Raw genomic sequence first — 60,948 nt, 5'->3', positions numbered from 1 at the left:
AGGGAAAAAGGAGGCGGAAGTATGAGAGCGATTTTAATTATTAGGTTTACATATACTTTAAACATAATAGAAGGGAGCCCAAACACAAGGAAATTATGTTTTTTATTTACACATGTTTTTTCTGGATTTGCGACAGATAAAAAAACATAATTCCTAAATACAAAGTGTATGTAAAACTGCGAATTATGTCCAGTTAATGTGTGCTTCCAAACTCAGTAAGTGTTAATAAGTAATGCTTGAGTTGCCCAGTCACTAACCTATTAACTAAACTTCATCTAATCACTTTGTGAAAGAGGCTTCTAGCATTTGGATTACAAAGAAATGGTTGTTTAGTATCAAAATAATTCCAGAAACAATCTACAAAGCAAGATAATATGGCCTGTTCTATTTTGCAGTATGACTCTAAACCCATAGCAGCAAATATTAAAAACACATATCACAGAAATTACTCATACCCAAGTCTATCTATAGTAGTCAGTATATGTTGATCACAATGAGAAGCCCAGACTACTGAAGGGCAGGAATAAATTATAAAGAGGGTCTTAAAGGATAAATCCACTTTCATGAAAAAAAGAAGCTGTTGTAATCTAATGCTATTAAAAGTACCTTTCCTTTTCAATCTGCAGCCGCTGTAATTTCCAGTAAAAGTCAATACAATATGGCAACCTGAGGGAGTTCTGTATATTGTTCCCAACAATGTAAAATGAGGCGATCTGTACTGGGTAAAGTTTTTCTGGCCAAGGGGGATCTCTACTAAGGTGAACTGTACTGGTGGGAGAGGCATCAGAGGCATCAGTTGTAGGGGGAACTGTACTTGGGGGCGCTGCACTGGTGGTGGGGAGAAATGTGTGCTTTAGAGAGTTTCACTGTTGAGGGAGGGGGGAACTGTACTGTGGAAACTGTACTGGTGGAGAGGGGAGCAGTACTGGGGGGAGCTGCACTGGTAAAGGGGGGTATCTGTATCAGGGGGAGCTGTACTAGTGGAGGCTCTACTAGTGCAGGGAGGAGATCTGTATTAGGGGAGGGGGCTGTTCTGGTTGGGGGGATCTCTAATAGGGGACTGTACTGGTGGGAGGGGCATCAGTGGTGGTAAGGGGATCTGTACTGGGGAAACTGTACTGGTGGAGAGGGGAGCAGTACTGGGAGGAGCTGCACTGGTAAAAGGGGGTATCTGTACCAGGGGGAGCTGTACTAGTGGAGGCTGTACTAGTGCAGGGAGGAGATCTGTACTAGGGGAGGGGGCTGTTCTGGTTGTGGGGTTCTCTAATGGGGGGACTGTACTGGTGGGAGGGGCATCAGTGGTGGTAAGGGGATCTGTACTGGGGAAACTGTACTGGTAAAGAGGGAAGCAGTTCTGGGGAATCTGTACTAGAGGGAGCTGTACTAATGGGGGAGGGGAGATTTTTACTTGGGGGACTGTACCACTGGGAGGAGGATCTATACTAGGAGGAGCTGTACTGGTGTTGGTGGGGGTTCTGTATTGGGGGATCTGTACTGATTGGGGGGGGGGTCTGTACTGGTGGGAGCTGTAGTAGTGGTAGGAGGGAGCTATACTGATGATGAAACCAATACTGGGGGGAGAGCTGTCCTAGAGGGATATTTGTACTGAGGGAAGCTATATTGGTGGGGGATCTGTATTGGGGGAAACTATACTGGTGGATGGGAGAAATCTGTACTGGTAGGGAGAAGTACTGGGGGATTTATATTTAGGGGAGAGATGTATACTTGGGGAAGATCTGTACCTGATGGAAGTTCTGTACTAGTGGGGGAGAGATCTGCACTTGGGAGGGGGGGGGGGGGGGATATTTTAACACGAGAAGATAAAGTAATTGTTTTGTTTATCTCTGGGCTTGTATATTACACACGCCTGACCCCTACACTTTATGTGCTACACATCCATAACCTCATGGCATCATTGTTTACTACTGTGTGTGATCTGTGATTGGTTACAGTGGTCATATGGTACCTGAGACAATCACAGCACCTTGTACTATGTGACAGCTGTGGCCAATCACAGCATCACAATAACAAACAATTAATTTTGAATGAAAGCCATTCATGACAGTTCAAATGATTGCTGTTACATTGATCATCACTGTAACAAGTAATCATGGTATAAAACAAAAAACCCTGATCTCCTCCCCAGAGTAGTACAGTGTTACTATAATATCTGGGACTGCCGCCCCGCCAGAACACTCTGGTCAGTGATCTGAGACATTTTTTTATTTATTTCAGGTACTTATATAGCTCCATCAATTTTCGCATCATTTTTACATATATTGTATATAATACATTCACATTGGTCCCTTCCCTCAAGGAGCTTACAATCTAAGGTTCCTAACGCACATTCATACATATTTTATACATACTAGGGCCAATTTAGACATGAGCAAATTAACCTACCAGCATGTCTTTGGATGGTGAGAGGAAACTCACGCAGGCACTGGGAGAACATGCAAACTCCAAGCAGGTAGTGGATAGTGGTAGTGGGGTAGGTTGGGATTCAAACCGATGACCCAAGTGCTGTTTCTTTCAGGCTGGCTGCAGTACACATGGGCCAAACGTTGCCTAGGTACTATTGAACTGGCCTATAGCACCTGAAATTCGGCCCGTGTGTACTAGGCTTTAAGCTGCCAAAATATTGGTCATACAATCTCTTTTGTAGTAATACCAATGGTAACAAGTTCCATTTTAACTGTCGCCAACCACATGGCACCCCTAAAATATATATATATTTTTTTAAGTTTAAGATATAGAGAAAAGGGATTTTCTTGCTGTTTGGGCCTCAGTAAGGGAGATTTGCCCTCTCTATTTGTCCTGTTTCCTGTTATCACAGAAAAAAGTGAAGGAAAATCCTAAATTTTGGGCTGTCACCAGAACGGGAATAGATGGGGAAGCTTTTAATGGGGATTTTATCATACACTATATTGTCAAAAGTATTGGGACGCCTGCATTTACACACACATGAACTTTAATGACATCCCAGTTTTAGTCCGTAGAGTTCAATATTGGGTTGGCCCACCCTTTGCAGCTATACTAGCTTCAACTCTTCTGGGAAGGCTGTCCAGAAGGTTTAGGAGTGTGTAAATGGGAATGTTTGACCATTCTTCCAGAAGCGCAGTTGTGAGGTCAGGCACTGATGTTGGATGAGAAGGCCTTGAATTCATCCTAATGGTGTTCTGTCCGGTTGAAGTCAGTACTCTGTGCAGGCCAGTCAAGTTCCTCCACCCGAAACTCACTAATCCATGTCTTTATAGTCCTTGCTTTGTGCACTGGTGCGCAGTCATGTTGGAACAGGAAAGGCCATCCTCAAACTACCAAATGTCTTGTTATGCTGACGCCTTAAGAGTTCCCTTCACTGCAACTAAGGGGCCAAGCCTAACCCCTGAAAAACATCCCCACACCATAATAATCCCCCTCCACCAAATGATTTGGACCAGTGCACAAAGCAAGTTCCATACAGACATAGATGAGCAAGTTTGGGGTGAGGGAACTTGGCTGGGCTGCACAAAGTCATAAATAATGTATAAAGTGCAGCGCTAAAATGAATATGTGTATGAATCCATATTTAACAAAGTCCACTCCAAAATGAAATATAGTGAAAAAAATAATTAAAAGGAAGTCCCAAGTGAGTAGTGCAACAAACAATCCAAACTGATGTACGTGATGAAAAGTGGTATCTAGATCCCAACACCATCAGAGGATAAATGATATTGCCCTCACCAGAGATAGTGGACCCAAAAATACGATACGGCAAAAGGGTCAGATAATGCTTCTAGATTAGGTCTTGGATAACCTCAATACTTGTAGTGAGCTCGGATCTTCCAATGGAAGACTCCTCTTCTCCCTCCTTTCCATCTAATGACCATCCATTGGAGGATCCGAGGTCACTACAAGTATTTGAGGTTATCCAAGACCTACTCTATGAGCATTATCTGACCCATCTGCCGTAAGGTATTTTTAGGTCCACTATCTCTGGTGAGAGCAATATAATTTATCCTCTGATGGTGTTGGGATCTGGATACCACTTTCATCATGTACATCAGTTTGGATTGTTTGTTGCACTACTCACTTGGGACTTCCTTTTAATCATTTTTTCACTATATTTAATGTTGGAGTGGACTTTGTTAAATATGGATTCATACACATATTCATTTTAGCGCTGCACTTTATACATTATTTATGCTATTTGTTAACCTATTTGTCGTTTTTTTTTTTTTTTTGTGCTAGCAGCTATGTCGTGGTTCAGTTAGCGTAGTATATTAAATTTTTTTCCTACACAGAGTCCTGACCTTAACCCAATAGAACGCCTTTGGGATAAATTAGAGCAGAGACTGGGAGCCATGCCTTCTCTCCAACATCAGTGCCTGACCTCACAAATGCATAGCTCCCAACTGTCCCTGATTTTGAGGGACTGTCCCTGATTTTGAGGGACTGTCCCTGATTTGGAACAAAGTCCCTCTGTCCCCCTCATTTGTCCCTCATTTTGGTCTGGTCTATTACGTAGCACCACAAAATGATACTTGGTTCTGTATTTTCCAAAGGGGTGATACTGGGAGGTGGGTTGGGGGTGGAACTAAGGGACAGTGCTTAGAGGTGGGTAGGGGCGGAGAAAAGAGGTGACTCGTAGCTCCCAACTGTCCCTGATTTCGAGGGACTATCCCTGATTTCAAGGGATTGCCCCTGATTTGGAACAAAGTCCCTCTGTCCCTCCTTCCTCCTCATTTGTCCCTCATTTTGATCTACTGTATATAGTTGTATATAAAAAGCACTTTTTAACTTTCAAAAAGTGTTTCCCAGTGCTAATTGTTTTACCCAATTTCTAAATTGCTGCATTTGTAAATTTTAAAATCCAATATTAAAGAGGAAGTAAACCCTCCTCTGCAAGTTGTACCTATAGGTAAGCCTATGATAAGGCTTACTTATAGGTACTGTAAATATCTCCTAAACATGCACCGTTTAGGAGATATTTACCTTCGATGCATCTAGTGACGTCACTGGCGCATGCGCTATGAAGGAACGGCCGCTCGTGCCGTTCCTTCAGAGCCCCGTGCCGTGACTGTCGGCGATCCCGGAAGACGGGCGACTAGACATGTTGCCCGTCATAGAGGTGAGCGGACAGCACGGCGGGGGCTCGTTCTAAGGTAAGTATTTCATAATGAGCTAGTATGCGATGCATACTAGCTCATTATGTATTTCTCTTTCAGGTTGTAAAAAAAAAATAAAAAATTTTACCGAGTTTACAACCTCTTTAAGGAATAGAAGTTGTTAAAAAGCACTTGTGGGTTTACTCAATCATTTTTTTTGTATAATTCTCCTTTAACCACTTAACGTCTAGCCACGTAGACTTATGTCGGCTGACTTTAAGGGGTTATACCGGAATGATGCCTCTAGCTAGAGACACCATCCCGGTACCGTGGTTTGAAGCCGACGGTCGGCTTTCCGTCGGTAACGACCGATGCGGCTCGGGAGCCGCTCGATCGTTACCCAGGGGGGGCGGGAGGGGACGTCCCCCCCCCCCCCCTCCCGCCGCCTTTTGTGGCTTAGCTCGGGGCTCCCGTCCCACCGGGAGCCCCGAGCACCCAGCCGGAACATCCGCCGGCTGGATGGAGTCCCGATGAATGCCGGAAACGGCATCGATCGGGTCTCCGATGACGTAACCCGGAGGCGGCGTCCATGACGTCACTTCCGGGTTACTGTGCTGCAAAAGGCGGCATATTTGAAAAACGGCTGTATGCAAAAATGCCGTTTTTGGCGTTTTGCATACAGGGAAGTGTAGTGGAGGGGTCTAGGGTCTTTTAGACCCTCGATCCCTCCATAAAGTGTACCTGTCACTACATATTGGTGTCACAAGGGATGTTTACATTGCTTGTGACAGCAATAAAAGTGATCAGATTTTTATTTTTTTTAAAAACCTGTAGTAAAGTTAAAAAAAAAAAAAGAAAAAATAAATAGGAAAAAATAAATAAAAAATTTAGCCGCCCCCGTCACCGTTAGCTCGCGCACAAAAGAAAACGTATACGCAAGTCGAGCCGCGAATGAAATCGCTGTTCAAACCACACATGTGAGGTATCGCCGCGATCGCCAGAGCGTGAGCAATAATTAAAAAAAAAGAGCTACACTCTAACTCTAAACTGGTAACCGTTAAATAAATTTTAAGTGTCGCAGATTGAGATCTCTATTGACCGTAGTTTGTCGCCATCCCACGGGGGGGGGGGGCGCAATTTTAAACCGTAACATGTTGGGTATCTATTTACTCGGCGTGACATCATCTTTCACAATATACAAAAAAAATGGGCGAACATTACTGTTTAGTATTTTTAAATGCAGTGAAATGTGATTTTCCAAATTTTTTCCAAAAAAATGGCGTTTTAAAGTCCGCTGCGCAAATACCGCGTGACAAAAAATTTTTCAATGACCGACATTTTATTCTCCAGAGTCTTTGCTAAAAAAATATATATAATGTTTGGGGGTTTTAAGTAGTTTTCTAGCAAAAAATACTGATTTAAACTTGTAAACAAAAAGTGTCAAAAATAGGCTTAGTGGTAAAGTGGTTAAAAGGGGCGTGGCAGGGGGTGTGTCCTATGCCTACATACGTTTGCTAATAGGTGTCCCTCGCTTCCATCTGAAAAAGTTGGGAGGTATGCAAATGCATTTCTGGAAGAATGGTTGAACATTCCCATAGACACACTCCTAAACCTTGTGGACAGCCTTCCCAGAAGAGTTGAAGCTGCTATAGCTGCAAAGGGTGGGCTAATTAAATACTGAACCCTATGGACTAAGACTGGGATGCCATTAAAGTTCATGTGCGTGCAAAGGCAGGCGTCCCAATACTTTAGGTAATATAGTGTATGTCTGGGGACAACCAGGGATTTCTTAACTTGGCAGGGATTTCCTCTCACTTCTGGTTTTGGCTATGAGAGGAAGTGAGGGGAAATCTCCCAAATGAAACACAGATGACAAAAACAACCTGATAGGGGAACAACCCTCCTGTACATTAAAAAAAAAAAAAAAAGTTTTGCCTTTTTTTTTTTCACTTTACAGCCATATCACATGGCTACTATTACTCCAGAAGAATAATGCATGACCTAGTCACTGAACTTTTGCACTGCAGGTAACAATGATGCAAAGTCATTTGTAACATTAGTTTCAGGTAAGCCACACAATAATGGGCCCTGCTCCCTGAATATTCACTGTAGGGTGCCTTATTTGTGAAACTGTTGACATTTCTAGGAGAAAATGAATACGTTTTGGAAGCAGGAAATCAGATAACCACAACACTTTTTATATTCAGGGTTTATTACTTGTTTATACTAAAAGAAATAAACGTGTTACTGTTTGCCAGTATTAAAGATGGCCGCCTCAGCCAAAGATTTCCTGTAACAGGGCAGCGAATCACAGGCGTAATGAAAAGCACGTGGTGACAATGACGTATGGTGTGCGCCGGGCAGGGAGTAAGCCGCATGGTGCCACCGGTGTGTTGGGTGCTGTAACATGTCTGAGACTGAAGTGCAGCCTTGTGCTGCCATGGCACAGCCGGGGATGGCAGTGTCCCTTCCCCAGAAGCGCTATTACAGGCAGAGAGCTCATTCTAACCCCATGGCCGATCACACCTTCCAGTAGTGAGTGGTATTTGCCGCCTTTGGTCTACCATAATAGCAGGGCAAGGAGTTCTAGATCGTGTCTGCTATAAACGTTTGGCATGCCTGGAAAAGTAAACAGTGGGGAGGACATGCTGGGTCTTGCAGTGCCCCAGTGCCAGCAGCATTTAGTGTAATTGGCACATTAGATAGGCTAAGGAAGGTGTTTACTGCTCATTCTATGCCATACACTGGGGGAGTGGGGCAACCAATTAGTAAGAGAATTAGGGTTCTTATTTCTGTTTCAATTTAAACTTCTTTTATGCAGTCTAATGAGCTCTGATCAAGTCCTTCAATGTGAGAGAGACTAGACAGGATGACATTTCATCCTGCATTGATCAAACTAACCAGTAATTGTGATCAAACATTCATGGGTGGTGGATCAGTCACTGTCACTTACCTGCAGTGGATGTTTGGTGAATGTAAAAAGGAGCCTAAAAAATATGCTTTGCTTGTGTTTCTTATTTTGCAGCCCGGTGAAACCCGAGCGGATGGACTGGTCAGAATATTACCCTGAATATTTTAAGCCTTTATCGCCCGATAACTGTCATGCTGATGTAAAAGACTTGACCAAGAAGAAGGAAGAGCTTCAGGTGGAGTTTGCTGACATTGGCTGCGGATATGGCGGTTTATTAGGTATAGTGATACAGTTTTACAAGCACATGCATATGATATTCTAATGCCACGTATATGCTCTTTATCATATGCTATGTGTCCAAGGAACACATTAGCTTACCTGATTTACTTTCCATCATGAGCTGTAAAACTGGGCAGTTGAAAGCTACAAGATTTTAAATTGGACCTTGAATGTAAATGTCAGGTTCACTTATTTATTAGCCCTCTACCCTAAATAAAAAATGTTAGATTCTGGCACTCTTGCCTAGGTGAGGATTTGGCTAGACTTTCTCTTGGAATCCATGGAGAGCTGAAGGTTAGGGTTGCCACCTCATCCCTTTAAAACTGAACACATTAATTACATCGGTCCTGTGGCTGATTTAAGGCAGATGAAGGCACTAAGTGAGCTTAACCACTTAAAGAGGAAGTAAACCCTCCTCTGACATTTTCACCTATAGGTAAGCCTATAATAAGGCTTACCTATAGGTACTGTAAATATCTCTTAAACATGTACCGTTTAGGAGATATTTACCTTACATGCAGCCAGTGACGTCACTGGCGCATGCGCTCTGAAGGAACGGCCGATCGTGCCGTTCCTTCAGAGCCCTGCCCCGTGACGTCACTGCGTCTCCGGCCAATCAGATGGCCGGATGCTTCGATCCCGGAAGACGGGCGACTGGACATGTCGCCTGTCATAGAGGTAAGCGAGCGGCGCGGCGGGGGCTCATTCTAAGGTAAGTATTTGATAATGAGCTAGTATGCAATGCATACTAGCTCATTATGTCTTTCTCTTTCAGGATGGAAAGAATTTTTTTTTTTTTTTTTTTTTTTTCCGGTTTACAACCTCTTAAAGCCACTGAGGATTTGGCTGCTCAAAAACCAGGGCCTATTTTGCGATTTGGCGCTGCAGGACTTTTAATGGACAATTGCGCGGTCGTGCGACGCTGTACCCAAATGAAATTGACGGCCTTTTTTTCTTACAAACAGAGCTTCCTTTTGGTAGTATTTGATCACCTGTGTGATTTTTACTTTTTGCGCTATAAACAAAAAAAAAAAGAGCGACAATTTTGAAAAAAATAACAATATTTTTCACATTTTTTTTTTTTTTTTTTATATGAAATTCCCCCCCAAAAAAATGTAAAAATCAAATTTTTTAACCACTTAAGCCCCGGAAGATTTTACCCCCATTCCGACCAGGGGGTATTTTGCGATTCGGCACTGCGTGACTTTAACGGACAATTGCGCGGTCGTGCGACGCTGTACCTAAACGAATTTGGCGTCCTTTTTTTCCCACAAACAGAGCTTTCTTTTGGTGGTATTTGATCACCTGTGCGATTTTGATCACGCGCTATAAACAAAAAAAGAGCGTCAATTTTGCAAAAATAGCAATATTTTTCACATTTTTTTTATATGAAATTCCCCCCAAAAAAAATGTAAAAATCAAAATTTTTTAACATTTTCGGCCAATTTGTTTTATGCTACCTATGTTTGGTAAAAAAAATCGCAAAAAGCCTATTTTGATTGGTTTGCGCAAAAGTTATCGCGTTTACTAACAAAGGGAAAGATTTTTGTCTTTTTTTTTAACGCGTAATGGCGGCGATCTGCGATTTTTTTTTTTTTTTTTTTTTTTTTTTTTTTTTTTTTTTTTTTTGCGGTACTGCGACATTGCGGCGGACAGATCGGACCCTTGACTGACATTTTTGACACTTTTGGGGTTACCAGTGACATTTCTACAGTAATCAGTGCTTATATATATGCACTGTTACTGTAAAAATACACTGGTAGTGAAGGGGTTAACTTTATTTGGGAGGGAGGGGCTGTGTGTGTCCCTAGGGGGCGTGCTTTCTACTGTGATTGGCTGTGGCTTGAGCTGTAAGGACACTGATCAACGGATCTACATAGTAGATCCATGTGATCAGTGTCTTTACAGCGAGGAGAATGACAGGCAGCTTGTTTACACAAGCTGCCTGACATTCTCCCTCTCCCCCGCCGATCGCCGAGTGGCCGGCGGACATCGGGTCCGCTGGTCACACGCGCGGGGGGGTCCGTGACCACGCGGGAGCGGGAGCGCGCGCTCGCTCCCTAGACCCTCACAAGCAAGCAACGTAGCCCTACGTTAGTTTGCCTGTGAGGGGCTGACCGCCGACGTAGATAGTCGTGCGGCGGTCGGCAAGTGGTTAACATTGTAGGCCAATTTGTTTTCTGCTATATATTTTTGGTAAAATAAAATCGCAATAAGCGTATTTTGATTGGTTTACGCAAAAGTTATTGCGTTTACTAACTACGGGAAAGATTTGTCATTTTTGTTTTTTTTTTTTTCCCGGGACTGCGACATTGCGGCCGACAGATCGGACCCTTGACTGACATTTTTGACACTTTTGGGGGTACCAGTGACATTACTGCAGTAATCAGTGCTATACATATGCACTGTTAAAAAATGACACTGGCAGGGAAGGGGTTAACTTTATTGGTGATCAGTGGGTTAGATGTATCCCTAGGGGCGTGATTCTAACTGTGGGGGGGGGGGTGGGGGGGGGCTTGTGATGTAACCACAGAGACCTACGATCCTACATAGCAGGATCGTATGATCTCTGCAGTTACATCAGGGAGAATGACAGATGGCTTTGTTTACATCAGCCGCCTGCCTTTCTCCCTCTCCAGCGGGAGATCGCGAGTAGCCGGTGGACATCGGAGCCATGGGATCCATGTGAACGAGCAGGGGCGGGAGCGCGCCTCCGGCGGCGCGCGCTTGCCCCCTACAGGCTCCTGGTCGAGCGACGTAGCCCTACGTTGGTTTGTCCAGGGGCGGCAGACCGCCACAGTAAATAGTCGTGCGGCGGTCGGCAAGTGGTTAATTGTCACCTTACTCAGCCACAGAATTCATGTGTTCAGGTTTAAAGAAATAAGGTGGCAACCCTGTTAAAGATCCAAATTTGCCATGATGGTGCTTCGGCATCGCGCTGAAGTATCTTCTTATGAGAGTTGGGGTCTTTAGGCCAAAAATTGGGAAATATTTTTTACATTTTTCTTCAATCCTTCTTTTAGCAGAAAAAAATGGGGGTTTTTCTTTCAAAAATTTCGGTCTTCTTTTTTTTTTTTTTTTTTTTGTTTTGTTTTTTTTTTTTGTTTAGGTAGTTAAATAAAACAGCCAGTGGGGATCAAATATCACCAAAAGAAAGCTCTATTTGTGTGAAATAAACAATATAAATTTAATTTGTGTACAGAGTTGAATGACTGAGCAATTGCCATTTAAAATAGTGCAGTGGAAGATAATACACACTAAATATGGGTGTAACATATTCCAAAGCTGAACTTTAAGGATTTCTGTTTTCTTGCAATTATTTGTGGTTTATCAGGCATTTCTTTAGTATGTCTTGGCCTATAGGAAAAAAAGTTCCACAAGCCAGTAGTACATACTGGGGACCTCTGCATGTCTTCTGATGCACCAGATGCCCTAATATCTGCAAAACATGTCGGCATCTACCACCACCCACTTGCTAAGCATTGCATTAACTTTTACTTACCATGTTTATACTTCAGCAGTGTCTGGGAAAGGGTAGCGCTAACATTTCCAGGGTATCTGCAAAATGATTTTGCATTTGTGGTTGTACTCGTCTGGGAAGGCTGTATTTTTATGCTTCCCTTCTTTACCATCTGCTTTATAAATACTCCTTTATTAAGAATCTGTTTTGCTAGTATTCATACTGTACATTTACTTTGATGCCCCAATATGTACTAAAATGGTTTATGCATTACTAGTTGGGATGTGAGTCAGGATTCACTGTCTAAGAAGGAAAGGTTATTTTACCAGGTGCATATTTATATGTAGTGCATTTATTAATATGTATGTGTAATTGCACTTCTAGTGGAACTGTCTCCGTTATTTCCAAATAAACTAATGCTTGGACTGGAGATACGTGTCAAGGTATCTGACTACGTGCAAGACAGAATCAAGTCACTGAGAGCCAGTCAACCGGGCCAGTACCAGAATATTGCCTGTATCCGAAGCAATGCTATGAAATACCTACCCAACTTCTTCAGAAAAGGACAGGTATCTAATATACAACATGTCTTTGTTTTTTGTTTTTAAGTTCTTTTCCTGCCCACATGTATTGGCAGAGCTGTTTGGGGCTTTTCCAATAGTTTCCTTGTGAGGAGGGCTATAATCCATAAAATGACATCATAGAAGTTTTAACTTGTTGGAGAATTTGTAAGCAATCTGGATTTGTTTGCTCACTTTTTTTATGGAGAAAATCACCCAGCCCTAACATGTATCAGCCAACTTGCAGAGAAGATTACAGTAGGTGAAAGATCTCTCATCATCCATTTGCTAGTCTCTGGGTAGCTTGGGTCTGGCATAAAGTTTAACTTGTGAGAATGGAATCTCTAGAATTATAAAATGGCTTAAAGGGGAACTTCACTCTGGAAGCTGTGCCCCAAGAAAACAGGCAAAGAATTAGTCACCACTATTGCCTTTTGTCTCCCTGCAGCGGATCTTTCCTTGTTGTTGGTTTATGCCTTATTCTGCACTATGTGTGTGGCAGGGTTTTTGTTTCATGATTTGAGCGCCTCCAGCAAGGAGAAAAGTGAGCAGCACAGTGGTTACAACTCCCGATTTCCTGAGACTAGCACTCAACGGCAGCAGACAAATGGTACATTTTTGGGGTACTGCTTTGTTCTTTTTATTATAGAAAATCCTTTTTTTTTTTTTTTTTAGATTTATTTTTTTCCCCTTGAACTAGGAGTTGCAAAATCCTGTGGAAGCTGTATTATGCAAAGTTTGACTTCAGCAGAGAAAGTCAAGCTTTCAACTACACCTCCGTGCTCGGCAGTGAAGCCCCCAATCACTCTTAAGGTCTAAAGCTGGCCATACATGGATCGAAAATATGCCGATCCTTGTCCTATTAATCAACGTGTGTACAACCAGCCTGTTTTCGCTGGCTGTAGCCAGAAACATTGATTGTTGTATTCTGACGGGATGTTTCCCTACTGTCAGAATTCAATAGCTTAGCGGAAATTATGTGTGGATGGGGGAGTCGGCTCTTTTTTTTTTTTTTTTTACAATCCCCTGGGTAAATGAAGAGGGGGAAAAAAAAAAATCACGAATTAACAGTTTGGTGTGGAGCTAGACTGTCTCTTATCTAAGGATATGTAGGCACCTGTAGGGGGTCTGCTATTGGGTCATTTTAACGAAGCTTTATTCTGATAATCTTTAACCTTTTCACTGCCAGATCAGCTTTTGTTTTTTTTTTTTTTTTTTTTTTTGCTTGCACAAATGTTTAAAAAATGATTTTAGCCCTGAAGATTATGTAAAACCCCTAAACATTATAAATGTTCTGAAAGCAGACACCATAGAGAATAAAATAGTTTTCTATGTGCCACAATATTACTGCAAAGGTCTAGGAAATGCAAAATGTTTGTAAAAAAAAAAACACACTGATGTGAATTTTAGTATAAACAAATGCAATACATTACTCAAATTTCTGGTAAAATATAAGAGGTTGCACCAAGTAAATAGATATCCAAAATGTCAAACCTTAAAATTTGCATGCACCAGTGAAATGTTGACAAACTTCAGTATCCTATATTTTCTATAGGCGATGCTTCAAAAACCCCCCTATAGGTATCAGTCTAGTGTTACGGAGGAAGCCTGGTGCTAGAATTATTGCTATTGTGGCTTGCACGGTGATCTGAAACGTGTATTGCAATCAAAGATTTCAGGCGCAGGTGCCTCCGACGCTTGCGTTTTAGATTTGTATGTGCATATAGGTGGGGGGGGGGGGGGGGGGGGGAATATTTTATGTGCTTAGTTGTAACTTAATTTTTTTTTTTTTTTGCAAAAAAAAAAAAAATACAACACTCCTCTGCGCTCCACTAAATGTTTTGCAGTGCAGATCATTCCTTCCCGGCTAAGCTAGACAGGGACAACCGGGGGTGTGTGGGCATTTGAAACACCCCCCACCCCTGCTGTCAGGTCTATACGATGTACAGACCTGGCAGGGAAAGGGTTAAACATCTGTGGCTTTACTGTCTGAAAGCAATATCTATATGCTGTCAAAGTTTTTTGGCTATTCCCCAGACCCAGGAAATTACATTTTTGGGGCATCTTTTTTTACTTGTTCATATGACTAGTGTATGTAAATAAATATTTTTCTTTTGTTGTAGCTGAGTAAGATGTTCTTCCTATTTCCTGATCCTCACTTTAAGAAGACAAAGCATAAATGGAGGATTATTAGCTCCACGCTGCTAGCAGAATATGCGTATGTGCTGCGAGTTGGGGTGAGTGAATAGGGCAGCATGTTAAAATCCTAAATTTAGTCTTTCTGTGCCCATAAATTGTTGGCTTGAGCCAATCTGGCCCAAAGGAACTGTTTCTTTTACAAAGGGATGTGGCTGCAGTGAGTGGTATGCAGCACTGTGTTCTCGCAGTGTTTTCGGAGACTTCTAATCTGTTGTCAGAACAAAATCGAAGTGAGCTCAAAGCTTTTCAGCTATTTGGAGGAAGACTTGTAATTTATCATTAACTTGAAGGCTTCCTCTGGCTGGGTGGAGATTGTGATATCACGTGTCTGCCTCTCCACCTTGGGCAATCAGAGGATGCCCTGTATTAATTAAAAATACAAGGCTTCCTCTGAATGGCTGAAAAACTGTCTGACACTCAGCAACAGAAAGGAAGTCTCAAGATGCTGCTAGAACACAATAATGCATACTGTGTATGTAGTTGATGCTACATACAGTATGAGAGTTTTTACTGAATGAGGGTGTTACCCCCACGAACCAAGGCCACTGGTATTAAAACTTAGCTTTTATTCAATTTATATAAAATGTATTGACAGTGTGTATGTGTTTTTTCTTTAAGGGAGGATTAGTGTTAATTGCTTGGCAAACAGCATAAGCAAAAATTTGTATGTCTAGTCAAGAAAAAAATTAAAACCAAAAACCCTTCTTTACTAAATGCATGCCTTAAACAGCTCCCAGTCTCCGCATCTAGGGATTCTGGCAAGTCTGTCTGACTCTAAACCTAACCAGGCTGTCCCCTAGGAACTAATTCTAGATCTTGGCTAGTATCCACTGTGGCTCCTGTGATCAGAACCCCTTCTAAGTATAGACTTGGGCTCACCCTGTAATATCAGCCTCAGAATTAATCACTTAAGGACCAAGCCTATTTCGGATTTTGTTGTTTACGAGTTCAAAATTATTTTTATTTGAAATAATAATGTTGTCCTTCAAACTTTGTTTTTATCAAAGAATTTTCCATTTGCAGCAAATACAGCCTTGCAGACCTTTGGCATTCTAGCTATCAATTTGTTGAGGTAATCTGAAGAAATTGCACCTCACGCTTCCCAAAGCACCTCCCACAAGTTGGATTGGCTTGATGGAAATTTCTTATGTACCATACAGTCAAGCTTCTCCCACAACAGCTCAATAGGGTTGAGATCTGGTGACTGCGCTGGCCACTCCATTACAGAGAGAATACCAGCTTACAGCTTCTTCCCTAAATAGTTCTTACATAGTTTGGAGGTGTGCTTTGGGTCATTGTTCTGTTGTAGGAGGAAATTGGCTCCAATCAAGCGCTGTCCTCATGGTATGGCATGGCGTTGCAAACTGGAGTGATAGCCTTCCTTATTCAAAATCCCTTTTACCTTGTACTAATCTCCCACTTTACCAGCACCAAAGCAGCCCCAGGCCATCACATTATCTCCACACTGCTTGACAGATGGCGCTAGGCACTCCTCCAGCATCTGTTCACTAGTTCTGCGTCTCACAAATGTTCTTCTGTGTGACCCAAACATCTCATACTTAGAGTTGTCTGTCCATAACACTTTTTTCCAATCTTCCTCTGTCCAATGTCTGTGTTCTTTTGCCCATCTTAATATTTTTCTTTTATTGGCCAGTATCAGATAGGGCTTTTTCTTTGCCACTCTGCTTAGAAGGCCAGCATCCCGGAGTCGCTTCTTCAATGTGGATGTTGAGACTGGCGTTTTGCGGGTACCATTTGATGAAGCTGCCAATTGACCTGTGAGGCGTCTATTTCTCAAACTAGAGACTCTAATGTACTTTTGCTTAGTTGTGCACGGGGGCCTCCCTCTTCTTTCTATTCTGGTTAGAGCCCGTTTGTGCTGTTCTCTGAAGGGAGTAGTACACACCGTTGTAGGAAATCTTCAGTGTCTTAGCAATTTCTCGCATGAAATGGCCTTCATTTCTCAGATCAAGAATAGACTGTTGAGTTTCAGAAGAAAGTTCTTTTTCTGGCCATTTTGAGAGTATAATCGAACCCAGAAATGCTGATGCTCCAGATAATCAACTAGCTCAAAGTAATGGACCATACACACTATACGATTGTTTGTTTTTAGATTTTTTTTCCTTTAGATTTACCAAAACCATATAATGAGGTCAGACCTAAACACTTTCAATTTGTATGCAATCAGGCAAGCCCTTGCACTACATAGTAAAGATAAATCTAAAGAAAATCTAACAACAAAAGTTGTGTAGTGTGTATCCAGCTTAAGGCCAGTTTTATAGCTTCTCTAATCAGCACAACAGTTTTAAGCTGTGCTAACATAATTGCACAAGGGTTTTGTAATCATAAATTAGCCTTTTAACACGTTTAGCTAACACAATGTACCATTAGAACACAGGAGTGATGGTTGCTGGAAATGGGCCTCTGTACACCTATGTAGATATTCTATTAAAAATCAGCTGTTTCCAGCTAGAATAGTAATTTACCCTATTAACAATGTCTAGGCTGTATTTCTGATGTTATTTTTATATATATTATTTTAAAAAAATTATATTTATTTTAAGCAGAGACCCTAGACTAAATGGAGATAGTTGCAATACTTTGTTGCACCGTAATATGCGCAGCGTTCTTACAAACGCAATTTTTTTTGGGAAAGATACACTTGCACACAAAAGAAAACAGTAAAGTTAGCCTGATATTTTTTTTCTTCTCTAATGTGAAAGATAATGTTATGCCGAAAAAACTGATACCTTACATGTCATGCTTTAAAATTGCACACGCTCGTTGAATGGCGACAAACTTTGGTGCTTAAAAATCTCCAAAGGGGATGATTTAAAAATTTCTACAGGTTACCAGTTTAGAGTTACTGAGGAGGCCTAGTGCTAGAATTATTGTTCTCGCTCTTATAATCGTGGCGATACCTCACGTGTGGTTTGAACACAGTTTACATATGTGGGCACGACTTGCGTATGCGCGAGAGCTTGGAGGGATGGGGTGCCTAGAAATCTTTTTTTGATCACTTTTATTACTATTTAAAGAAATGTAAACATCCCTTGTATTAGAAATAAGCAGGAGGTCTCCTGCGGGTCATAAGAGCGATCCCGTGGTGAATCTGCCACTTGGACAACTTTTATGTTAAAGTGGACCGCGCGCAGTTTTAAAATATACCGGGGTTATGGCAGCTATCTGCTGCCATAAACCCGGTATTTAACTTCAAATTACTGCCGTAAATACACGGTGGGCGTTCTGGAAGTGGTTAACCTCTCTGGCGGTCTGATTATGTCAGTATTTTTGAATGTCAAAGCAGTACATTGTTTTGCATGGAGATCTGTTGTTTAATATTGTAGGCCTGTAATTTATAGGAAAAAAAACAGTAAAAGGGACATTTAAAAAAAATAAATAATTAAATTAATAAATGTATTGATAAAAAATATTATGAAAAAGGAGTGCAGGCAGGGCACTGGACAAAGCACTAGGGACAAAACTGAGGTGAAATGGTTTGATACAGTAATGTAATCCTAACAGATTACAATGTACCATGTCATGTTTCGTATACTTTTTTTTTTAAATTTCCCACCTGGTTCCGACCCCTGCCTCGTGGCGCTTTCAGGGAAGGGAACCTGGAAGACAGATGCTGGCATCGGCCGGAGGACATCAGGGGATCGTAGGGACAAGATAAGTTTAACTACAGGGTAACACCGAGTGTGGCTCTGGGTTACTCCAGGCAGGTTATAGGGTTCCTCACAGTCTACGCTTACACTGTCAGTGACTGGCTACTGTGGCTTTCCGCTGAAGGTCTGTCTGACCCTAAACCATTCCAGGCTCTCTCCTAGGATAACATACTGGTCTTGACTGGTATTTACTGTATCTCCTGTGGTTAGAACTACTCTTAGATATACTGTAGACTCAAGCATAATCTATCATAACCGCTCTAATATCCAAAGAGTTCCTGTGAGAACCTCCTTTGATATTAGAACTGGTATGACAGATTGTTTGCATCTTTATCTGAGAGGAGTTCTTATCACAGGAGGTACAGTAAAATACCAGTCAAGACCAGTATGTATGTTTTATAAAATGTGCAGCACTATAGTGCTTCAATATTTCAATGTTTCTTGTGTAGAATAAGAAATAATCTCACCTGTTGTAATGTAACCACTACAGCCAAGTAGGGTCAATAAAAGCTTTTTAGCCTCTCCAGGGCTACAAACAGTGTTTTCCAAACCTCCTCTTTGCTATCTCCTCTGAAACGGCCCTTGACATCCACTGTGCCACTGCTGTTTTCTTGGTGAGAAATGTTTTTTTCTTCCTTGTATCTCTGATGTCAATGGAAATAAAAATTGATCTGGGGGTTGTAGTGCTGCATTGTGGGGGGGGGGGGGGGTGATTTGTAGTAGGGATAGGCCGATATTTTGTACATTTTAAAGTTTTGAAAAATAAATACAATTTTTGACCCCAGTCTTGGTGCTGAGCATGTTATTTTTTGTTTAATGCTTAATGGCTGGCTGGCACCCTGTGGTGGGTGGCTTGCTGGCACCCTGTGGTGGGTGGCTGGCTGGCACCCTGTGGTGGGTGGCTGGCTGGCACCCTGTGGTGGGTGGCTGGCTGGCATCCTGTCTGTGGGTGGCTGGCATCCTGTCTGTGGGTGGCTGGCTGGTACAGGGCCTGTTGATGTGGGTGGCTGGCTGGCACCGGGCTGCTGTGGGTGGGTGTATGGCTGTGATACACTCCCGCGAGACTAGTCCCGTCTCCAGACGAGGCTTTTGAAGGGGAGGGAGGTGGCCTAAGAAGGCAGAATGACGTCACAAAAATATCGGCCAGTTTCGGGGCCGATACCGATATATCGGGGAAAGTGCATATCGGCCAACGATATATCGGCCTTGCCGATAATCAGTCTATCCCTAGTTTGTAGTGATGAAGGTGGGAGCTGTCTTAGGATTTTGTCTTCCCTCTTCCTCTCAGACCAGAGGTGTGCACGTCCTCCTCCTGGGAACACACAATGTGCACAGCGCCCCCAGCGGACGGAGCACTGACTGACCTCTACAGGCACAAGGCCAGTATGTATGTTCTGATCACAGGAGCCATTTTTAATACCAGTGGCCTGGGTGCGTAGGGTAACACACCCTCGTTCAGTAAAAAGTATTTGATTGCCAGTATAGGTATTATCTCCTGGTACTAACGGCAGTAGTGAGTAGTACTTGCAGTATTATAAAGTTCTCACAGCAGCCACATCGCTTCGTAGAGGAAATAATTTGTTTTGGCCCCTCGACCCAAACAAACTATTTAAAGTGACAGAAGACCTGGACTTAGGCTTTTACCCCTGCCCAAACCATATTTAACTGCCTTAGTACACATTTATTAATTTAATGTTGACTTTTATTTGCCAAATTAGAATATTTTACGTGTGTGTGTTGTTTTTTTTTTTTTTTTTTTTTTTTTTTTTTCCTGAGACGTTTTAAGGCTTTTATTTGGTATGCATGCTGTTTTTTTGTTTTCCCAAATCATCTCCCAGGACGCCGCCTACCTATAACAGGCAACACATCGATTATCGACAAAAAAAGCCGTTTCCCCTGCCTTTAATGCTACGTTCACATGTAGGCATTTTGGGGCATTTTTCAGCTTGAAGGATCGGCTCAAAAAACGCCCAACAAGACAAATCCTATTCATTTCAATGGCCCTGTTCACATCTGAGCGTTCTGACGCTCCAAAGTACATGAGCTTCTTTTTGGGCAGATTACAGGCGTTTTTGCCCCATAGACTTCAATGCAAATGCTGGAAAGGTGATATAAAGCGTTTTACAGGCATTTTGTAGCTGTTGATCTGCTCAAACAGCCTCTCTCCACCCCTTTGTCACGCCTCTGCTTTAGCACATGTTCTGCAAAATGGAGGACAGCACTTTACTTTTGGAAGCTGAAGGCTTCATTGCACTAGTGAGGACATATCCATGTGTGTACGATGCAAAGAATGTGCATTACAAGAATCGTGTGTATTGGAAAAATTTGTCCTCATGCACATTAAGGTTATCATACATTGCCCAGAACTGGCCACGCTGTCGCCGATTAGCGATCACAGGATGGACCTAGTATTGTCGATCCCTCACTTCCTCCTCTTCCTCCAGCATCAGAAGTGCAACTGATGCACAAAACAGAAATCTGTATTTGTCAGCCATTTTAAAGACAAAAAGCAGGAGAGCACACAGACACCAAACACCACCACAAAATCCTGAGGAGAAGGTCCCCTTTTTATACAAATGTAAAAAAACACGCTGCTTTTCGTTGGTCACCTAAACTCGTATGACTACATAAAAACGCCTGTAAAACGATTGTAAAAATGCCTGGAAAATAGGGCTGAACGATAGTCGATGTAATATCGACTATCGTTCTGCGGGCGTGGGCGATATTCATATCTCCGAGGACACTATATTTAGCATAGGCAGGGAGAAGTCGGGACTCGGAGGAGGACTCACAGACATCAGTCCCACACTTCAGCGGTGAGCAGCGCGCTGTGAACAGCTGCACAGCTAACCAATCACGCGTGCCTGCACACCTGATTGGTTCGCTGTGCCGCTACTCACGGCGTGATTGGTTCGCTGTGCCATTGAGAAAACTAGCTGAGGGTGGAGCCGGAGACTGAACGTGTGGGCTGCACGGAAGTGGAGTGAGTCACTGTATGCGGCTGTGTTCTTCTACCGACTCCTGGTCGTCCTAGTACCACCACTGTGAGTCCCGACGAGAGTGAGAGACTGAATAATCCGATTCCACACAATTCCACACTGACTGTCAGAGTATTGAATACCATTATTAACCCTGGCCTGCCCTGTATCTGCAATTAAAATTTAGAAGGCTGTGCTGCTGCCTGCATGCTTCATGATTTCCATCCATTCCCAGCATCCTTCCCTACAGTGTCAGTAACCTTAACCCTGGCTGTCTCGGACTCCCAGTGCAGTATATAATATATACACTCAGAAGAAGGGCTGCTGCAAAACTCATCCCATCCCTACAGTAACATTAACCCTGGCTGTCCCAGGTGTCCCTTGTACAATCAGAAGGCTGCACTACTTCCCTACCCTACAGTAACATTAACCCTGTAATGTATATGGTACAAGGCTGCAGTGTGCACTGAATCCCTCAATATCGCAATATATATCGTTGAAATAAAATATTGCAATATATTTTTTTCCCAATATCGTGCAGGCCTACTGGAAAACGCCTATAAAATAGCAATGCCTAGATGTGAACATAGCCTTAAGGAACATTGAACAGGGTTTATTTTCCCTCAGGCCTTCATGCTAGTTGCAGGGGCCTTCTAATATATGATTCCTCATGATTTTAGGGACATTGGTTTTCTGGGCTACTTTTGTTAATTTCCCAGTTGTGGGTTTTCCCTCAAGACTCATCCTCTGCTATAGGAGAAGCAACTATTTCTGTGGGCACAGAGGATCCTTACATTTTGTCAGGCTATGAGTCTTTACCTATGTTGCCTCAAAGTATGAAGTAGGGGGGACCACCTTGCTGGTCAGCTGATGTATGCTGCGGATTGTGGTGGATGGATCCTTGAGTTCTTTGAGGGTGGGGACATACATCTGCCAAGCCAGGTGGCACGCTTCAAGTGTGGAGACTAGGATAAAATGCAGCCTACTACACCACAGTAATATAGGGGGTGTGTGGATATACCCTAGTGCTTGCATCCATAGACACAAGAGTGTGGGTGCGTAGCGGTTGGGGGTTGGAGCAGTAGGCAGACCTGAGCCTTCACAGGAATATTAAAACAGATTTCCTCTGGTCAGCAGTGCTACACCATGCAGTCTAATTCCTCTATATCAGTTACCATGAAGCTGGAAAACGTCTCCAAGATAGGTTGTTTGGGGTTTTTGTAATAGCTCTCTTTCCTATTATCCACATACTGTGGAGGATGGGTATTAGTTGCTATGGGTTTTGGCGTGCATCTTCATGCAGAGTTGAATATGCTGTGTTTGGCAAGTTGGAAGCAGAGGCTGCTGCCCTAACACCTCTCAAGCAGCTAAAAGATAGCAGAAGTTGCAACCTGTTCCCTCCTTCCTACACTTATGTCTGAGTGTGTAGAGCTATTTGGATCACTCCATTTTTTACCCCATCTCTTTTTTCCTGTTTTGCAGCAAGGTGAGGAGGTGAACTAGATGAAAATATGGTGGCTAGGGCCTAGGCACATTCCACTGCTGCTTGTAATGATCCAGGAACGGTGGTGGGGGCAGAGAGGTTGAAAATATTCTCCTTGCAGCCAAAAGCCCCTTGGTGTAGTCCTGCTGTGCAGACTGCAAGACTGATGGGATACTCCCAGTCAAAGATGCTCTCACACACAAGAGCCCAATCCTACATCCATGTACTGACTAGTGTATTGACTGATTGGCAATCTAGCAACTTCTGAGATAGGGTTAATCTATTTACCCGATTGTACTTTGTTGGACAAGGACATTTTTTTCGAAGAGAGCGTTACAAGTAGCTATTTGGCACATAAGTAGCTGCAGTGGAAGTTGTGGTTTAGTTTCACTGAATACTATTGTACAGTTTTCCCAGACTCGATAGATCTGAGGGTTTGAATAAAATTCACCCCAAGCTACAGGCTTAGGATTTGGTGATTCCTTCTCTAACTTGAAGCCGTACAATTTTATCGTCAGAAATCCAGACGATGGAAAAAAAAAAAATAGGTGGTCTTTTGGTATTTGCAGGACCCATGTGAGTTTCTAGGGGTGTCTTATGAACACTATAGGCAGGTGGATCAGAGTCCCCTTTTTTTTTGTGCATACTGTACAAAATTGAAGGACCTTCCATTGTATTTAGGGGTCATTTCACTGGCCTTTGACATCAGCATGGACAGAGAATGAATGGTTTTCCTCAACCACTCTAAGGAGCTGCTATCTGGTCCAATTTTCATAGTGTGGTTGAACACATCAGGATTGCCCTGCTCTCCTGTCATGGCAAAGACTTGTGGGATAGGTCCTGTAAGCAGTAGTTTCCCCCTAATAGGTATTTCTAGCTTGTCCTCTCATGTACGGTCCTGGAAAATGACTTGGGAAAACAGTTACCTGGTAACTCCATTTCCAGGAATCTTCCAGGACAGCAGGGATTCCTGCCCTATGTTTTGTACTGTTTCATAATGTTGTTCCATCTGTTGCTTTTGCATGTGCTGTCCTGCAAGATTCCTGAAAATTTAGTTATCAGGTTACTATTTTTATGTTAGCAAGTCCTAAATGGTCAATAAATGAAAAGATTGCATTTTGGATACTTTACACTTCTGATTTAAAAAAACAGGTTCTTAATTTTTTTTTTTTAACAGTTTCATTTTTGTGACTCTTTGGGGTTGATTTAGTAAAACTGGAAAGTGTAAAATCTGGTGCAGCTCTGCATGGTAGCCAATCACCTTCTAACTTCAGCTTGTTCAATTTAAGCATTGACAAAAAAAACCTGGAAGCTCGTTTCAAGGCAGAGCTGCACCAGATTTTGCATACTTGTTTTAATAAATCAACCCCTTTTTGCTTCTTTCTCTGTGCACCCATTGGCACAGTGTCATTTTGCAGGCTGGAGAAGTATGTTTGTAAACAAACCTCTTCAGTCTGAATATGATTACTAGGGATGCACCGAATATTCGGCGGCCGAACATTATTCGGCCGAAAATAGAGAAAATGGCACTTTCGGTGTTCGGCCGAATAAGTCAAAAGGCCGAATAATTTTGTGCCGAACAATAAGGCTGAACGATAGTCGATATGATATCGACTATCGTTCTGTGGCCGTAGGCGATATTCATATCGCCGAGGTCACGATATTTACAGGGGGAAGGGACTCGGAGGAGGACAGGAGGACTCACAGACTTCCGTGTTAGGCAGGGGAAGCCGGGACACTTCAGCGGTGAGCATACATACATTGCTCACTCGTGCACTGCAGCCCGCCCCACACATTCAGTGAGTCTTACTCTCCTCCCTAGTTTTTTCAATGGCACATTCAGGAAGCCAATCACGCCGTGATTAGCTGCACAGCGAACCAATCACGCGTGCCTGCACACCTGATTGGTTCCGCTGTGCCGCTACTCACGGCGTGATTGGCTTCCTGAATGTGCCATTGAAAAAACTAGGGAGGAGAGTAAGACTCACTGAATGTGTGGGGCGGGCTGCAGTGCACGAGTGAGTAATGTATGTATGCGGCTGTGCTCCTTTCCAGGCTACTACTAGTCCACCTCCAGCCTCCTACTACCACCACTATGACTGACTCTGTCACTGTATAATCTGATCGAGTCCACACTGACACTGACTGTCACTGAGTAATTGATGTTACCACATTAACCCTGACCTGCCCAGTGCCCTGTATCTGCAATTAAAATTTACAAGGCTGCCTGCATGCTTCCTGATTTCCATTCCCAGCATCCTTCCCAATCCCTACAGTGTCACTAACATTAACCCTATAGTACAAGGCTGCAGTGTGCACTGAATCCCATTCCCTACAGTAACATTTAGGGAGAGAGAGACATGAGAGGACAAGAGAGAGAGAGAGAGACATGAGAGGACGAGAGAGAGAGAGAGAGCGAGAGAGAGAGAGACACGAGAGGACAAGAGAGAGGACAAAAAATTGGCAAAATAAATGGAAAAAATGCGAAACACCGCGTTCGGTATTCGGCCTTCGGCCAAACATTTCATTATTATTCGGCTTCGGTTTCGGCCAAGAATTTCATTTCGGTGCATCCCTAATGATTACCATGATTGGCTGTTGTGATGATCATATGATCAGGAACCATGCTGATTGGTTGTTGGCTGACGAGGTAATCTCAAAACTAGGAGTGCAAAAAAGTGCATGCTCATAGTTCAGATCTGCAATGTAGATCAAGGTTCTCGTATCACAGGAAACGATATACCTAAGAATGTTAATTTTATAGATTTTTAGCTCCTTGAGGTTAAGGTAAATTGTCAGACTATTGATCATAGAGCTCATTTACAACAAAATCTTTGGGGCTATGATAGCAGCTATTCCTAGCACACCTGCAATGAACAGACCAGGCAAAATCATATGTTTACTACGCTGTCAGTTCACATCAAAGTGTTGTGGTGTGCTTTAATGATGAGATCTGCACGCAGTACTATTTTTAGCGTAAGCGATTGCAACATGAACTACCACAAACCAATGCAGTGAGTACAACCATTTTGAAATGTCAGATTCCAATAAATGAGACCTTAAACAAAAAAAAAAAAAAAAGCTCCGTAAGGGAAAAAAGAGAACAGTGCGATGTGCCGGGATTGGTGCGTTGGCACTTTCTCTCTCTCTGCGCACACTAGTGGCTGTGCATTCAGTGAGACTCACTGGTGTGAACAAGCCCTTAAAAGTAAATGTATTGCCTAAGAAGAGACACCACAATGCGCCTGCTATTACATATGTTGGAAAAACTCTGCTATAGATTCACGTTACTATAGGGGTCTAACTTCTGGGTCAACTGCGGGTATGGGATTGTATGGTTGAGTTTTTTTATTGGTTGAGCCAGATGGACTTGTGTCCTTTTCTTTTTTTCTTTTTTTTTTCAACCTAACTAACTATGTAAGCCCCACCTGACCAAAATCCCCTGCCAATAAGCGCACGTTAGTAATTATTTAGACAGTGCATTACTTGTTAGAAAAATTAAATGATGAATGCAGTTGCAGTTTCATATTTTATATTTTAAATACTATTGTGCAATATATACTGTAATAATCTTTGTAATAAATATGAATTGCAGGGTTTGGTATATACCATCACAGATGTAGAAGAAGTTCACGAATGGATGGTGAAACACTTTACAGAGCATCCACTTTTTGAGCGGGTCTCAAAAGAACAATTGGTAAGTTTTTTACCGGACATAAAAATTGACTATTTAATTGGATGTTTTTTTGTTTTTTTTTCTTATTTTTTAACTTACCCTCAATTATGGTGTCTGTAGGCTGATGATATCATCATAGACAAATTGGGCACATCTACAGAAGAAGGGAAGAAAGTGCAGCGTAATAAAGGACAAAACTTCCTGGCTGTATTTCAACGGGTAGAAAACAGAACATTCAGAAATAAAGAAATGTAGTGACATGAATAAACTGGATATGTGTCAAATCATCAATTTGCAATAATCTGCAGCATCTGATAAGAAGGCAGATCTCTGAAGACGTTTTAAAGTGAAGAGTCCTGGATTTGGCATACATTTTAAGCATTATTCATCTTCTGGGATGTGAGGAGTTTTACATCAAGAATCATTCTGCAGTCCTGAAGCTTTAGTTGGTCTTTTTGTTCTTTAGCAGTTAAGGTCTGTTTAATGATTGTTGTGGGAATATGGCAATATGAGAAGTTCCACCAAAACAAATATGATTTCTCATTGGGCAGAATGGCCTCCTTGTAGGTGGCTATGTTTTATTTGGTTGTGTCTCATTTTCTGTTTTATACAGTTTTCTTAATATATTTGAAAGCCTAATATCGAACGCAAGATTAAACTTTTTTTATTTTAATTATTGATGGGTATGTTACGTTGGGTATTAGAAGGGAGGATTTCCTCTAAGGTCCAGCTCCAGTGGCGCCAAGAATATTGTTGAGCCAAACCACTTCTGGAATGCATTCCCCACATATTTGCTTCCTATTGGAAACACCCAATTTTTTGCAGTTTTATTAGTTATTAAATGTATTTTAGATGCAACTGATGTTAGTGCCTGAGTTTGACTTGGTATTAGCCTCTTGTAATGCTCCATTTAGCAGACTATGAAAGGGAGGGGCAGCATTAGCAGCTAGTTAGTTTTGTGCAGTGCATGTTGGCTGGCAAGAAGCAATATTAGGCTGGCCATATACTGTGCCAATTTCTTTTGTTGCAGGAAATAAAGTTGCACGACTCCCCCATCAACACAGTGCTGACGGTAATCAGCAGCTGCCTTTTCCCAGCGGGAACAGGCAGGGGAAGCCATCCTCGCTGGGAGAAGACGGTGATTATCGCTAGCGGCTATAGCAGCTGCTAGCAATAACAAGAAAATCTAGCGGGCTGGTCGTACCCAAGGTTGATCGATCAACCTGGTAAATTCAGCCTGCCCATTAAAGGTTCAGAACTCAGCTGTTTTTTGCTGAACCTGGCCAAGATTCAAACTGTGTATGGCCTGCCTTACAGGAAAAAGTAGTGTGAATGAGGGGATGACTCTCCACCTGGAGGCAAAGGTGACCAGTCTGTATTGCTAAACTGCAGCATAGAAATGTTGGGTCACTAAACTGCCTCTGCTGTTTTAGTAGGGCTGTGTAAATCTCTCAGGGCTGGCTAAACAGAAACACAGATTAATTGCAGGTTAAACAGCGTCCTTAAAGTACAACTTGGGCCCCCTTCACACTTGTATGACTCCAAAGTTGCAACGACTTTGGAGTGCAACTTTGGATGGGTGCAACTTGGATACACTTTTGGCTTTGACCAGTTTTAATGGACAACTGTTGCACACAAGTTGCATTGTATAACATTTAGGTATGACTTTCATGCAACTTCTGAGGGTTAACATTGAAGTCTATGGCTCTCAAGCTGCATGAGGTACCTTTCACACTTGTGCAACTTGTCCTGCGACTTGGGACTGCAAAGTCGCAGGACAAGTTGTACTCCATGATTTCCCTGCACTACTTTGGTCTGATTTTAATGCGCTTTGATGTCCATAGACATAGGCTTTGCTTCAAGTCCAGTCAAAATCACGTCAAGAAATTGCGCGTCTTTTAGGTCGAACAAGTGTGAAAAGGGGCCTCAAAGTCGGGCCAAAGTAGTGCATGAACTACTTTAAAGTTGCTGCAACTTTAAATAGCGCATATATTATGAATGGGTATTGATGGAAAACATGGGGAATGATATGTCTTGCAACTCTTGATGTCCAAAGTTGCATGACAAGTTGCACCAGTGTGAAAGGGGCCTAAAGGAAAAACAGTGGAGATGAATTGGAACACCTGTCTGTTTTTTTTATTGCTGTCTGTGAGGTCGATTCACCTTTTCTTTGTCCTGTTTACCATTATCCTTGAAGGTAATGAAAAATAAAAATTTTGGGGTTTTGCCCCAGAAAAGTAATAGAGGGGGGGATCTTCCAATGAGGCCACTAGTTCTAAAGATCTGGGGTTCCCCAAGGGATTCCCTTTAATTTTCAGGGATTTTCTCCCTTCCAGTTTTTGGCTATGGGATAGGAAATGAAGGGAAATCTCCCCAACACAGATGGCAAAAAATAAACTGACGGGTTATGACCCTCCCCTTTAAAAAATGACCCTCTATCAAAAATGGAAAAAAAAATGTTATGCCTATTCTACTTTAAATGTATGTTATGTATTTGGGTAGACTTCTGCTTTAAAGCTGAAATTCTTCAAATGGCTACACAGCTAAAATGCATGTTCAAGAACCGTTCAACCTCCTAAAGCATTTGCATTTCTGCACAGTTTCGTGATACAAATATTGCAGGTTACACTGCAGCCGCGTATCGAGTCAAGGGCACATCCCTAATGTCACACATGCGCAGAGTGGTAAATTCTAATTGGCTTTTAGGTCTCATCCTCGTTTTTCCAGGTCTCTTCCTGTCATATTATGTATTTTTTTAAAAAATGATGTACGCACACTATATATGGGCGAAAAGCTGCCTATCACACCTATATGAGATTGTTGGATATCCTCCCATAATCATGGGAATGGGTACAGATGTTGGAGGATTGGAGGAGAAGATATGTCTTGCCCTTGGCATTCCAGTTTCTCCCAATAGTGTTTAATACATTTAAAATCAATGAGCTGGGCATTAGCTTGTCCACACCAAACTCCTCAAGCCATCTCTCTTTATGTGCCCTGTATTTTAGGAGGAACAGTCATGCGGGGACCTGAAAAGGGCCTCTCAGCTGTTGGCACAAGGCTAGAAACTCACAATTTTCTAAAATGTCTTTCTGTGCTGTAGCATTATAGTGGAACTGAAGTCACTAAGTGATTTGTTATGTTATAGGGGGAATTCAGAAATTGTAATTGTGCTAAAACAGTATCCTGAAAAATATCTTTTGTCTGAAATTCCTCCTGAAAAATATCAGTGCACTTCCTGGTATGTGAGGGTGCCTAGCTATTCCTGTGCCCGCAGCCTCATTGCTGGTGTCTGCAGTATGAGATCGAAGGTCATGCTGCCCCTGACTACCAGTTTGTGGAGATTTGGGGCTAAATTAGGTGACTACTGTGCTGCAGGCCCTGAAAGGAGGAAGCAAAAGCTCTGCTTCTACTAAGATGGCCACCTCCACACAGACACAGTGCACAACAAGATAAGTCCGTAATGGGATGGGATCAGATGCAAAGAGCCCACAGGCAATACTGGTTACTAGTCTTTTTTTTTTTTTTCTCAGTGCCTTTTTTTTCATTGTACCTATCATGGGAAATTCCTGCGCTTAATCATTCAGAAGGGTGTCTACATACGTTTGACCATATAGTGTAGGTGTGATGGTCATATGTTCAGCTTTAATTTTAAATTGGACACTGATTTAAACCCTTATGTACAGTAACATGCTCCCCTACCCATTTTTTACATACTATACCCACACCCCTACTTGTCTTCTCACACTATTATTGGGTACATTAGGCTGGCGCAAAGAGTGCCCATATATTTCAATGACTTGGCAGTGATCTCTCTTGCATTGTCAACTCTTGGTTTTTGTGAAAAGGAGCAGGGCCCCCTCTGCTGCTGTAGGTGGGGGTTTTTTAACCATTTTAAGACCGGAAGGATTTGCCCCCTTAATGACCAGGCCCTATTTTGCAATTCGGCACTGCATTACTTTAACGGACAATTGCGCGGTCGTGCGATGCTGTACCCGAATAACATTGACATAATTTTTTTCCCCACAAATAGAGCTTTCTTTTGGTGGTATTTGATCACCTGTGCAACTTTTAATTTTTTTTTTTTTTTTTGCGCTATAAACAAAAAGCGACAATTTTGAAAAAAAAAAAATATTTTTCACATTCTGCTATGACAGTCTCAAAAAAAGAACTTAAAAATCTATTTTTTTTTTAACATTTTATGCCAATTTGTTTTCTGCGACATATTTTTGGTAAAAAAAAAATCGCAATAAGCGTATTTTGATTGGTTTGCGCAAAAGTTATCACGTCTATTAACTACGGGAAAGATTTAAGTTATTTTATTTTTTACTAGTAATGGCGGTGATCTTTTTTTTTTTTTTTTTTGCAGGACTGCAACATTGCGGTGGACAGATTGGACCCTAACTGACGTTTTTGACACTTTTGGGGGTACCAGTGACACTACAGTAATCGGTGCTAAAAAATATGCACTGTTACTGTAATGACACTGACAGGGAAGGGGTTAACAGTATAGGTGATCAAGCAGTTAAATGTGACCCTAGGGGAGTGATTCTAACGGGGGGGGGGGGGGGTATGGCTCCTGAGATGACCATAGAGACGTGATCCTATATAGAAGGATCACATGAGCTATGTGATCATTTCAGGGAGCAGGACGGTCGGGCGGTGTTTACAATGGCTTCCCCGCTGCCGAGTGGGGGTGGAAGCGCGGTGGTGCGCGCTCGCCCCCCAGCTTCCCGCGGCCGACGCAGATCTACGTCGGTTTGTGCAGAAAAGCCACCCTGCCACAGTAAATGGGCAGCGGATGGTCTGGAAGTGGTTAAGTAGTTGATACGGTTTTTCCTAAAGTGGAGTTCCAGTCTCCTTGTCAATTAAAACAATAAAAAATAAATAATAAGTTCCCTCATGGTCTTCTTTGCTATTGCATTCGAAAGTGTAAATGGTTATCCGTGTGAGCATTGATATTTGTTTACTCGGTGTCCCTGGTATGCAATCAGCGACCATTGCTGAAGCCTGCTGGCACTTGTTTCTGTTATGTGGTGCAGCTGGCTATCCAGCATGCACCTCCCAATCTTGTGCCTGCACAGTCAGGATACAGCGTGGCGCACTGTGGATTGCAGAAATAATGCAATGGCAATGGAGGATGCCCAACATATCTTGACTCCTGGGATATCGGTGTCCTCAATCCCAGATGTCAAGATATGAAGTACATTGCCGCGTGTCTAGGCCCGCAAGTGAAGAGAATTTTAAACTAAGAAAAGAAAAAACAGCCAAAGATTACAGGCACAGGTATCGGCTACCAGTGGGGCTGTGGGTGTAAGAGTGGAACTTGCTTTAGTATGAGTATTTTAAATGGTTGTAAAGACACGAGTGTTTTTTTTTTTTTTTTAACTTTAATGCATTCTCTGCCTTAAGGTGAAAAACCTGTGTTTGGCTCCTCTCCCAGCCCCCCCTAAATTCTTATGCAAGTATGATCTTGATGGGCTGTGCCTGAAAGCAGCAGTGCTGCTTGCTCTTTCTTCACAGGACATGGAGGCAGCAGGGGGCGAGGCCGAGCCACACTGTGTGTCTATATACGCACTCACCCTGCCACTGTATCGAGCCTGCAAGGGTGCCCCCCACTAGCAAGAGGCTTGCTATGCAGACACTCAGAAGGGAGGAGGAGCCCAGAGAACTGGCAGGGGACCCCAGAAGAGGAGGTTCGGGCTGCTCTTTGCAAAAACATTGCACAGTGCAGGTAAGTATAACATGTTTTTGTTTTTTTAATTTTTATTTTTTTTCAAGGAAACTTTACAATCGCTTAAAATCAAATTACCTTTGAAAGGCATCTGAAGGAAACTAACTTTTTTTTTTTTGGATTTTAGTTCCAGGGCACAGTAGCTTAGTATGCTATCCAGGAGTCAGAAAATGGAAGCAGAATAGCTGAGGTGCAGTCACACCAAATACTACCTATGGGGTCACTTTTCTATTAACCTATAGCAGGTTTGCTTTAGGAAAATACTAAACTATTAGAGTTCATCTTTTCTCCAAATTTTTAAAACTGCTCAGTATAAGGTCCCTTTCTCACTTGTACAAGACAAGTCGTACCCCTTGATTTCTAATGAGTATCCTTCATATCTTCAACTTCAAAGTAGTCCCTACCCTACCTTGGTCCAGCTTTGATGCGGCTTGAGGTCCATAGACCTTAAGATTACACAGGAATTGCTTCAAGTTGTCAAAGGCGTGTGGCTTTTAGGTCGTACAAGTGTGAAAGGGGCCTAAATTTCACGTACAGTACAGACCAAAAGTTTGGACACACCTCATTCAAAGAGTTTTTTTATTTTCATGACTATGAAAATTGTAGAGTCACACTTCAAGAGGTAGTCACCTGAAATGGTTTTCACTTCACAGGTGTGCCCTGTCAGGTTTAATAAGTGTGATTTCTTGCTTTATAAATGGGGTTGGGACCATCAGTTGTGTTGTGCATAAGTCAGGTGGATACACAGCTGATAAACCTACTGAATAGACTGTTAGAATTTGTATTATGGCAAGAAAAAAGCAGCTACGTACAGGAAAACGAGTGGCCATCATTACTTTAAGAAATGAAGGTCAGTCAGTCCGAAAAATTGAGAAAACTTTGAAAGTGTCCCCAAGTGCAGTCACAAAAACTATAAAGTGCTACAAAGAAACTGGATAACATGCGGACCGCCCCAGGAAAGGAAGACCAAGAGTCACCTCTGCTGCGGAGGATAAGTTCATCCGAGTCACCAGCCTCAGAAATCGCAGGTTAACAGCAGCTCAGATTAGAGACCAGGTCAATGGCACACAGAGTTCTAGCAGCAGACACATCTCTAGAACAACTGTTAAGAGGAGACTGTGTGAATCCGGCCTTCATGGTAGAATATCTGCTAGGAAACCACTGCTAAAGAAAGGCAACAAGCAGAAGAGACTTGTTTGGGCTAAAGAACACAAGGAATGGACATTAGACCAGTGGAAATCTGTGCTTTGGTCTGATGAGTCCAAATTTGAGATATTTGGTTCCAACCACCGTGTCTTTGTGCGACGCAGAAAAGGTGAACGGATGGACTCTACATGCCTGGTTCCCACCGTGAAGCATGGAGGAGGTGTGATGGTGCTTTGCTGGTGACACTGTTGGGGATTTATTCAAAATTGAAGGCATACTGAACCAGCATGGCTACCACAGCATCTAGCAGCGACATGCTATTCCATCCGGTTTGCGTTTAGTTGGACCATCATTTATTTTTTTAACAGGACAATGACCCCAAACACACCTCCAGGCTGTGTAAGGGCTATTTGACCAAGAAAGAGTGATGGGGTGCTGCGCCAGATGACCTGGCCTCCACAGTCACCGGACCTGAACCCAATCGAGATGGTTTGGGGTGAGCTGGACCGCAGAGTGAAGGCAAAAGGCCCAACAAGTGCTAAGCATCTCTGGGAACTCCTTCAAGACTGTTGGAAGACCATTTCAGGTGACTACTTCTTGAAGTGTGACTCTACAATTTTCATAGTCATGACAATAAAGAAAACTCTTTGAATGAGAAGGTGTGTCCAAACTTTTGGTCTGTACTGTATATGTACTGTATTTCGGCTAAGAATAACAAATAAATTGACATATATTGTAAGTTGAATTTGTGTATAATGGACCCGGAGTTGCTTTTATATTTTCATGAGCATCAAGATTTGGTTTGTTGGACACATTCTGATTTATAAATACATATTTTTTTTATTACCAGTCGTGTTTGGTCATTTTGCTGCTAGAACATCTGTGTGTATGTGTATACAGTTGTGCTCAAAAGTTTGCATACCCTGGCAGAAATTGTGAAATTTTGGCATTGATATTGAAAATATGACTGATCATATCAAAAAACTTTCTTTATTTAAAGGAATAGTGAACATTTGATGCAGTTTATTATCACATAGTTGTTTGGCCCCTTTTTAAATCAAAAAAATGAAACACAAAGAAAAATCAGAGCAATAGGCCATTAAAAGAATGGGTAGTGATAGGGCTTGCAAAACATGCCTGATAACAACTACTAAGTGAAAAGTGAATGGAAAAATGCAAAAGCACTGAGTGGATGAAAGGTGATGAGAAGTGAACGAAGTAAGGGGTATACAGTGCATCCGGAAAGTATTCACAGCGCTTCACTTTTTCCACATTTTGTTATGCGATAGCCTTATTCCAAAATGGTATTAAATGCATTATCTTCCTCCAAATTCAACAAAAAAATACCCCATAATGACAACGTGAAAGAAGTTTGTTTGAAATCTTTGCAAAATTATTAAAAATAAAAAATGATATAAATCCCATGTACATAAATATTTCACAGCCTTTGCTCGATACTTTGTTGAAGCACCTTTGGCACCAATTACAGCCTCAAGTCTATTTGAGTATGATGCTACAGGCTTGGCACACCTATTTTTGGGCAGTTTCTCCCATTATTTGCAGGACCTCTCAAGCTCCAACAGGTTGAATGGGAAGCGTTAGTGCACAGCCATTTTCAGATCTCTCTAGAGATGTTCAATCAGGTTCAAATCTGGTTGCTGGCAGGTTTTCATTAAAGGAGTTGTAAAGTCAGAAGGTTTTTTATCCTAATGCATTCTATGCATTAAGATAAAAAGCTTTCTGTGTGCAGCAGCCCTCCTAATACTTACCTGAGCCCCATCTCTGTCCATCGATGTCTACAAGTCCCTCGGCTGTCCGGAACTTGCCCTTACTGATTAGCTGAGAGACACAGCAGCAGTGCCATTGGTTCCCGTGGCTGTCAATCAAATCAGTTAGCCAATCGGGAGAGAGGAGGCGGTGCCCAAAGGCATCTCCGTGTCTGAACGGACACTTCGGGCTGCAGCTTGGCTTGGGTGCCTCCATAGCAAGCTGCTTGCTGTGAGGGCACTCGACAGAAGGGAGGGGCCAGGAGCAGCAAAGAGGGACCTGAGAAGAAGAGGATCCAGGCAGCCCTGTGCAGAACCACTGCACAAAGGAGATAAGTATAACATGTTTGTAAAGTTTTTTTTTTTAAATAACAATCACTTCAAAGAGGTCTCTACATTGCTGCATTCATCATTCCCTCGACCCGGAGTAGTCTCCTAGTTCCTGCCGCTGAAAAACATCCCCACAGCATGATACTGACACCACCATTCTTCACTGTAGGGATGGTATTGGCCAGGTGGTGAGCTGTGCCTGGTTTCCTCCAGACATGACGCTTGCCATTTAGGCCAAAGAGTTCAATGTTTTGTTTCATCAGACCACAAAATGTTGTTTCTCATGGTCTGAGAGTCCTTCAGGTGCCTTTTTGCAAACTCCAGGTGGGCTGTCATGTGCCTTTTACTGAGGAGTGGCTTCCGTCTGGCCGCTCTACCATACAGGCTTGATCGGAGAAGTGCTGCAGAGATGGTTGTTCTTCTGGAAGGTTCTCCTCTCTCCACAGAGAAATGCTGCAGCTCTGTCAGAGTGACCATCGGGTTCTTGGTCACCTCCCTGACTAAGGCCTTTCTCCCCCGATTGCTCAGTTTGGCTGGGTTGCAGACGATGGAGATCTCTGTGCTCATTGGGACCTTCAATACTGCAGACATTTTTCTGTACCCTTCACCAGATCTGTGCCTCAATACAATCCTGTCTCGGAGGTCTACAGACAATTCCTTGGACTTCATGGCTTGGTTTTGCTCTGACATTACCTATTAACTGTGGAACCTTATATAAACAGGTGTGTGCCTATCCAAATCTTGTCAAATCAACTGAGTTTACCACGGGTGGACTCCGATCAAGTTGTAGAACCATCTCAAGGATGATCAGTGGAAACAGGATGCACCTGTGCTGAATTTTGAGTGTCACGGCAAAGGCTTTGAAAATGTATGTACATGTGATTTTTTTTTTTCTTTTTATAAATTTGCAAAGATTTCAATCCAATTTCTTTTACGTTGTCATTATGGGGTATTGTTTGGAATTTTGAGGAAAATAATGAATTTAATACATTTTGGAATATGGTTGTAACATTACAAAATGTGGAAAAAGTGAAGCGCTGTGAATACTTTTCGGTTGCTCTGTAGATACTTGTACACAGATTGAAACAGATATACACAAGAATATATCCAACCTTGAAAAAAGAATCGGAAAAGAAGTAGTGGTATTAGAAAAGTGACATGAAGAGGTAATAACAAAGCTGTACCTGAGAAAGAAATAACTTAAGGATCACAGAAGGAGCAGCAAAAATGGCTGCTCCAAAGCACCCAACAGATATATATATATATATATATATTTATATTTTCATATTTCTTTATTTATTTTTATTTTTTGACTTTAATAATTCATGTTCATTTATTCATATTTATTTTTATTTTTTGACTTTCAGAATTCATGTTCATTTATTCATATTTTTTTATCTTTATTTCATTTTTATTTATTTTTAATCCACATGACCATTGTCCCTTTTAGTGTGTGTGGCCCTCCTGGCCATCTACAAATAGCAGCATCATGTTCATACATCCCTCCCCTTCAGAGAGAGATGCCCAGTGTCCATTCCCATCCCTCTGACTCATTGGCTTTCTGTGTGTGATAGGATTCGGGCATATGTGTATGGGCGTATGCGCGCTGTCACATAGAACTAGTGCATACCTGGTTGGCCTCGGCCCGCCGGTTGCAATGTGCCTGCGCGGTTTTTTTCCTTCGCGCGACGTACCCGACATGATGTTACTCGCCTGCTTTGGACACTACACATGCCACCTGCTGCCATTCCACTCGCCTGTTAGTGGGCCAAAGCTGTTACCGGGCCTCGCCCACCTCATGATGCTTGATGAGGGGTGGCCCCTTGGGCAGTATTTAGGAGGGGGTACTTCCTGTTTACAGGGTCAGGCTCACATTTGGATGCTTTGGAGCAGCCATTCTGCTGCTCCTTCTTCTGTGTTTTTTTCGGGTGATTTCTTTCTCAGGTACAGCTTTATTATTACCTCTTCATGTCACTTTTCTATTACCACTATTTCCTATCCACTTTCTTTTTGCACGGTTGAATATATTCTTGGGTATATCTGTTTCAATCTGGGTACACGTACTGGATATGGTGGATATCTATACTGATTTGGACTGGGTAATGTGTTAGTAACAAAGAGATGCCACATTGATGAAAATAAAAAATGATCAACCTACCGAGGGTTGAATTCAAAGACACCCCGAAAATCAAAGTGAAAACATGATGCAGTAGGCTAGTCCATTTTGCTGTATTTATGCCCGACAACGTCGGGGCATGCTCCTTTTGAGACGACGGATAGTGTCCTGGGGTATTTCCTCCCAGTTCTGGACCAGGGCATCACTGAGCTCCTGAGCGTGGGGGCCATTCAATGGTATCAATTCCTTCATCCTCCAGGAACTGACTGCATACTCTTGCCACATGAGGCCCGGGCATTGTCATGCACCAGGAGGAACCCAGGACCCACTGCACCAGCATAGGGTCTGACAATGGGTCCAAGGATTTAATCTTGATACGTTATGGTAGTCGGGGTGCCATTGTCTAGCCTGTAGAGGTCTGTGCGTCTCTCCATGGATATGCCTCCCCAGACTAACACTGACCCACCACCAAACCGGTCATGCTGAACAATGTTACAGGCAGCATAACGTTCTCCACGGCTTCTCCAGACCCTGTCACATGTGCTCAGGTTGAACCTGCTCTCATCTGTGAAAAGCACAGGGCACCAGTGGCAGACCTGCCAATTCTGGTGTTCAATGGCAAATGCCTTTTGGGCTCCACGTTTTTGGGCAGTGAGCACAGGGACCTTCTACTGCTTGTCTCTTGGAATCTCCTCCATGCTCTTGAGATTGTGCTGGGATACACAGCAAACCTTCTAGCAATGGCACGTGTTGATGTGCCATCCTGGAGGAGTTGGGACTGCATGTGCATCCTCTATAGTGTCCAGGTATCGCCTCCCTCATTCTACCAGTAGTGACACTGACCCTAGCCAAATGCAAAACTAGTGAAAAACAGGCAGAAACGATGAGTAGGGAAAAAAAATGTAAAACCATTTCTGTTTTGGAGATTGTCCCATTATTGCCCATCTAGTGCACCTGTTGTTTCATTAACACCAAAGAAGCTGAAACTTAATAACACCCCCCTCTGCTACTTAATTGACCAGATCAATATCCCAGGCGTTTAAATGACTTCATGCTATAATCTGATTAAAAAAAGTTCAATTTTTTTTAGCAATATGTATCTCTCTCTATCTATATATCTATATATCTATATATCTATATATCTATATATATATATATACCCCTTACTTTATTCACTTCTCATCACCTTTCATCCACTCAGTGTCTTTTTGCATTTTCCATGCACTTCTACATAGTAGTTGTTATCAGGCATGCTTTTGCAAGCCCTCTCACTATCCATTCTCTCAATGGTCTATACTGTGATTTTTCTTTATATTTCATTTTTTATGCCCGGCCTTTCGCTTTTTTTCAGGGGTACTGCGGGTTTGGCCCCTCTTGTATGTTTGTCCTTGGGTCCATTCACCACCATCAGGTCCCAGTTGAAACCCCTCCTGTGGATTCATTTCCACAGCATTGGGATCCTGGTGTTTATAAATGTACTCTTTGGCTTTCATCGTTTAGCTTATCCTTTATTCTATGAATATTTGTGTGAGTATATTCTTTGTGTATATTTTATTCTATCCAGTGTAAACGGATGTACTTCTCTAATACAAAGGGATTTATTTTAGGTGTCTTAATCTATTTCTGTTATGACATGGTCTCTCCACATATATACCCAAAATTCAATCTTGGCTGTTCCCTGAAGAAGTTAGCGCTGCCCCATGAAACGTGTGTAGAGAATACAGACTTTATGAATTGGGAATTACAGTATATGTTCCAGCAATTACAGTATCTCATAAATATGAGTACACCCCCTCACATTTTTGTAAATATAGAAACATAGAAACATAGAATGTGTCGGCAGATAAGAACCATTTGGCTCATCTAGTCTGCCCAATATATCTGAATCCTATGAATAGCCCCTGGCCCTATCTTGTATGAAGGATAGCCTTATGCCTATCCCATGCATGCTTAAACTCCTTCACTGTATTTGCAGCTACCACTTCTGCAGGAAGGTTATTCCATGCATCCACTACTCTCTCAGTAAAGTAATACTTCCTCATATTACTTTTAAACCTTTGCCCCTCTAATTTAAAACGGTGTCCTCTTGTGGTAGTTTTTCTTCTTTTAAATATGCTCTCCTCCTTTACCGAGTTGATTCCCTTTATGTATTTAAAAGTTTCTATCATATCCCCTCTGTCTCTTCTTTCTTCCAAGCTATACATGTTAAGGTCCTTTAACCTTTCCTGGTAAGTTTTTTCCTGCAATCCATGTACTAGTTTAATAGCTCTTCTCTGGACTCTCTCTAGAGTATCTATATCCTTCTGGAGATATGGCCTCCAGTAGTGCGCACAATACTCCAAGTGAGGTCTCACCAGTGTTCTGTACAGCGGCATAAGCACTTCTCTCTTTCTACTGCTTATACCTCTCCCTATACATCCAAGCATTCTGCTGGCATTTCGTGCTGCTCTATTACATTGTCTTCCCACCTTTAAGTCTTCTGAAATAATTACTCCTAAATCCCTTTCCTCAGATACTGAGGTCAGGACTGTGTCAAATATTCTATATTCTGCCCTTGGGTTTTTACGCCCCAGGTGCATTATCTTGCACTTATCCACATTAAATTTCAGTTGCCAGAGTTCTGACCATTCTTCTAGTTTTCCTAAATCCTTTTCCATTTGGCGTTTCCCTCCAGGAACATCAACCCTGTTACATATCTTTGTGTCATCAGCAAAAAGACAAACCTTACCATCGAGGCCTTTTGCAATATCACTTATGAAGATATTAAACAAAATTGGTCCCAGTACAGATCCCTGAGGTACCCCACTGGTAACATGACCTTGTTCTGAATGTTCTCCATTGACTACAACCCTTTGTTGTCTGTCACTCAGCCACTGCCTAATCCACTCAACAATATGGGAGTCCATGCTCAATGACTGCAGTTTATTGATAAGTCTATGTGGGACAGTGTCAAAAGCCTTACTAAAATCTAGATATGCAATGTCTACTGCACCTCCACCGTCTATTATTTTAGTCACCCAGTCAAAAAAATCTATAAGATTTGTTTGACATGATCTCCCTGAAGTAAACCCATGTTGTTTTTCATCTTGCAATCCATGGGATTTAAGATGTTCCACAATCCTATCCTTTAATAGGGTTTCCATTAATTTGCCTACTATTGATGTCAGACTCACTGGTCTATAGTTGCTCGACTCCTCCCTACTACCTTTCTTGTGAATGGGCACGACATTTGCCAATTTCCAATCTTCTTATTATATCTTTTCATGTGAAGGAATTCAACGTTGGTACAATGTAAAGTAGTGAGTGAACAGCTTGTATAACAGTGTACATTTGCTGTCCCCTTAAAATAACACAACACACAGCCAGTAGTGTCTAAACCACTGGCAACAAAAGTGAGTACAGCCCTACGTGAAAATGCCCAAATTGGGCCCAATTAGCCATTTTCCCTCCCTGTCATGTGACTCATTAGTGTTACAAGGTCTCAGGTGTGAATGGGGAGCAGGTGTGTTAAATTTAGTGTTATCGCTGTCACTCTCTTCTACTGGTCACTGGAAGTTCAGCATGGCACCTCATGACAACGATCTCTCTGAGGATCTGAAAAAAAGAATTGTTGCTCTACATAAAGATGGCCTAAGCTATAAGAAGATTGCCAAGGCCCTGAAACTGAGCTGCAGCGTTGTGGCCACTGGCCAAGACCATACAGCGGTTTAACAGAACGGGTTCCACACAGAACAGGCCTCGCCATGGTTGACCAAAGCAGTTGAGTGCATGTGCTCAGCATGATAGCCAGAGGTTGTCTTAGGGAAATAGATGTAGCATTGCTGCAGAGGTTTAAGGGGTGGGGGGGGGGGTTAGCCTGTCAATGCTCAGAACATAAGCCGCACACTGCATCTATTAAAGATGATGCACAAGAGCAAACAGCTTGCTGAAGACAAGCAGACTAAGGACATGGATTACTGGAACCATGTTCTGTGGTTTGATGAGACCAAGATAAACGTATTTGGTACAGATGGTGTCAAGCATGTGTGGCGGCAACCAGGTGAGGAGTGCAAAGGCAAGTGTGTCTTGCCTACAGTCAAGCATGGTGGTGGGAGTGTCATGATCTGGGGCTGCATGTGTGCTGCCGGCACTGGGGAGCTACAGTTCATTGAGGGAACCATGAATGCCAACATATACTGAAGCAGAGCATGATCCCCCTCCCTTCAGGGACTGGGCCCCATGGCAGTATTCCAACATGATACTGACCCCAAACACACCTCCAAGACGACCACCAGCTTGCTAAAGAAGCGGAGAATAAAGGTGATGGACTGGCCAAGCATGTCTCTAGACTTAAACCCTATTGAGGATCCTCAAACGGAAGGCGGAGCAGTGCAAGGTGTCTAACATCCACCAGCTCCAAGATGTCATCATGGAGAAGTGGAAGAGGACTCCAGTGGCAACCTGTGAAGCTCTGGTGAACTCCATGCCCAAGAGGGTTAGCACTACTGGAAAATAATGGTGGCCACACAAAATATTGACACTTTGGGCCCAATTTGGTCATTTTCAAATTTACACTGTTATACAAGCTCTACACTCACTACTTTGCATTGTAGCGAGGTGTCATTTCTTCAGTGTTGTTACATGAAAAGATATAATAAAATATTTACACAAATGTGAGGGGTGTACTCACTTTTGTGAGATACTGTATATGTCTTATATGCCTTACATCTGTTATATGGAACCTCCTTAACAGCAATATGTCCCCACATTTTATATTTAACTACATATGTGTTTTTACATGTATACCTATAGCTGGTCCTTAATCCTGTGTACTTATGGTTATAGACACAGAACAGGAGAGTAAGTCTGCCTCCAAGACTGAACCTCCTTGATGTTCACCAGACCTTTTTGGGTCCACATGTTCTTGTGAATAATATGAAGTTACGATGTTTTGGTTCTTTATTCTATTTGAATGTATCATTTATGTTATTGTAATGTATTTGTATATTTCTTTTTTACCAGTAACCTGTGCTCCTGAAGAAGCTCTTTCTGTGAAATGCGTTGGGACATGCCTTCACACTCTGTGGTTACATCATTACAGCAATTTATATTTTGAGAGTACATTCTCTCCTCTATGGAATATGCTAATTTGTGTTATGTTGGTCATTTTTATAATACAGAGTACTGTACATTTGGTGAGTGGGGAGGGCTATGCACGAGGTACCTTTAAGATATTTATTGAACTATTAGACTATGTACTTTAGTGTGAAGTGTGCTAAACTTTTTTAATAATGTGCAATAAATTGTACTGTTTTTAGTTTTAACTCCATAGAAGTTTGCCTTGTTCTTAAAGTATAACTAAAGGCAAAACCTTTTTTCTTTAATTTGCAAAGATTTCCTCTCACTTCGTGTTTTGGCTATGAAACAGGAAGTGAAGGTAAATCTCCCTAATGGGACAAAGCTGGTTAGATGTTATAACCCTCCCATACTGGAACTAAAATTATAAAAAATAAAGTTTTGCCTACAGTTCTGTTTTAAAGTCTGGGTAAAGTGTATGCTCTGCTGTTTTTCAGATGCCTTCGAAGATTCCACGTGGCACCATGTCTGTCCACATGGAAAGGATCCAATGGCTGAAGTGTTGGTCCTGGGGTTCAGGAAGTGGCAGATGGCTTAAGCTGAAGTTTTTCTGCTTTTACCCTGCATGCTTTATGCATTCAAAAAATATCTTCAGATCCATAAAATGAGAGGTTTTCTATGTGTCACTGGAAAACTGTTGTCCTAAGGGGTCACCACACCTGTCCCAACAGAGGAGAGGTCTTTTATTATCACAGCTTTTATTTCAATCTTTTTATAGTCCCTATGCCAGGACTAGACAAACTACTGAAGGTACAGAAATTAAGGACGGAATCCACCTTGGTTGGTGATTGCTTTACTTCATTAGGAGGATTTTCTGGCCTTTATGGTTATCAAGGCTACCTACCTAATTTTCTGGCCTCATCATATCTGCAATTTGAAGTGGAGGATCGCCGCTATCAGTTTGTGGCATTGCCTTCCGGCCTGTCTATGGCCCCCAGAGTGTTTCCCAGGGTGTTGGCTGTTGTACTGGGGTTGTTGAAAACCTAGAGTAATCCCATTGTGGGGCCCAGAAACTGACATTAAATGTCCAGCGGACATTCGGCTTGGGGCTTAACATTCAGAAGTCGGCATTGGTTATGACACAACTGCTGGAGTACTTAGGCTTACCCTTTGACGAGGCTTACTCTTTGACAGGTTAAGGTAATGCTACTGAAGGAGAAAGGCTTGTCTCTTAGTACCCAGGTGAAGTCCCTGAGGTTATTGGAAAGTACCTAAATTAAACAATACATTAAAGTACTGGAAAAAATGGTAGTCACACTAGATGCATTTCCCTATGTCTAGTTTCTCTCCAGAACTCTGCAGCTAAATATCCTCTTGATGTGGGTCAGATCCTTGAATCCGTCAATGCATCTGACTCTCAAGACCAGGTCAGCTCTGGAATGGTGGATATGCACTCAGATGCAAGGTAACAGAAAGTCCTTCCTTCTGAAAAATGGGAGGGATTTTATAATAGATGCCAGCTTATTGGACTGGGAGATATTCTGGAGAACCTTTGGGTTCAGGGAACATGGTTGTCAGAGGAACTGAAGCTGCCAATCAACAACATAGAACTTAGGGCAATTCGGCTGGCTTCCCTACACTGGTGTGCCTCCCCCGATAGGGTTTAGTCTGACAATGCCACAATATTAAAACTGAACTCCATCATTTTAAATCCCCTTATCCTCTTAAAAAAATATATATATGCCTTTTTTTTTCCCCTATGGCGCATTTTGCTTGTCCTGTGATATTGTCACCTTCCTTGTCTCCACCAGCAGTGGCTGGTCCTTATTGAAGGACATAACTTGTCTTGTGCAACATGAAAGTGACTTTCTGTGCACCAGTACTGTGAGCCTAAAATGGTGTGATGCCTCACCTCTGGAGAATGGGTAGAATAGCGGTGACCTCCTTTCAGCACAAAAGAGAATCTCCATCTAGTGACAGAGAGGAATTTATGCAGCGAACAGTGGCAGTCTGAAGGTGAGTAGTACAGTGTTCACTGGAGTTCTGCTTTAAAATATTGCAATACATGACTGTACAAGAACAAACTTATATTGTGCAAAAATACTACAATTAAAGTGGTAGTAAAGCTATTTGTTTAAATTAAAATAAAAAACATGTTATACTTTCCTCGGACCTCCAATTCTGGAGTCCCAGTCAGCACTTTCTATTCGAGCAGTCGTGCAGGCTCGCTCCCAAGGCTGGCTGTGTGTGTCCATGGATATGCACAGCGCAGCTCAGCCCATCTGCTCATATGATTTGATTGACAGCAACAGGAGCTAATAGAGTTGGGGGGAGCTGATCATGGAAGGTTTTATATGTTAATGCAGAGACCTTCATGCCCTTAGAACCACTTTAATGTACATTTCACAGAAGGAAGCCATCCTGGGTACCAAGAAAACCTTCACTTGTGTTTCTTATTGATAACAAAGTTTTTTTGAAATGTGGACATTTATACATTTAACTTTGAGAACAAACTGTAGAATAGATATGACTGTTGTTATATGCTAAAATAAACATTAAAAAAAACATTGAAATTTGCCATAAGTGACTTGAAAGTGAGAATAACAAACAACACGTTTATTTCCTTCTAAAAAAAAAGTAATCTGTCACCCTTAATTATTTGTAGCACAGTCTTTATTGTGAAAGCATAAGGGCAGGTATAATATCAGATACATTATGAAAAATAAATAACAGATTTCATTGCAGGCCCAGTGAAAGCCCACTTTTTCTGAATTCTGACAGATGGATATGTTTAATGGTAATCCTGGTAAAGCAAATAGAATTGGGCACAGCAGGCAGGTCTGTTTTGGTGTCATTAGAGTTAATGAAGAGAATTTCTTCTCCATATGGGATCTTTTAGAATGGTCCTTGAGGAAGAATTGGGGTTGCAGGAAAGGGCCTATCAAATCCCATTACCCAAACTGTGGCAGATCACGTGTGATATATCAAAGTTCTTCCCAGCATCAAGGATGAGAAAAACTGATGAGATTTTTTCATAGTTTGCCCTATTTTTCAAAAATCTCATCTGGCATTATTACAAGCATGTCTCTTCAGATTTTACCTTGCTTAGTAAGAATAAAGGAATATAGGTAACACTAGATCAAGAGGCACTGAAAAGGTTTTTGGGAATATTTATTAAATGTATGTATTGTGTGACCCTTATTGAAGCTTTCATAAGAGTTTGGTTGTCTAAATCAGTAGAAAATGTTTCACCTGTGGTCCCCTTCAGACCTTTTTTCTTTGGACCCCCTGTTTAGTTTCCCTTTTTGGTGAAATAAATTACACATCTGGCATTTAAATAGAATATATGTTTTATTGATATTTCTAGTGATCCAGAGCTCAATATGTAGTTACATATAAAATGTTACTCTTAACATAATTTATTGGTCAATTAATGTGACTCTTAAAATGTATGTAAATCCTAACTATGAACTTGAGGTATGTTAATGGTAGAATCACTAGGTTAAAAAAAAAAAAAAAACACAAAAGCAAAATTGTTGCAGCTACCATGTCTAAGGATGGGTAAGCTGCAATAAATGGATTTTTTAATACAGGCTTACCTGTAAAATCCATTTCTTGAACTACATCCCAGGACACGGAGCCATAAATCATAGCATATGGGTTATATAGCCACCTACAAGTGAAAGATGCTGGCAACCTATCAGAAAGGTTGTCCCCCTATATAACCCCTCCCACACAGAAAGCATGCCATAAAGGCCCATAAAAGAGAGGAGGGACCTCTGTGTTTCGTGATGTACTTCAAGAAATGGATTTTACAGGTAAGTTCGTATAAAAAAATCAATTTTTCTTTTCGTACATCACGGGACACAGAGCCATAAATCATAACATATGGGATGTCCCAAAGCAATGCATCTGAGGGGAGGGGGATACCAAAAAAACCGCCATCCGACAAAAAGAATTACACTGCTGCTTGCAGAACACTGCGGCCAAATGCAGATTCCTACTGGGTCCCAAAATACACTTGATAGAAACGAGTGAACGTATACACCGACTACCAGGTCGCTGCCTTGCAAATCTGAGCCATAGAGGCTTGATGGCGATGTGCCTAAGAGGCAACTACTTCTCTGGTAGAATGTGCCTTTACAGGAAAAGGTGGAACCTTCCCTTCTAAATCAGACGCCTGGGTAATAACCTGGTGAATCCAATGATAAATCGTAGACTTAGATGCTGCCAACCCCTTCCTGGGCCCTTTTGGCAGCACAAACAAGCTCTCGGTCTTACGAATCCAAGCGGATCTCTCCAATAAAACTTAAGTGCACACATTACATCAAGAGAATGCAATAACTTTTCCTCCTCTGAGTAAGGATCTGGAAAAAAGGAAGGTAGTATAATGTCCTGATTCAAATGAAAGGCAGACACCACTTTGGGCAAAAAACCTGGGTGTGTAGGTAGAATCACCCGATCTTGATGAAAAATCAAGAATGGCTCTTTACAAGAAAGAGCTGCTATTTACGATACCCTTCTAGCCGCAGTTATTGCAATCAAAAAGACCAGTTTCCTGGTCAAAAGAACCAGGGGAACCTGCCCCAGAGGTTCAAAAGGCTGTCTTTGTAAAACTGCCAGCACCAAATTTAAGTCCCAAGGACATATTGGTGGCTTCACAGGCGGAAGCAAACATAACATTGCCTGGACAAAGGTCTGAACCAACTAATGGGAAGTGATAGGTTCTTGGAAGAAAACCGATAAGGCTGTAGATTCATATCTACAACTGCTTGAAGGAAAGCTAGAATTCTCCTGATAATATATTTCCTTGCTTCACACTAGGTAATGTAGGATTTACAGACCCTGTAATAAATGCTTCTAGAGACTGGTTTCCTAGCATTTATCAGTGTATAAACTGCAGGGCCAGATACACCCCGCTTATTTAAGATTAATGCTTCAATAGCCAAGCCATCAAATTTAGAAACTGTACAGCAGGTTGGAATATCAGGCCTTGAGAGAGTAAGTCCGGATGCAGTGGAAAAGCCCAAGGCCTTGTCACTGCCAACCTTTAAAGATTTGTGCATACCAAACCCCTCCTCGGCCATACTGGAGCTACCAAGATCACTGGTTTCCACTCCAGCTGGATCCTGCGCAACAGACGCGGTATCAGCTGTACTGGAGGAAAGGCATAAATCAGGGAATACTCCTCCGAAGGAGTCACCAGAGCATCCACTCCGACTGGATCCCTGGTTCTGAACACAAATCTCTTCAACTTGTTGTTGAACCTGGATGCCAACAGATCTACATCTGGGACCCACAAGCATAAACAGATTGATTGAAAAATCTCGGGATGTAAGGACCATTCCCCCAGAAGCATCTGTTGACGGCTCAAAACATCTGCCTGCCAGTTCTCTATTCGTGGAATAAAAACTGCTGTCAGGCATGGCACAAATCTCGCTGCCCAGGACAGGATGATATCCACCTCTTTTTGGGCTGACTGACTCTTTGTCCCTCCTTGATGGTTGATATAAGCCATGGCCGTGGCATTTTCGAATTGCACCCTGACAGGGTGACCCCGAAGTCTGGGCGTTCAGTATTTCAGAGCCCGATTTACTGCTCTGATTTCCAGAATGTTGATGGGGAGACCTCTCTCTACCCAAGACAATTTCCTCTAATCAGTGACTTCCTCCAGAAACATTCCCCAGCTGGAGAGACTGGCATCTGTAGTCACCACCTTCCAGGTTACTGTAAGAAAGTATTTCCCCTTCTCCAGATTTCTGGTCACCAACCACCAATTCAGACTCTGACATGCTCTCATACCAGAGACATGGACCAGTCCAGAGACTGAACCCTTCTGGTCCATGTAGACAGAATGTTGTTCTGTAAGGGTCTGGCATGAAAATGAGCATAGGGAATTGCCTCAAATACGGATACTATCTTTCCCAATAACATCATGCATAGATGTACAGAAGGATATCTCAGCCTTACTATGGACTGAATCTGATCCTTCAGGTCTGTGACCTTTCTTGTTGGCAAGAAAAACTTTGTACTGTGTCCACAAGAAGACCCATATATTCCAGAAGCTGGACCGGCTGTAATGCTGACTTTGCCAAGTTCAGTATCCAACCCAGACTTTCTAGGAACTGTACTGTCTGGAGGACATTTTGACTTAGAGCCGAAGCTGATCCACCTATTAGTAATAGATCATTCAGATATCCTTTTACAGATATCCCTCGGGACCTTAGAACAGCCAATACTGGAGCTAGGATCTTTGTGAATACTCTTTGAGCTGTGGCTAACCCGAAGTGCAGGTGCACAAACTGAAAATGACGGTTTTCTATTGCAAAACGTAGAAACATTTGATGAGCCTGGAATATAGGTACGTGAAGATATACATCCTTGATGTCTATGGATGCTAAGAATTCCTCTCCCTGCAGGGAGACCATGACTGAACGAATTGACACCATACGGAAAGTATGAACGTTCAAAAACTTTTTTTTAGAGCTTTGAGATCCAGAATAGGTGATTTATGAATAGAATAGGGGATTATGAACAGGTTTGAGTAAAAACCCCTGAACCTTTCATTCACCTCTGTTATCACTCTTAGGGCCCTCAGCTGGTCCAACGCCAGAAAGAAAGACCTTCTTTTTAGGGGATCTGTCGGTACACTTGACGTTATAAACCGAGGATGTGGGAACACCCAAAATTCCAGTTTTTACCCCTGCGAAATGGTGTAGATAACCCAGTTGTCTTGGATTGTTTCTACCCAAACCTTCGAGAACCGAAGCAACCTTCCACCCACCCGAATGAGTGGGGGTACCCCTTCACAGAGTAGGCTTAAAGGAAGACTTGGCTGATCAGGCCTGCCCTGAAGGCCTAGTTCCGGACCCAGATGTTTGAGGCCATCGTCACTGTCTGGAATTAGAAGCACTGGTAGTATGAGTGCTGGAGATCTTAAAAGAAGGACGCTTGCTTTTCCTTTTCAAAGGTAGCAACATACTCCCCCCCCCCCCCCCCCGAGATCTTTTGGATATACTTATCCAGATCATCACCAAGAAGGCGTACTCCCTGAAAAGGGAAGCCAGCCAGTAACCTTTTACATGGTAATTCTGCAGACCAGCTCTTTAAGCAAGGGATTCTGCGCATATGCACTTTCATCAGAGCAACTCATGACATTTATCTTATGGAGTCTGTAAGAGCATCCACTGCAAAACATAAAGTGCGAGGTAGATCGGACAGATTTTCCACAGACTCTCCTTGAGAAGGAGCTGTCTTGGACACTCGCTTCATATGTTTCTTTTAAAGACTGACAAACTCCTATGGCCACAACTGCTGGTTGAATCGCAGATCCTGCAACCGCAAAGGAGGCTTTCAATAAAGATTTCAACTTCTTATCTGCTGGATCTTTAAAAACCTGGGCATTATCCACAGGACAGGTTAAACTCCTGTTAACCGAAGAAATGGCAGCATCCACAGTGGGTATATTTCATTTCTTAGTAAACTTTTCCTCCGTAGGATACAATAGTGAAAACCTTTTAGGAGGAACAAAAATCCTATCAGGATGGTCCCAATCATTATACATTTCTTGCTTCAAGAGCGGATGTATGGGAAATGTCCGAGGACTATGAGGAGGGCGAAATGAGCTTAGAGAGGAAAAAGAGACTTCAGCCGTCTCTAAGGGAGGAAATTTGTATCCAGACCGGACCATTTCAGTGGGAGATTGAATTAAAAATCTCTGGGTTTGAGAGGCTTATAGAGACTCCTCTGACCCTGACTCCCCAGAAATGAAAACCTCAGCTTAACCTTCCATAGGGACATCATAAGTTACTTCTTCCACAACCTCTGTGCAGTCCGCAACTGATTCAGGGTGGTGACTCAGGTGGGGGTGATCTATCACGTTTCCTCCCTCCTTGTGATGCTGCAATCATGCCTGCAATCCTACCCTCAAGGCTGGCTAATGCTGATGCCAAATCATCCTTAGTGATGTATGTTGCAGCAGAAGTACTTGAAGTAGCTACTATGCCTGACAACCATAATGGCTCAGATTGGCTAATTGCCTCTGGCCCTTCAGGGGGAGTAGACACAGAGGAAGCACAGCTAAGATCTTCAAGGCCTAATGATGGCATCACAGTGCCTCTTCCAACTGTGCCCCCTCCCCCCAGCCCTTTTTTGGGCAGAAATTGCTTTATAGCAAGATAAACGTAAGGTACTAACTTAAGTGTACTTAAGGCTTGTGCCAAGCTTATACAGCTTATGGCACACAGCACTGATTATCCCAAGATACAGGACCTGTTTGTGCCAGTAACATACACCCACAGTGACTCACGCAACCCAGCTGCTGCTGCTCTGTGTCCCCTTCAGCCTCTGACATATGCTGGCGCGTTGGAAACAGTTCCTTCTAAATCACGCCCATTTATGCTGTATTGCCCATGCGCGGCGTGCTACATGGTGTCCACATGCACGCCAATCACATTTAAACACGCCCTCCATGCGGTGTATGCCTGTTTTTAAAGGCAAAGTTTCTCGCGTGAGCGTGCGAATGGGCCTTCGCCACAGCCACGCTATCAACGGAGGAGACGAACATGCGGGCACTTAAGCGCCAAGACGAAAACAGCAACAACATGGGGTGAGAGCAGCTTAGGCTGAATTTTGTATGTCAGAGCTGATATCTTTCAGGTGATCAGCCAGGGCAAAAAAACAGTGTGATAACAATAGGCAAAGAAGTAATGTTTACACAAACGTTGCATCAATCCCACAATATCACAAGCTCATATAATCACAATTGATATAATTGGCACATTTAATCCCTGAGGAAAGGCCAGAGCTTTCAACGAGATGTATTTTGCATAGCTTAACATCCACAGTCTCATTCACACATTGGTTTGTCACAGCTGTTACTTTTTAGGTGATTAGCACAGGGTGAAAACAGGGTGTCAGAAAAACAATCAAAGAAATAAGGCTTAACATGATTTATTTTGCCTAGGCTTAGCATTCAAAGTCTCATGCAGAGACTCACATGGCACTCGGGCTCTGTTATCTTTTAAAGGGAACAGTGCATAAAATATTTACAATCTGCAATCGTGCCAGCAATTTTTACCTTCAATACCTTCAAGGTTTGCTGTATGTGTAGATATTTTAAATTGGACTTCCCAGTCCTGCCGCAGAATTCTGTTTTGAAACTGGAATCCAATCTTGTTTTAAAGGGGCTTTAAAGGGCCTTGGACCCTGCACAGAGCTCCTTTGGGGTTTGGTATTGCAAGGGTCTTGATCCCAGGGTCCAGCGCCTAAAAAGGACAACATTAAAGGCAATAAATCTGCTTCCCGAGGCTCAGGTACCTTCTTTTTAGTCCATGGACTGTTTTAGATGGATCTCATAGCTAACCCCCTTGATTCAGTGATCTTTGATTGGGGTATATAGCATATGTTCTTTGAGGAGAAATGTGGAGAGCCTCTCCACCGTGACCATCACCTTTAGACACTGGCGAAAAAACTGAGGTACTTCCTGTGTGGGAGGGGTTATATAGGGGGACATCCTTTCTGATGGTTGCCAGTGTCCTTCACCTGTAGGTGGCTATATAACCCATATGTTATTATTTATGACTCTGTGTCCGGTGATGTATGAAAAGGAATCTAAACGTTTTATTTTTAGGTGTAGCTACACTTAAAAAACAAAACAACTTAACTCTACTCCTCACTCATTCTCCTGACCTGTTATATTGCATTCTCTTGATAGTACACTCTCACCTGCCCAGTGGATCCAGCGTCATCCCTCAGTGATCCACTGTTCAGCTGTCTGAGTCCTGTGTCGCCATCTTAGACCTCCTCAGCTGGCTGGTTCAGTCAGTCTGGCCCCTGATGACACAAGAGGCTCCACACCTTGAGTTGCTCTGTGACTGGGCTCTTGGAGCCTTCTGGTATGTGCTGTGTTCTCCCAGGGGGCTGTTGAAGCAGAGCATGTCATTCTGGCCTAGGTCAGAAAAGCGGTGGGTGGTGAGGTCACTGAAAAAAAAAAATAAGCCCCTCTTTCCCCCAGGAGAAAGGGCTATTTTATTGCGTTTTATTGCGTTTATTGCGCATCATAGTTTTGGAAAACTATGCAGGGGCTTTCCCTGACACATTCACTGTCTGGGAATAGAATGCATACGAGGCATTAGGTAATCTATTTTGTCATTGGTATTTAGATTGAAACTCACACATAAGGAAATTGTTTTAAAAGGATGCCGATTTAACATAGATCTAACCGATCTTAACCCTTTGGTGCCGGGCGCAGGGAAATATACAACCTTCCGCCGGGTGGGCCTTGGCGCAAAGCTGCCACATATTTGCGTGGATTGGTGGTATACATCTGGGCTGAGAGCATGCTCCCAGCACAGTTTTCAGCAGGTAATGGAAAGCTCACCATCACTGCTTGCGATCAGGAGCTTTCTGATCATGTGGCTGTCAATCACGGCGGTCACTTGACCATAAACCCTGCCCTGCCTCCCGGCATCCTAAACCCTTAGGTGAAGGGGGGGCGCAAGCTCAAAGGGCTTAAAGTGATACTAAACAGAGAAGTGTTAATTGCCATAATTCATTCACATAAATCACATACAGTATCTCACAAAAGTGTGTACACCCCTCACATTTTTGTAAATATTTTATTATACCTGGAGGAGCGCAAGGTCTCTAACCTCCACCAGCTTCGTGATGTCGTCATGGAGGTGTGGAAGAGGACTCCAGGGGCAACTTGTGAAGCTCTAGTGGACGCCATGTCCAAGAAGGTTAAAGCAGTGCCGGAAAATAATGGTGGCCACACAAAATATTGACACTTTGGGCCCAATTTGGACATTTCCATTTAGGGGTGTACTCACTTTTGTTGCCAGTGGTTTAGATATTTTTGGCTGTGTGTTGAGTTATTTTGAGGGGACAGCAAATTTACACTGTTATACAAGCTGTACACTCACTACTTTACATTGTAGCAAAGTGTCATTTCTTCACATGAAAAGATATAATAAAATATTTACAAAAATGTGAGGGGTGTACTCACTTTTGTGAGATACTGTATATGATGCCATTGTATTTTGTTTTTTAAGGTATTAAGTACCTTGTTCCTGCAGCACTGTTGTGCTGTCACATAACCTTTGCCTGTTCTTTAGCATCTGCAGGGCAACATTTATTTGGGAGGGGTTTCTACTACTCTCCTGATGTATGCTCTCTACAGTGTGAGTCTGTGTCTGACCAGCCCTGATTGGTGCTGTGCTAGTCACATCACTGTAAAATGAGGTGAGGACTCTTTGGTCCTACGACAAAAGTACCCTGGGTATACATGGTCCTTGCCCTTATACTCCCATATAGGGTAATTCTAATTAAAGGGAGCGGTTAAAGTTGGAAGACTTTCAGGTTTGGGAGTGAGTGGGCACCTGCTATATGGTGCAACTGTACACTGGCCCAGTGTTTAAATCCTTTTCAGACCTACAGGTGGTATTAAATCATTTTCAGACCTACAGGTGGTATTAAATCATACCACAGACCAGGTGGTATTTGCCCTTCCCAGAAGCGAGTTTTACAAATACTTACATGCCCTCCAGACTCAGGCTCGTAATTCCATGCTTAGTCTAATTGACCATCCTTTAATGTCCAGAGTTTTGTTGGAAAAAGACAAACGAGGGATGATCTCTAGGGTGTACTCTATTCTTCTCCACTCTAGACATGATGCCTCAGTACTACCTTCTAGGAAAGGTTAGGAAAAGGACACAGGTGCTATAGATGATGATGTATGGGAGCTATGTTTAGCTTCCACTCCATTAGTATTGGTTTCAGCCTCTAAAATACTCTTCCATTTATACCTGTTGCACAGAGCATTCAGGACACCGATTCAGCTAAACAGATGGGGAGCAGAGCCACTCCCTTGTGAATGGGCTAACAGTAAGCTGTTCTGGTATTGGTTTGATGGTATTATCCCTACATACCAAGTGTTTCAATGTCATCGTTCTGGTGATCCCATTATCTGTTTATTAGGTGCTCTGGAGGAATAATTGCTCACACGGCAAGTTCATACAGCGGTTCTGAGGTTACTGTACCTTGTCCGTAAACTGATAGCTCGATATCACCCCAAAAACCAACTAAAAGACAATGGATGGAACAAGTTAATAATATGCTCATTCATGAAAAACTCACATATCAACATAGAAATGTACCCAAAAAATGGACTGTCATGTCCATTATATGGGTTAATGGTCCAAGGTTTTACCATTGACCACTGAAATGGTCAATGCTCCTGTAGTAAATCCCAATGCTCCAGGTGGGTATACATTGGTCAAATATAGAGTCGGGCTGTCAACTCCTCCATCCGTTGTAATTAAGTTTGTTAAGTAATCTTTTCATTTCTTGTAGTGGGTGTTGTTAGTTCTCCAGTGTCTGGGTATTACTGCTCTAGCTGTTAGGAAGGAAGTGAATGAGGCCTTTCTTGGTATTTGAAATTAATCCTTGGAGCATTTAGAGGCAATTGCTGGTGTCCCTTAGATGTTAAAACTTGTTATTTGTTCATATATTATGAATATCTGCATCCAAAAGGGAGAAATCAAGGAGCAGGACCAACAGATATGTAGCTTAGTATCTTTCTCTGCCATGCAATGCCAACAACAATCCGACACTGAGGGGAATATTTTGTGTAGGAGGATGAGACATATATACCAGTGTGTGATCATTTTATATATTTTTCCCCTTACACTAGTCACAATACTAAGTTTGAGTCAGAGTGACCAATTTTAGGAGGTCCTTATCAGTGAACTGAGGATTCAAATCCCTTTCCCATGCTGAGATGTAATAGGGAGGGGATGAGCAGGGCCGTCTTTAACACAGGGCAAAAGGGGCAGCTGCCCTGGGCCCATTCATTGTTGTGGGGCCCAAAGCAGCTGCCCCATGAGCCCGCAATACCCGTAAATAGTTGATTCGTGAATTTGGGAAAATGTTTGCCCGAAGCCCAATCAGTAATAAAGATGGCCCTGGGGATGAGTAGTCCTGAGGACGGCATGTTTTGAGATTTATGAATTATAATATTTTGTGAACTACACAGATTTGGAATTCCATTTGTGAATTATAAACTGTTGTGTTTCTGAATGATAGATTTTCCATATTGGAATCTTGTCATGCCTTGTAACCCCATCAGGCATAAGGATGATTTACATGACGCCAGATGTTATGCTTTCCATACATTTTTGAAAATTGTAATTTGCAAAGTGCCTGAAGGTTAAGAAATTCCCATCAAGTCTAAAGACCTTGTGTGTGGAAAATTCAGTTTACTGCTACAGGCACAAAACTTTTTGTAATTATTTACTTTCCCTATGAGTAAATACAAAACCGAAAAGAAGATCTTTTCAATGTGTACAATATGTCTGTTTTTTACACTTTTCTGGAAGATCTGATGTTACAATAGTTCCATTTACACATAAAAAAGATTGTATTCCTTTGTTTTTTGTTTCTTTTTTTTTTTGTGACTCATCAATGTGCTAGGTTTATGATGTGTTACAGTAGCACAATATAAAAAAAAAAAAATCACTCACAATCTCTGCTGGTGTGGAATGGATATATTCAAGATAATTGAAAATAAGGAAATTCTATCAATACATAATAGGAAGAGAATGCAGGACCACGTCATGCTAGTGGTGGATTTTAAAGGCCCGTACATGGGACAAATATATTGATTTATTAATTCTTTTCTAAATTTTATCAATACATAATAAAATCAATTTACTGTTGGTAGGTCTTTTACCATATGTAAAAGTAGAGCTAACGCAAGAGCAATGCAAAAAAAAAAAATTTAAAGCGGAATTCCGCCTCCCCTTTCCCCCTCCCAAAATTAAAAGTCAGCAGCTACACATACTGTAGCTGCTGACTTTTTATATTATGACACTTACCTGTCCTGAAGTCCAGCAATGTCGGCACTGCAGCCAATGTTTCCATCGGCTGTCGGGTGCTGCCACCGCCATTGCCGGTGAGGGAACCCGGCAGTGAAGCCTTGCGGCTTCACAGGCGGTTCCCTAATGTGCATGCGCGCTGCGCATTCGGATTGGCTCGGCGGCGGGGAAGGAGGAGGGGGCCAAGCTTCCGAGGGACAGCGCCACGGCGCCGTCTCCTAGAAGTGGGGAAGGGTACCTGTCAAAAACAGGTACCCCTTCCCCCCTCCCCCCTGAAAGATGCCAAATGTGGCACCGGAGGTGGGGAGGAAGCAAATGAGTGGAAGTTCCACTTTTAGGCGGAGCTCCGCTTTAAGTGATGCTTCAGGCTGGTATATTTTTATCTTTTTGAGCAATGTTGTCTTATGCAAGGCTGCTCTGCACAGCAGCTTCTTAAAACATTGAGTCAGCAAAGAATCATCATTTTAATTATGCTATTGATTTTAAAATTACTTGGAATAATCTTTTTTAACCACTTCCGGACCATCTGCTGCAGTTTTACATTGGTACTTTGAAGTTAAATACCAGTGTACCAGCAGATAGCTGCCATAACCCCAGTATAATCTTACGGGATTACTTTTACGGGAGGTGCCACTCCCTCCGCTTCCCGTTCGTTTTCCCCAGCTACGGCAGCAGGGAAAATGATCCCGTCCTCTCAGGTGCTGTGCAGGAAGTCGAATGAGAGCAAGATGGCCCCTACTCGACTCTATGGCTTTGGAGGACTGAAGCAACATCATACGTTGCTTCCTCCGAACGGCCTTAAAGGGCCCATTTTTTTTTCATGCTGAAAAAAATAAATTTTTTTTTTTTTTTTGCTGTAGATGAGAGATCTGAGCTCTTTTTGACCCTAGATCTCACATTAACCACTTCTGGACCAGAAGATATTCCCCCTTAATGACCAGGCCATATTTTGCGATTTGGCACTGTGTTAAATGGACAATTGCGCGGTCATGCACAAATGTACCCAAATAAAATTGATGTCCTTTTTTCCCACAAATATAGCTTTCTTTTGGGGGTATTTGATCACCTGATAAACAAAAAAAGAGCGACAATTCTAAAGAAGGAACAATATTTTTCACTTTCTGCTATATAACTATATAATTCATTTTTTTTTAACATTTTAGGCCAATTTGTTTTCTGCTACATATTATTGGTAAAAAAAAAAAAATCACAATAAGCATATTTTGATTGGTTTGCACAAAGGTTATTGGGTCTAAAAACTAGGGGAAAGATTTATGTCATTTTTATTTTTTATTTTTACTAGTAATGGCGGTGATCTGCGATTTTTTGCGGGACTGCGACATTGCGGCGGACAGATTGGATCCCTAACTGACATTTTTGACACTTCTGGTGGGACCAGTGGCATTACTACAGTAATCAGTGCTAAAAATATGCACTGTTACTGTAATAATGACACTGGCAGGGAAGGGGTTAACACTGTGGGTGATCAAGGGGTTAAATGTGAGCCCAGGGGAGTGATTCTAACTGTATGGGGGTGGGGCTTATGGAATGACCATAGAGACCTGTGATCATATATACAGTACAAGGATCACAGGAGCTCTGTGATCATTCCAGAGAGAAGAACAGTCAGCTGTGTTTACAACAGCTGATCGCACTTCTCTCTCAGCGGGGAGCGATCATGGGTGTCAGGCGGCAATCGGAGCTACCTGCCCCGTGCATCGGAGTCCCCGTTGATGAGTGGGGGCGGGTAGCCCTACGTAATTTCGCACAGGAGGGCCTGCCTGCCACAGTATATATGCGGTGGACGGTCCGGAACCAGTTAAAGAGGACCTGCTTATTTCTATTACAAGGGATAATTAAATTCCTTGTAATAGGAATAAAAGTGATCAAAAACATTTTTTTAAAGAGACAGTCTAAAAATAAAAAAATAAAAGGTAAAATAAATAGGAAAAAAAAATTTAAAGCTCCTTGTCCCACCAACTCACGCGCAGAAGCCAACGTTTACGCAAGTCGCACCCACATATATAAACAGTATTCAAACCACATATGTGAGGTATCGCCATGATCATTAGAGTGAGAGCAATAATTCTAGCACTAGACCTCCTCTGTAACTCTAAACTGGTAACCTGTAGAAACTTTTAAAATGTCGCCTATGGAGATTTTAAAGTACTCATTGTTTGTTGCCATTCCACATTGAAGTGTGACATGTTAGGTATCTATTTACTCAGCGTAACATTATCTTTCGCATTATAGAAAACAATTGGGCTAACTTTACTGTTTTTTTCATTTTTAAATTAAAAAAAAGTGTATATTTTCCAAAGAAATTGCATTTGTAAGACCTCTGCGCAAATAAGGTGTGACATAAAGTATTGCAACTCCATTTTATTCTCTAGGGTCTCTGATACAAAAAAAAATATAATGTTTGGGGGTTCTAAGTAATTTTCTAGCAAAAAATACTGATTTTAACTTGTAAACAAGAAGTTTTAGAAATAGGCCTGGTCCTTAAGTGGTTAAGCTAGCGGAAGATGCTTCCCTCGTTTTGAAAAGAAAAGTTCCTGCCTCCAAACCCTGACACCTTTAACTCTTCTTCTGTAAAAAAAGAGACAGCAAAGGGTGAATTTGGGAATAGGAAAAGGGGTTCCCAGATTGCCATATTTCTGACAAAAGGTGGTGAGTTAAGTTTGGTGCACTACAGCTATGCAGAAATAAAAACTGAAACCCTGAGCTAGTAAGCTGAGTCTTCATTTATGCAGGTAAGTTTTCTTTTCACTTTTGTCTGAGACATCTGTTTAATTGTTTTATATGACAAAATCTATGATTAGGATTAATGTGTCTTTTTTTTTCTGCTATGTCACTCCCATTGTATGTCTTGAGGTGATGCACATACACAACCAAAACTGAAAAACCCCCATGAGCAGGATTTTTCGCAATAAACAGAAGTATTTCCCAAATTACAACAGCTTGGAACATCACTTCATTGAGGATCCTTTTTATGATTAGTTTTCCTGGAACTGCATACTTTCCCGGAAGATATATTTGGAGGTTTGTTAATCCTAAAAACTATAACAAACAATGCTTGCCAGATTACTTATTTGTTACAGTATGAGAAATGTACTCAACTTTTTACATCAAAGGGCAGTACAAATGTTTAGTGGATTCCTGGTGCACGTTTTTAAACAGTTAGCGCTAGATATCAGGGTGAACGTATCAAAAATAACCCAAAAAACAAATCTAATATGCTTATAAATGTCCGTATGCAACAAACTTTAACCACTTTACCACCGGAGGATTTTGCTGTCTTCCGTCCAGGCCACTTTTTGCGATTCGGCGCTGTGCGACTTTAACTGACAATTGCGCGGTCGTGCGACGCCGTACCCAAACGAAATTTACGTCCTTTTTTTCCCCACAAACAGAGCTTTCTTTTGGTGTTATTTGATCACCTGTGTGATTTTTACTTTTTGCGCTATAAACAAAAAAAGAGCGTTTATTTTGAAAAAATAACAATATTTTTCACATTTTTTTATATGAAATTCCCCCCCCCAAAAAAATGTAAAAATCAAATTTTTTTTTAATTTTTGGCCAATTTGTTTTCTGCTACCTATGTTTAGTAAAAAAAATCGCAATAAGCGTATTTTGATTGGTTTGCGCAAAAGTTATTGCGTTTACTAACTAAGGGAAAGATTTCTGTCATTTTTGGTGTTTTTTTTTTTAACGCGTAATGGCGGTGATCTGCGATTTTTTTTGCGGGACTGCGACATTGCGGCGGACAGATCGGACCCTTGACTGACATTTTTGACACTTTTGGGGGTACCAGTGACATTTCTACAGTAATCAGTGCTATATATATGCACTGTTACTGTAAAAATGACACTGGCAGGGAAGGGGTTAATTTTATTGGAGAGGGAGGGGTTAATGTATGCCTGGTGCTTACTGACGTGTGGGGGGGGAGGTGACTGTGTGACAGAAGGACAGATCGGATGTCCAGCTATGCTGAACACTCCGATCTGTCAGTCCCTGTCACTATGGAGATCCGCCCGCTGTGTTTACACACAGCGGGCGGATCTCCAGACTCGATCCCCGACGATCGGGGCAGAGCAGCGGCAATCGCCGCTGCTCCTCCCCTGGCCCGACTCCCGCTGTGAATGAACACAGCGGGAGCGAGCCTCCGGCGGCGCGCGAGCGCCGCCCACAAGGGGCGGAGTCCAGCGACGTAGGTCTACGTCGCTGGACGGGATCGCGGCACTTTGCCGCAGTAGCCTCAATGTAAGCGGGGCTAAAGTGGTTAAATAAAGTGCAAAAGTCTGTGACCTGGTGTGTTTCACATAAAGTGCAAATAGTGAAACAATATATTGTATATATATATATATATTTTAAGGTTATACTCTGTGCTTCACACTTTACATGCAGAAATAAAGTGCTCCTCAGTGATCCCAATCCTGTCCCCTTCCACACTGGGCCTTACCAGATCACAAGACCCCCAAAAATATGGTTGGTTTTAAATCAGTACCCCAGCTTGCACCACCTCATTCTGTTTAATCTCCAGTAAGTTACCTCATGATAGGATAAAGAACCACAAAAAAGGATCCATATGCAATCCATTTAATAAAATCCCTTAGAGAA

The 60,948-nt window shown here is 42.3% G+C and overlaps 1 protein-coding gene across 1 annotated transcript; it reads left to right on the top strand.

Moving 5' to 3' along the window:
• The first annotated feature begins 7,446 nt into the window (after positions 1–7,446).
• Positions 7,447–26,828, top strand: METTL1 (methyltransferase 1, tRNA methylguanosine). Its single transcript, XM_082246607.1, has 6 exons — positions 7,447–7,622; positions 8,113–8,276; positions 12,122–12,306; positions 14,421–14,534; positions 26,224–26,325; positions 26,425–26,828. Exons 1-6 carry the CDS (start codon positions 7,495–7,497, stop codon positions 26,557–26,559), a joined length of 828 nt encoding a protein of 275 aa, XP_082102733.1. The 5' UTR covers positions 7,447–7,494; the 3' UTR covers positions 26,560–26,828.
• Positions 26,829–60,948: the final 34,120 nt, after the last annotated feature.

The sequence above is a fragment of the Pelophylax lessonae genome, assembly GCF_965119305.1.
Source record: "Pelophylax lessonae genome assembly, chromosome: 2".
In the NCBI taxonomy this organism is placed as follows: Eukaryota; Metazoa; Chordata; class Amphibia; order Anura; family Ranidae; genus Pelophylax; species Pelophylax lessonae.
This window is presented reverse-complemented; position numbering and strand designations above follow the sequence as displayed.

Coding starts and splice junctions, on each gene's coding strand:
- METTL1 (XM_082246607.1), top strand. CDS start 7,495: ATGTCTGAGACTGAAGTGCAGCCTTGTGCTGCCATGGCACAGCCGGGG. Junction 7,623..8,112: donor GCCGATCACACCTTCCAGTA/GTGAGTGGTATT, acceptor CTTATTTTGCAG/CCCGGTGAAACCCGAGCGGA. Junction 14,535..26,223: donor CGTATGTGCTGCGAGTTGGG/GTGAGTGAATAG, acceptor TATGAATTGCAG/GGTTTGGTATATACCATCAC.